General features: G+C 36.9%; 2 protein-coding genes across 4 annotated transcripts; one reads left to right on the plus strand and one right to left on the minus strand.

Moving 5' to 3' along the window:
- The first annotated feature begins 31,254 nt into the window (after positions 1-31,254).
- On the plus strand, positions 31,255-42,827 carry LOC145768496 (vesicle transport protein SFT2B-like). 2 transcript variants are annotated; one of them, XM_082580001.1, is made up of 5 exons: positions 31,255-31,330; positions 38,917-39,015; positions 39,169-39,330; positions 39,442-39,477; positions 40,550-42,827. In XM_082580001.1, exons 1-5 carry the CDS (start codon positions 31,262-31,264, stop codon positions 40,676-40,678), a joined length of 495 nt encoding a protein of 164 aa, XP_082436127.1. In that variant the 5' UTR covers positions 31,255-31,261; the 3' UTR covers positions 40,679-42,827. The 2 variants fall into 2 exon arrangements, with proteins under 2 accessions (XP_082436127.1, XP_082436126.1); XM_082580000.1 differs by lacking the exon at positions 31,255-31,330 and adding an exon at positions 38,194-38,373.
- A 370-nt stretch (positions 42,828-43,197) lies between these two features.
- Positions 43,198-54,481, minus strand: LOC145768795 (pyridoxal 5'-phosphate synthase subunit SNZERR-like). Of its 2 annotated transcripts, XM_082580391.1 has the most exons (10): positions 54,287-54,481; positions 52,695-52,744; positions 48,429-48,529; positions 47,921-48,001; positions 46,893-47,013; positions 46,223-46,353; positions 45,866-45,988; positions 45,219-45,294; positions 44,709-44,887; positions 43,198-43,331 (listed from the first exon to the last, which is right to left on the minus strand). In XM_082580391.1, exons 2-10 carry the CDS (start codon positions 52,714-52,716, stop codon positions 43,269-43,271), a joined length of 897 nt encoding a protein of 298 aa, XP_082436517.1. In that variant the 5' UTR covers positions 52,717-52,744; positions 54,287-54,481; the 3' UTR covers positions 43,198-43,268. The 2 variants fall into 2 exon arrangements, with proteins under 2 accessions (XP_082436517.1, XP_082436516.1); XM_082580390.1 differs by lacking the exons at positions 52,695-52,744; positions 54,287-54,481 and adding an exon at positions 51,145-51,740.
- Between the last annotated feature and the right edge of the window lie 634 nt (positions 54,482-55,115).

Consider the following 55,115-nt stretch of genomic DNA (forward strand, 5'->3'; position numbering starts at 1 on the left):
TGATCACACCACATCAGTATAGATTTAGGCCACAATATTCCACTTCGTTAGCTGTGTCAAACGTTTGTGATAACATTTTAACTAACCTAGATAATAAAAATACAACTTGCTCTGTATTTTTTGATTTAGCTAAAGCCTTCGACACAGTTGATCACACTATTCTCATACAGAAACTGCAAACATATGGTTTTTGGGCCTTCCATTACAATTGTTAAAAAGCTATATCAGCAATCGCCTACAGCACACGGTCGTCAATGGAATCTCTTCAAACTCAAGACAGGTTACCTGCGGTGTGCCCCAAGGATCGACATTGGGACCCCTTCTTTTCTTACTTTATATAAATGACTGACCAAATTCAACAAACATGAATGTTAAACTATTTGCAGACGACACCAATCTTACGATGAGCGACAAATGTGAAATAAATTTGCAGAACAATGTGAATGCCGAAATGCAAAAAGTTTACAACTGGTTGAAGCTTAATAGATTATCGTTAAATTTTTCAAAAACTGAATACATGCTAATAACAAATAAAAAACAAATAAAAATGTTTAACATTAACATTGGTAACACAAGCATTCAACAAAAAGATCAAATAAAATACCTTGGCGTTTACATAGATAACAAATTAACATGGAAATATCACATAGACAAAATTTGCGGAAAAGTAGCAAAAGGTTCATGGGCGTTGCTAAAACTCAGAAATTATGTCAACACAGACACTTTAAAAGATGTGTATCACGCTTTGATTTACTGTCATTTGCAATATTGTATATCAAGCTGGAGAAAAGCCTGTGACAATGTACTGGATCCTTTAATAAAATTACAAAAAAAGGTTATAAGAATAATTACGAAACAAAATTAGCCTACTATGCTCACACTAATTCTTTATTTTTCAAAATGAACATCTTGATACTAAAAGACATACATAACATTGAAGTAAAAAAACATATGTACAAAGTTCATATGAATCAGTATCCGTCTACGTATTGTGATTTATTTACAAATGCTTCATCCATTCATCAGCATAACACAAGATATCAAACAAGCAACAACTATTTTATAAATAGATCAAACACAGAATTTGGCAAAAAGTCCATGCAGGTATTAGGACCAATGGTCTGGTCAGAGGTTCCAAGTAGGCTAAAAAACTTATCATTTCATTGTTTCAAAAAAGAGATCAAAACGTTAATTTTACTAAGCTACAGTGCATCGTAAGGGATATGTTATGGAAGCCAACTTGCCAGTTTCATTATTATGCAATACAATATTCAGTCGGAAACTTGATTAATCTCTGCTTGCTTCTTGGAATTTTGTGTTTAGGCCTACGTTATCTTAAATATGATTTTTTTTTTTTTTTGGTGCGTATGTTGAAGCACGGGAACGTTTTAACATTTTATTTTTCTCTTGTAAGCTTAGTTTAAATGGCAAAATCGTCATTTCCGTAGGGTGGCAATTGACTTGTAGACCGTATGGTCGTTTCGTTGTCTCCCTGTCGATATGGGAACTTGTGTAACTTTGCATTGTGTACATTAATTGCATTGATTGATTGATTGAACGAAACTCGTACGTTTTTGCTATGCCGGATTGCATTAAATCGTTAAACAATTCTACTTTCGCTGCAGCGAATTCGTTGCGACCAGACGGAGCCGTACGGAGTCGATCGTTAAAGCGGTTTTAATTATCCGATTTCATATGCATTTTGAAACCGGTTAGGCTTCACAACCGGTTATTCTATATTCGGTATTCTATTTTGCCCATCCCTAGTTGCATCCCCTATCATAGCTGGGATGCAACCTAATTTGTAACCTGAACAATTCGTACCTTCATTTCGTACCCTGAAAAAATTAAGAAAGAAACTACAAAAGCCAAAATAGCATACTGATCGGAGTTTCCGCTTGGTAGGCACTTTAACATAAGACAGTTTTCTGTGCGAACCAGCTACCGCCATTGCGTCGTGGCGCATTGATTAAGAAAGGTAGGACAATTTTCTTTATAAACTCAATTGATTACAGTCATTAAGATTCTTGCACTCAGTTCAGTTGCAGAAAAAAAAAACTTTAGCAGAGTGTGGGAATCGAACCCATGCAATCGAAATGACTACTCCTTTGCCCTAACCTTAACCCATTAGGCCACGCTACTTGTGGCGATAGGCTACATTCACTTAATTTTAGATTTGTATCAAACATCTTTCGAGTAGATCGGTCAGAATATCACGAGCTGAGTCGCATGACTGAAATCAGCTTATTCGCAAGGAAAACTGTTCTATGTCAAAGTGCCTACCGCACTTTAACATAGGACAGTTTTCCGTGCAAACCAGCTACCGCCATTGCGCCGCGGCCCATCTCTATAACAGGCCTGGATACCACGCGCCTCCAGTCAAAAACTGGAGGCGAATGGTATAAATACACATTTTTTCATTAAGACTACAAATTTTTGGAGTCAAGATATTTTCTGCTAAGCATGGGTCAATAGCAACAATTTTGGGGTGATGCAGGTTATTTGCGACATCATAATGATATTATATAATAGAAGATTATCAAATGTAGTTATTACTATCTGAAGCCTTTACAAATTGTTTCACCTAACGGATCATCAGAAGGTCTTATTCAAATAGAATCAAATATTATTATTATTATTATTATTATTATATATTATATTATTATGTTATAAAATATTATTATATTTATTCAAATAGAATTCTATTTGAATAAGACCTTCTGATGATCCGTTAGGTGAAACAATTTGTAAAGGCTTCAGATAGTAATAACTACATTTGATTTAATTCGCTCTGCTTTGCCTTTTTGCTTGGCATTGAGCACTTTTTGTAGTATTAATAGTTTTCATTGTTTTAATAGAAGATTATAATATTTTGTTTAATTGATGCATTTATATAATATATACCTTGTAAATGAATGTGCCTTGCTTGTTGGCAGCACAAGAAAAACAGAGAATAACACAAAACCTTGAAACTACTGTAACTCAGCTTATTGCATTCCACATAGAACAGGAACAACCAAATTTTTAAGTACACAAGCACCTATTAATTAATGCAACAAACTTCGTACTTCAATACCTCAAATCAGAATCAGTAAATTAACCATGTTTTAGACAACAATGCCTACTTCAGGGGCAGATAGGATAAAAAAATGTCGTGAAAAGAAGAAGGCTGCAGACCTTCTTCTTCTTCTTTTATTGTCGCACTTGATTCCAAGCATTGACTGCCTCGTGTATGAAAAGTTTCCAGGATTCTCTGTTGTTTGCTTTGTGTATTAGGTGTATGTTGGTGTTAGAATAGTTTAAAAAAAAACTAGAAATTGAAAGTCCAGAAATACAGGAACAAGAGAAAAATAAAGGAATCAACACTTGATACGGATGAACAACATAAACTGAGAGAACATAGGAGAGAATATGAAAGGATAAGGAAAGCAAAACAGAGGAAAGCAAAAAATTCAAATGAGCACATAGGCGTCGAAATAGGGTAGGCCGGGTGGGCGGCGCCCACCCTGCCGTGAAACGAGGGTGGGCAAAATATGTTTCGCCTACCCTGTTTTCATGACACTTACAAAGTGTTCGTTACAATTATTTCCGTTTTTGTTAAACGCTGAATTATCCAACCAACTGCAGCGCAACTTCTTTTTTTACGCTATGTCTCTCGCTAAGTATCCGACAGAACAAAGCAATTCCGCAACAACGCTGAGTTGAAAAAGGGCGGTATATACTCACTGCATTGTTGTTGCTACAGCAACTGCCACACGCTGGCAATTCCTGATGAGAGAAAGCCACGTTTGATCTTTTCTCCGAATGGTCTCACTTTCGTTACACATCACAATCAAACTTCAGTTCCGGGTCAGCTTAAGGGAATATGAATGTGACATCATAATGAACACGACAATAAAATAACCGATACAAACTAAAGACGTACTGAAACAATCGCTTTTTACAAATCTTTCCTCACAAACTTGTTGCTAGGTATAAATTGGGGCACCGAGCAATGTTGTCATGTCATAATTAAAAAGTTAAACATGAAGCAAAGTCAAACATCTATTCGCGCATTCTTAAAACCAGCTTTCAAAAGGCGTCGAGATGATAACGCTGAAAAAACCACTTCCAGCACGAATGAACGTAGAGATGACATTGATGAAGAAAGCAGTGCTTCAAGGATGGACGGTGGTGAAGTCAATGTCTCAGGCAATGCACTGGTAGTTGTAGAAGACGGCATGAGCCATGGACGTTAGCATGGTGCCGAATCAGCTTCCGGCTCGGCAAGGTCGTGTGTTGCAAAGGAAGCTTTTTTCCGAATTCCAGTGGATGCGTCTTAACCCTGATGGTAGCCTATTGTCACTGTAGTCACCTGTCCGAACATTTTGAGGAAAATTCGAAGGCGCCACTTTAAAGATAACAGGTCACTAGTCACGCGCTTTTTAGGTCGCACAGAAAAACATAAAAGAAGTTTTTTCTGTGCGACCGCAACAACATAAAAGAAGTTTGTTTAGTTTAGCAGCGCTCATAAGATCGCAAGGTGCAAGAAAGCAAACATCAAACCTATTAAAGCTTAATTGCTGCAGCGACGCTAAACGCAGTCTTTGTGAGAAAGACTAAACATTGCGAATTTGCGAACGTATTCAATGAAATCTGTTTGAAGACTCTCGCCCACCCAGAATTCCTCTCTTCTAAGAAAAAATCGACGCCTATGAATGAGCATAATGCAAAAACACACGGCAATACCAGTAACACCAACATCGCAATAGCCTAAGACAGATTCTGCAAGGAATAAGGCTATTTCAAGAACGAGAAAAGCACTTCCGCAATCACTGAGAAAAAGAAAATTACAAGAACTTGGTGGTAGTGTGAAGCGGGCGGTTTATGATCTTGTCATATCCAGATTCTTTTGTGATTGCTGCCCAGGTCAATAAAGATTCTAAAATCAAAATCATAAAAACTACTAAAGATGAAATTACAGAAACAATAAAGAAAGAGGAGTGGAAGGGAAAATTTGATGCAGAACTTGCCTTGGATGGAATTAGAAAAGCCCATCAAATAACATTGGAACAGCAAGAACCAATTCTAAATTATCTCTCGTCAACAAATCATCAAACTACTGAATAAATAATTAATGTTCAAGGCTAATTGAGGAAGACATGCTGATCGCAGAAAAATGGGTAAATTGATGGTTGTTTCAGGTGTCCCGTAGTGTAACGTCACAATTTTAGTTAAAACAATTACTAAAATTGATCTTTTTGTGGAAAAACGTTTATTAAAGCAAAGTTCATCACCAGCAGATTTCAAAAATGATTTTACATTAGAATTTATTAATAAAGAATCATAATGATGAAGTCAAATAAAAAAAAATTGTCATTTGTCCGCAGTGTAACAAATGATTTAGCCCATGAGCATAGATTGCAAACATGCCCCGCTGGTGCACATACAGAAGAAATGTCAATTCCCTGACGCAAAGCAAGCTTGGTCTTGCTTATTGACAGTTTTTCGGAGACCTGTTGAACATTTATAAAATATGTTCCCCCACAACCTTCTCAAATAATTTCTCAAGAGGATCTGTTGAAAACTCATTGAACATAACAAACTTATGATCTGCTGATAAAAGGCTTCGACAAGGTCAACTAAACCTAAGCAGGTATGATGAAAAGCTGAGCTTGTTAAACTGGACAACTGTTGTACTTGTTTTCTTTGTACTCTACCCATACATTCAACTGAATTAGCCAACTGTGTTAAAATCTTCAGCTGAATGTCATTGTCAGATCTTACAACATCTCTGACTGGATCCTTAAAGCACAACTTAGCTCCTAGCCTCCAAACCGTTTCGCATTGACAATCTTGCAAAACCGAAGAAACATTTTTATGAACTTATTTTTGTGTTTTGTCAACCAAGGTTTGTTTGAAATTGTTTCATAATGTTTGAAAAAATACCCATTGACTTGGTTTCAATCACAGATTGTATCACCAATATGTGAACAGCACTGCTCAAGTTTATCGATAATAATGATGATTGATCATATTGAAAGTCTGCGGTTAAATGATGAACCGGTATCATTATTTAATAAGAATTTGGGACCGCCAAAAAATACTTAACCATAACAGCTAGAACAGTGGTTGCTAATTGTTTAAAATTATATTGAGCTTTCCAAAAAAATTTTCTTTCGTGGTAAGACATACTAAGCTTGCATAGGCCTATATTTCGTTTATCAAAAGAAATACCGCACCGTACTTGTTTCTGGCGATTCTGCAATGTATCTAAAATAGTTTTTAAGTTAAAACCTTACATATTATTAACTTTTGATGCAATTCTAGTAAGAGCGCTGTCTCTCTCTCTCTCTTCACTATCCTTGGGTAAATGATACATTAAAATTTGTTTATTTCCATCGTATCCAGATCTGTATCCAGTAACACAACACTTTCTGTCCATTATCACTTTTATCACATTAGGGCTAGCGGTGTCTTTAAACTACAAAAAATATATATGTTACTTTCAAAAGCACACAATTGAAACTAATTAGCTTGGATTCAATTTTAACTCATGTAGGCTACTAAACATATCTAACACACTAGCCTGCTGGCTGGTGGCTTCTGCAGCTTTACTGCCAGGCCAGGCTAATCTAGTTTCACACATAAAAACCTCAAGTTCTCTAAAAAAACTGCAGTGCCTAGTTTAAATTTATTGTTAAATGCATCCACATTCCACAAAAATAGTTGTCGCAAAAATCAAAAGCTCTTTGTGTGTTAACTAAAAACCTCACTTGAACCATCCGCCTCCAGTTTTCGACTGGAGGCGCGCGGTGTCCAGGCCTGTTATAGAGATCGTCTTGGCCGCGTCGCATTGGTTAAGAAAGGTAAGACAATTTTTCTTATAAACTCAATTTATTACAGTCATTAAGATCTTTCTTGCACTCAGCTGAGTTGCAGAAGAAAAAAGAACATTAGCAGAGTGTGGGAATCGAACCCATGCAATCGAAATGACTATTCCCTTGCCCTAATCTTAACCCATTAGGCCACGCTGCTTGTGGCGATACATTAACCTAATTTTCTTTGTATCAAAAATCTTTCGAGTAGATCGGTCAGAATATCACGTGCTGAGTCACATGACTGAAATCGGATGCAACCTAGTTCGTACTCTGAACAGTTCGTACCCTGAAAAGATCGAGAGAAAAAATAAAAAAAAGCGGAAGTCGCTGATTGCAGTTTCCGCAAACATTTTAAAGTTTTCCTCCTGAAAAGATCAAGAGAAAAATAGCACAAAGCCGAAGTCGCTCATCGCAGTTTCCGCAAACATTTTTCCGTAGTTTCCGCTAACCGCAGTTTCTGCTTAACCTAACCAACAAGTAACCATAGAGTAATCTATGCTCAAACCCTAACCCTCGCTGATCGCAGTTTCCGCAAACATTTTTTCGCAGCTTCCGCTAACCTCAGTTTCCGCTAACTTTTACCTTAACTCTAACCATCAAGTAATCTATGCTCTAAGTCATAAGTAAAGTAGACAACCGGAAACAGACATTGCCGTCGGCTGCAGCGTGGGTCAGGTGTACGTCGGAAGGCGTAGGCTACACCGATGCATAGCGCTCAAGTCCGCTTTCCCGCAATGCAGGATAAAGATAAACAAACAAACAAACAAACAAACAAACTAACCCTAACTCTCGTTGATCGCAGTTTCCGCAAACATTTTCCCGCAGTTTTGCAGTTTCCGCTAACCGCAGTTTCCGCTTACCCTAACTCTTACCATCTTGACATTCGAGTTTGTTTGCGGAAACTCCGATCAGCGACTTCGGGTTTGTGCTATTAAACTGCGATCAGCGACTTCAGTTTTTTTTTTTCGATTTTTTCAGGTTACGAACTGAGGGTACGAACTGTTCAGGGTACGAACTAGGTTGCACCCACTGAAATCAGCTGATTCGCAAGGAAAACTGTCCTATGTCAAAGCATGTGCCTACCTTTCCGCTTAACCCTAACTTTAAAATGTTTGCGGAAACTCTGATTAGCGACAAGTACAGTGGCGTATTTAGAAATTTTGTTAGGGGAGGCCAATACATTTAATAATAATCATGCTTTTATTTGCGCCCATTGCGATAACATGCAGTACACTGCGATCACAGATGCGATACAACAGACGACAGGAAGCAGCGAAGTGACATATAGTCTTCGAGTCAGCTGCTCCCCTTATTTTGGCTTGCCTTTAAGTGTCTTTCGCCAAGACACAGCCGCGTGCTCTGGAGCGGTGTCGAACCCACGTCCTTTCGAGCGTCGCGCAGACGTTCTCACCACTCGGCAACGCAGCCGCGTAGCGGCTGAATCGGCGGCTGGGGTCCAATGGCAGTCTGGGGGGTAGTCAACAGTAGTACACAGAAAGCTCAAACTTGATGAAAATGGCAGTTAATTGGTTCAAATTTTTTTTACTTGGGTTAAAATTAGACTTGTTTGATCCTTTAAATAGGGGCGAAGTATATCAAAATGTCATATGATGCGTCAGAACGGGGGGAGGGGGTTAGCTGAAACCGTCAGATAAGGGGTCCAAAATCAAGAGCGAATCCGCAGAAGTAAGTTACTGTTCCGATCAATGAACCAACAAAAGATATGAAACACTTCAGAACATAAACAATAAGTTAGTCCTTCCGACCTCGAGTAGCTACCTTTTGAACATTCTCGGCGATTCGCAATGACAATTTACAGTTTAGGCTAATGCGATGGCTGCGCTTGGCAAATATATCAATGACTGTATCGTACTTGAGTAGGCCTACAATATCCTTATTTAAATAGGCCTACATATCTGAGCTAGACCATTCAAACGTGGCTCGGTCATGGTCGTGCGTTAATAATTTTTCAGGTACTTTAGTGAACTGAAACATCGCTCATTGGAGGCAGTTATAAATGGAAGCATAGCAAAAATTCGAAGTAATTTATGAATAATCAGATAAGTGCCGAGTTGTTCAGCCGCTTGGCACGCATCCACAAGAGTCGCAGTTCGTTTATCCACAAAAACTGCAAGCCAATTCGCTCTCCATCTTCGCAATTCAATAGTAGCTGCAAAGCAATTGGGTGCAAGTATAGAATCCGCCACCCTAGTCAACATGACGTCACAAAACGGACGCAACTACTACATAAGGGGTGAAAAAAAGGATGCTGAAAAGCGGCGGAATGAAGGTGATAAAGCGGAATGGATATGGATTTTTTAACAATTTTACTGTGTTTTTACAATAAAAACATTAAACCAACGTCGAGTGTTGAATATAACTACCTAGAATTACATAAAATTTACCAAATTGCATCAATTCAGCTAAAAATTTACCCAATTAAAATTTAAAAATAAAAATATGAAACGTTTGCAACTAAATGTGTTGTAGCTATCTAAGTTCAGCTCGCATTTTAATTTTTACAATAAAAGTACCAATCTAAGGCAACTGCAAAGAGTATCTTGCTTTATGCACCTGGAAAGTTTCAGGTTTATATCTTATCTACAAAACTGGCAATCGTCGTTCAAACGTAGCCGCTCGGCGACACTTTTTTCCAATGCATTGTAAAGGCAAATCGATCCTTATTCAGTATAAGCCACCCCCTGTTTGCAGTGATCGGTAAATAATGCTTCCACTAAACTTGCTGTAGTTTTCTTGTTTCTGCTCGGATTTGAACAATTTTGCCATCGTTGGAAAGCACGATCATACATCTACACGAATCAATTAAACAGTAGCACAAAATATGTACTAGCTTTATCTTGTAATAACTTAAACTTCACCAACTTGTAACAATTCTCAGCAATTTAATTTTTACAATAAAATTATTAAATCTTTGCAAACTAAAAGAATATGTCTTGCTTTATGCACATGAAAAGTTTCAGGTTTATATCTCATCCACAAAACTGGCAATCGTCGTTTAAACGTAGCCGCTCGGCGACACTTTTTTCCAATGCATTGTAAAGGCAAATCGATCCTTATTCAGTATACGCCACCCCCTGTTTGCTGTGATCGGTAAATAGTGCTTCAAGTAAACTTGCTGTAGTTTTCTCGTTTCTGCTCGGATTTGAACAATTTTGCCATCGTTGGAAAGCACGATCATACATCTACACGAATCAGTTAAACAGTAGCACAAAATAGGTACTAACTTTATCTTGTAATAACTTAAACTTCACCAACTTGCACCAATTCTCAGCAATTTAATTTTTCCAATAAAATCATTAATATTCTGCAAATGGAAAGAGTATGTCTTGCTTTATTCACCTGAAAAGTTTCAGGTTTATATCTCATCTATCAAACGAGCAATCGTCGTTCAAACTTAACCGCCCAGCGAAGCTTTTTTTCAATGCATTGTAAAGGCGAATCGATCCTTATTCAGTATACGCCACCCCCTGTTTGCAGTGATCGGTAAATAGTGCTTCAACTAAACTTGCTGTAGTTTTCTCGTTTCTGCTCGGATTTTAACAATTTTGCCATCGTTGGAAAGCACGATCATACATCTACACGAATCAATTAAGCAGTAGCACAAAATATGTACTAGCTTTATCTTGTAATAACTTAAACTTCACCAACTTGTAACGATTCTCAGCAATTTAATTTTTGCAATAAAATCATTAAATTTTTGCAAACTAAAAGAATATGTCTTGCTTTATGCACCTGAAAAGTTTCAGGTTTATATCTCATCTACCAAACGAGCAATCGTTGTTCAAACTTAACCGGCCAGCAAAGCTTTTTTCAATGCATTGTAAAGGCGAATCGATCCTTATTCAGTAGGCTATACGCCACCCCCTGTTTGCTGTGATCGGTAAATAGTGCTTCCACTAAACGTGCGGTAGTTTTCTCGTTTCTGCCCGGATTTTAACAATTTTGCCATCGTTGGAAAGCAAGAGCATACATCTTCACGAATCGATTGGCTATAAATCCAAAACAAGTACCATCTTTTTTTTGTGATAACTTAAACTTCACCAACTTGTACCAATTCTCAGCAATTTACTTTATAGGCTACAATAAAATTATTAAACTTTTGCAAATCGAAAGAGTACGTCTTACTTTATTCACATGAAAAGTTTCAGGTTTATATCTCATCTACCAAACGAGCAATCGTCGTTCAAACTTAACCGCCCAGCGAAGCTTTTTTAATGGATTGTGAAGGCGAATCGATCCTTATTCAGTATACGCCACCCCCTGTTTGCAGTGATCGGTAAATAGTGCTTTCACTGAACGTGCGGTAATTTTCTCGTTTCTGCTCGGATTTTAACAATTTTGCCATCGTTGGAAAGCAAGAGCATACATCTACACCAACGGTGTTCAACCTGCGGCCGTACGGCCGCATGCGGCTGTTAACACTTAATTTAATAAGCATGTGTTGGCGGCCGTGCCCTGTTTTTAAAATAAAAAAATTATTTCATTAATAAAAATGAAATGTATTTTAAATATTATACAGGGATATCTAGAACCACTGGATACCCTTGTAGCTTGTAATTATATATAATATTTCAAATTTTAAAACTTGAAAAACATTTTCATCATTTGTTTTTGAAGCTAGGCTATATTGTTAAAATCGTTTTGAGACAAAACTTTTTCCTCAACCTAATTTCATTGTAACGGTAGCCTACATTCAGTGCCGGTCTTTGGGGTGTGCAAATCGTGCGATCGCACAGTGCCCGAAAATTAGGGGCCCCCGCAATTTAGGCTACTCAAAAAATGCAGTAATTTTTGTCATTTCCAATGGAAAAAAATTCAATTCGATTCACAAACAAGTACCGGTAGCCCATTCCTTGAAGTCATAGTTGCGGCTTTAGGGTGAGGCAAGTGCTGAGGGTGAGGCAAGCACCATTTTACAGTAATATTCATACCCAAATTTTTGTTGAACATGCTCTCAGAATGCACTAAATGCAAAGTAATTTTTCAAAAATTTCTGAGGCATTCCAGTCCAGACGCTGGGTGTCGCCTTCGGCGAACACGCCGTCAAAACTCCCTCCCCTTTCAAATACCTAGCTACGCTACTGAATTGGATCATTGTCATTAGGGCCCGCAAAGCATATTCCCCACAGGGCCCGAAATACCCTAAGACCGGCACTGCCTACATTGCATTATGTCCTTAAAAAGAAAAAGAACACTAGCAGAGGAGAAAAGGGTATTCAATTCCAAATGGGAGTTGGGTTATTTCATGATGGAGACGGCAGCGCATACTATGATGTGTCTAATATGCAGTCAAGTGGTTAAAACTGTTAAAGGAAATAATGCAAAACAGCATTTTTGTCGTCATGTGTCACACCATTATGCAAAATTGGAAGGCGAGTCTAGGAAAATCTGTGTCGAAAATTTGAAGAAAAGTGTGAGTCTGCCTTTTCACGAATGAAGTACCTACAAAAACGAGTACCGAACAAATCAGGCTAACTGAGACTGGTGTCTTAACCGGTGCTCGTATGCAAAATCAAGGGAGTTGCAATGTCGCAGACTTCTATTGAATAAATTCATTTCAAAATGTTTGATATTTCATGGTACTATTAGGTATAGCCTAAGTATGATAAGTTTAGTAAATATTAACGAATAAATTCTTCTCTTAGATAACGCAAATTGAAAAAAAGATCATTTAAAACTCACTGGCGGCCGTGCTTTATAGAATTAATCGGAATGCGGCCGGCAATAGCAAAAAGGTTGTGCACCCCTGATCTACACGAATCAATTGGCTACAAATCCAAAACAAGTAGCCTACCATCTTTTTCTTGTGATAACTTAAACTTCACCAACTTGTACCGATTCTCAGCAATATACTTTATACAATAAAATTATTAAACTTTTGCAAATTGAAAGAGTATGTCTTACTTTATTCACATGAAAAGTTTCAAGTTTATATCTTATCTACAAAACTGGCAATCGTCGTTCAAACGTAACATTTTTTGGTAATAGAGCTAAGTCGCTATGTTTTCTTGTTGCGTAAACCTGGTTGAGATATTTGAATGCTTGGTATTGGCAAAACTCGCTCTTTTAATGCAGTTTCGTTTAAAATTAGGCAAACTTTGTTTTAGAGACGTAAAGACTGAAAGCATCATTTTCAAAATCGTGACGTCACACGCGTGCTAAAGGGGGTTGTAACCCCCAACCCCCCCCCCCCCCCTTGGCTACAGAACTGGTAGGAAGGCTATGAGCTACCCTCCAAACATTCCCAATTCAAAGGGTTTAACCCTTAGGCGGTTGGGCTCCTGGAGTCTTGCTCAGTTTGGGGGGGGGCTGTCGATTCTTCTTATGCTTTAGGAGTGATATCTCTGTTATTTTTTAAGGCACGGTTTCAAAATTTGGGATTCACTTTGTAAAACTATTCACGCAGAGCATATCCGAAAATTAAAACTATGTAAATTTTAGAACTGCTTATATACGTTGAAATGTTGATGTGACTTATGACGTTTGAATTATTTGGAATTTTTTTATAGAGTAATGAAAAACATGCATTGCAATGTTGTGATTAAGTTTTTTTTACATAATCTCAATTTAAATCATTTGATTAACGAGACATGGGCCAAATTAATTGCTTTCATCCAGCTGGTGGGAAAATTTTGAACAATAGAATATGAAATATTTCAGAGGATGTGCTGAGAAATGCCTTATATCTCTCAATTTATAACTTTTATTCGCTCAAAATTTCAGCTCAATAGAGGTGAATAAAAGTTAGGAAAAGTCAAGAAATCTCGTAGTCGCAGCCTCAGTGGTTTTAGAGATACAACTGTTAATACAAAAAAGTTGAATTGACAGCCCCCCCCCACAGTGGCGCCGCCAGACCTTCAACATTGGGGGGGCAAAATATTGACAGTGCAAGACAGTAGCATAGTCAAAAATTTTGAAAGGGGGGGTGTTGACAGCCGGTGGGCGAAGCCCGATGGCGTGTTCGCCGAAGGCGACACTTAGCGGCGGGGGGTCTGGGGGGCCTCCCCCAGAAAATTTTGAAAAATCACTTTCAGTTTGGTGCATTCTGAGAGCATTTTCAACAAAATTGTGGGTATGAATATTTCTGTAAAATGGTGCTGTCCGGTGGCATAGCAAAAGGATAAGATCATGTTTTCTTCGGCATTTTTCGAAAATAAAGCTAAGTCTCTATGTTTTCTTGTTGCTAATTCCAGACTGAGATATTTGAATGTTTGGTACTGGCAAAACTCGCTCTTTTAATGCAGTTTCGTTTAAAATTAGGCAAACTTTGCTTTAGAGACATAGGTTGATTGCTTTTTTTTGCGAGATTAATACAGTTTTATTAGGTCAATTTTCTCCTTGGTTGATTCAAAAAACGATCTTATTCCGTTAAGTCACTAACTTTTATGCTCTGAAGTCAACCCAAAGTTTAGAAAATGTAACGTCATAGAGGTCATACATCTTGATGAGTGTCAAACAAAAAGCTTTGAGACAATGAAGTTACTTTAGGCTATTTCTGATATATTCAAGTTTTGTATAACGAATAGCTGTTTAGATGTTAATCTAGATCGAACAGGCGATCTCAGCAGTTGCAGATGGCTTGCATCCTTGCACAGTTTGACGAGAAACTACATCATAGGCTACAACTTTTCTTGTAAACAATGTATTAACATCCGTAAATTCAATTTGAAAGGTTGAAACCCCCGAACCCCCTTCCCTTGGCTACGCCACTGGTGCAAGACATGCAAGACAGTGATATATTGTTTAATTTCTCTTGTTTTCTACCAGGGCTGGAAAAAAATTGTAACTTTCCGGGAATCTGTTTTTTAGAGAAAAAATTTCCCGCGGCTTACAATCACGATAATGAGGACCTTATATTTTACTAATCTCCGGAGCTGACGTAAACCTTAAAAGTCATGTCGACATATTCTTGATGCCCCCTTTATTGAAAATTGTTCTTTGTAATACCGCTTTGAAGGAGGATTACGACTATAAACAAAAGAATAAATTTTAAACTTCATTTTGAATTGAAAAGACATGACGTAGGCCTAATGTCTTCCAACCTTAGTTATATATTTTTTCATTACGTAACGTCTTGTAGGAATAAATTGAAAATCAGTATGATCACTCAAAATGAAAGCAATGGGACTACGAATCCCAAGGCCTGATTAAGGCTCACGGGGGCCCGAGGCACAGCTAAGGTTAAGGGCCCCTATTGGCAATCGCTTTCGATGCAGAGCAGGAGTGCACAACTGTTACTGCAAAATCGTTACACAATTTGAAATCGTTACTCAAAAATAACAACTGTGCACACACTGGCACAACAACTTTCACTACCTACGCCTACGGTAGCCTACTAATGTAAAAAAAAATTGGGGGCCCCCAAAACCAGGGGGCTTGAGGCCTGTGCCTCGTGTGCCTTATGGTTAATCGGGCCCTGACGAATCCTCACTAAACCAATCAATCAATGGTCTTGTTGCACTGAAGATGACAACCATATATTTCACTGATCCCCGGAGCTGACGTAAACCAGGCATAGATCTGTTGACTCAATGCAAACCCTTTGAAGGTTGGGGGGGGCTGTCAATTCAACTTTTTTGTATTAACAGTTGTATCTCTAAAACTACTGAGGCTGCGACTATGAGATTTCTTGACTTTTCCTAACTTTTATTCACCTCTATTGAGCTGAAATTTTGAGCGAATAAAGGGTATAAATTGAAAGATATAAGGCATTTCTCAGCACATCCTTTGAAATATTTCATATTCTATTGTGAAACATTTTCCCACCAGCTGGATGAAAGTAGCCTAATTAATTTGGCCCATGTCTCGTTAATCCTACCTGTTTCACAGCGTGAAGGGCATTGGCTGTATGTAAAATAATGTAAAAAAAATTAATCACAACATTACTATGCACGTTCTTCATTATAATACTCTACCAAAAAATAATGTGTAAACTCACGCTACAAATTACACTCATAAGTGACCTCAACATTTCACCGTATATGAGCAGTTCTAAAATTCACATAGTTTTAATTTTCGGATATGCTCAGCGTGAATAATTTTACAAAGTGAATCCCAAATTTTGAAACCATGCCAAACTAACAGAGATATCACTCCTAAAGCATAAGAAGAATTGACAGCCCCCCCCAAACTGAGCAAGACTCCAGGAGCCCAACCTTCTAAGGGTTAAAAGTCATGTCGACTTATTCTTGATGCCCCCCTTATCGAAAATTGTTCTTTGTAGTACCGCTTCGAAGGTGGATTACGACTATGAACAAAAGAATAAATTTTAAACTTCATATTTGTATTGAAAATACATGACGTAATGTCTTCCAACCTTATCACATTTTTTTCATTACGTAATATTTACCACCACCAAACCACTTTTGACGATCGAATTTGTTAATTTATTATTCGGTAAAATGTTTAGAAGATGTCACGTCATTACGCTGATTTGAGATATAATTTCATTCATGACGTCGTATGGATGAAAAACTTTTACAAGTTTTATACTCTGCTGAGATTAAAGAAGAAACATAAATGATATATATTGGAGAAATTGAGTCTCCTTTACAACTTAAGAATCGGACAACTCAAAACTGCTGAAACAAAACCTTTTGTTTAAGTGAAAGAATCACTGCAAGCAACCAATGCCAAAATGCGCGCGGAAGAAGTCATGGGAGTGTGAGGGATCAAAATTTTAACAGGTTGTTATTTTTCTACATCAATGTGACGTTAGTTAAAACTTTAAAAAGTCTATATCTTTGCTTCTGTAGAAAATCTTTTAATCTACTGTACAATTCAGTCATCAAGGTTTTCATAACTTTTTTTAAAGAGAGAGCTTTTACCCCCCCCCCCCCCCCCCCCCCCCTTGCAACTTGAGTTGACTTACTTGAGGTTGGGATCCAAATATTAAAAAAAAAATATTAATATGTATTAATAAAAAAAAAAATTAAAAAGATGATGCCCAAAACATTGGGGGGGCAGCTGCCCCGCCTGCCCCCCCCCCTGCCGGCGCCACTGCCCCCCCAACCTTCAAAAGGTTAAATTGTGTTGCGTGTTCTTTGAACTGGACGAATGACAAAAACGGCTAGCATCTTGCTCTTTTCCTAGATGTGAGAAGTATCAGTGTTGTCCAAATACGAAGGACGATTGCTCGCTTTACAGATAAGACATAAACCTGAACTTTTCAGTTGCATGAAGCAAGACATACCCTTTCAATTTGCTAAGGTTTAATGATTTTATTGTAAAAATTAAATTGCTGAGAATCGGTACAAATTGGTGAAGTTTAAGTTATTACAAGATAAAGTTAGTACTTGTTCTGGATTCGTAGCCAATTGATTCGTTTAGATGTATGATCTTCCTTTCCAACGATGGCAAAATTGTTAAAATCCGAGCAGAAACGAGAAAACTACCGCAAGTTTAGTGGAAGCACTAGCCTATCTACCGATCACAGCAAACAGGGGGTGGCGTATACTAAATAACGATCGATTCGCCTTTACAATGCATTGAAAAAAAGCTTCGCTGGGCGGTTAAGTTTGAACGACGATTGCTCGTTTGGTAGATGAGATATAAATCTGAAACTTTTCAAGTACACAAAGCAAGACATACTCTTTCCATTTGCAAAAGATTAATGCTTTTATTGTAAAAATTAAATTGCTGAGAATCGGTACAAATTGGTGAAGTTTAAGTTATTACAAGATAAAGTTAGTAGGCTACTTGTTCTGGATTTGTAGCCAATTGATTCGTTTAGATGTATGATCTTCCTTTCCAACGATGGCAAAATTGTTAAAATCCGAGCAGAAACGAGAAAACTACAGCAAGTTTAGTGGAAGCACTATTTATCGATCACAGCAAACAGGGGGTGGCGTATACTGAATAAGGATTGATTCGCCTTTACAATGCATTGAAAAAAAGCTTCGCTGGGCGGTTAAGTTTGAACGACGATTGCTCGCTTGGTAGATGAGATATAAACCTGAAACTTTTCAGGTGCATAAAACAAAACATACTCTTTCCATTTGCAAAGATTTAATGATTTTATTGTAAAAATTAAATTGCTGAGAATTTGTACAAGTTGGTAAAGTTTAAGTTATCACAAGATAAAATAAGTACGCACTTTGAGCTTGTGTTTAATTGATTCGTGTAGATATATAATTGTACTTTCCAACGATGGCAAAATTGTTAAAATCCGAGCAGAAACGAGAAAACTACAGCAAGTTTAGTGGAAGCACTATTTACCGATCACAGCAAACAGGGGGTGGCGTATACTGAACAAGGATCGATTCGCCTTTCCAACGCATTGGAAAAAAGTGTCGTCGAGCGGCTACGTTTGAACGACGATTGCCAGTTTTGTAGATAAGATATAAACTTGAAACTTTCTAGGTGCATAAAGCAAGACATATCCTTTCAATACGCTATAGTTTAATAATTTTATTGAATAAAGTAAATTACTGAGAATCGGTACAACTTGGTGAAGTTTAAGTTATCACAAGATAAAGCTAATACTTAGTTTGTGCTACTGTTTACTTGATTCGTGTAGATGTATGATCGTGCTTTCCAACGATGGCAAAATTGTTAAAATCCGAGCGGAAACGAGAAAACTACAGCAAGTTTAGTGGAAGCACTATTTACTGATCACAGCAAACAGGGGGTGGCGTATACTGAATAAGGATCGATTCGCCTTTACAATGCATTGAAAAAAAGCTTCGCTGGGCGGTTAAGTTTGAACGACGATTGCTCGTTTGGTAGATGAGATATAAATCTGAAACTTTTCAGGTGAATAAAGCAAGACATACCCTTTCAATTTACAAAAGATTAATGATTTTATTGTATAAAGTAAATTGCTGAGATCGGTACAACTTGGTGAAGTTTAAGTTATTACAAGATAAAGTTAGTAGGCTACTTGTTCTGGATTTGTAGCCAATTGATTCGTTTAGATGTATGATCTTCCTTTCCAACGATGGCAAAATTGTTAAAATCCGAGCAGAAACGTGAAAACTACAGCAAGTTTAGTGGAAGCACTATTTATCGATCACAGCAAACAGGGGGTGGCGTATAGGGGAAGGTGAGGAAAGTTGAGCCAGTGGGTAAGTTGAGCCACCCCCCGTAACTCAAAAACTAAAAATCGCATCAACTTTCTACTGCCACCTACCTGACCGTTTATCTTATATGGAGCTGTTCTGTAAAGATTATAGGTCTTTGTCTTGTAGAAAGACAGAAAAACTATTTTTAGTGATTTTGGGAAGTTTTTTGAACTTTTTGAAAAAAAAGATTTTTTGTGTTTTACAAAATGTCTGTGGCATTCACCAGTATTGATATGTTTAACAGTAATCACTAATGTTAGCTTATTCAGAAACTATTAAAGTGAAGTTGCTGGCTCATATATGACTGGAGAAATTCCCGTTTAACTTTTAATGGCGGCCTTGAGGTAAGTTGAGCCAGTGATGTACAGGTAAGTTGAGCCGGTGGCTCAACTTACCTCACTTCAGCTGCCAGTGTTAAGTGATGATACATGTAGTCATTAAATAGATAACAACGTGTATTTTACTCTTTAATAGTCTAAATCTCTGGAAAAATAATTTGTCCATTGGTCTATTGAAGTTTAAATTTATTTGTTGCCTAGTGTAAACTGCAGCCTACAAGCAACATGCAAAGGAAAACCCGACCTGTGCATTACATTGGTAAAATCGAATTCTTCAATGAAGATGGAGAAATTGAGGCCAACTTTTTCAGAAAAGTGCCTGGAAAGTCCGAGGAAAAGTTGTCATTGGCGTAGCCAGAAAAAAAATTGTTGGGGGTGGTGGCAAATATTTGATGAATTAAAGAGAACGACAAAGTGTTTTGTTTAAGCCATCGCCACCTGATGTGCAGTGACGTATCCTGGTGGCTTGAGCAAGGGAAGCAATGAAACTGGGGGTTATAGCGTGCCGAAGGCACTCGTAATCTAGGGGGTCCGGAGGCATGCTCCCCTGAAAAATTTTTGCAAAATTACATTTAAATAATGGATTATAGCGCTTTCTGGAAACACTTTTAGGGTAATATTTGTAAAAAATTTATTAGCAGATAAACAGCTATTAACTTATTAAAGGTGGCTCTTACACACGAACGGGCAAAATCTGCGGCTAAAATTAGAGAACACCAAAAACTCAGCGACACAAAAACCCAACAGAGTAAGCCATTCTGAAATTGCTTCCATAAACTAGTTAAAAGAAACGTAAATTGCGTAAATTTTGCGCGATTCTTTGTCTTTCTGTGTGTCTAAAACAAGTCCTTGGGGGTGTTAATAGCCAGATCTCTTGGGAAAACGTTATAAATTTCTACAAATTTTATTATATTTTTAACAAAGGGCTCAACTTCGGAATCCAAACTTTGAAAATTGGGCGGGGCATGGCCCCTTTCGCCCCCCTGGCTACGCCAATGAAAGTTGTCCTTCGTCTTTAAAGCAGGCGATGAGTGTGCTTTTCTTAAAGAGGATATCGTTAAAGCTTCCTCACACGACCACTTGGAGAAACTTTCTGCCGTCAGCAGAAATTCTGGTTTCCATGCTCTCTTGATCGGTGGCATATGGAATAAGTTTAGATCAGACAGACAACGGAAATTGATTTAGAAAATTCACATTTTGGAGGTTTATTTAATCAGGATTGTGCTGTATTGATTCATCGTTTTATTTTCTGTTCTTTAGCTCAGTTAACACGATCTGCTAGCACTACATTAATTAAACGTCTGTTGACGTTTAATCAACAAAAAAGTGGCAGATTTGTCGGCTGGGAAGTGCGCAATTTCACAGTCGAACAGTCACTACAAAATAAATTTATCCTTTCACATGTTGTTCTTTCTTCCTGGTAGCAGCTATGTATTAACTGCTACCCAACCTGTCTTCTTTCTAACTTTCGACTCAAGTTCCACATGTGTTGAGTGAAGATTACATATTGTCAACAAGAGACTGGATCAATTGTGCAGTGGAATAGTCACTGCACGAGTGTGGCATGGAGGAACAAACCGTAGACCACACCATCTGTAACTGCGCCATCTGCCATGTGCCAAATGATGTGCGTGGTCTGCGCGAATTGGATGACGAATCAATTCAATGGCTGCTCGACACCTGCCCAAACATCTAGACCGCGTCGCCGCCACTGCCCAAGGGTGGTAAAAGGCAGAGCCCCTCGACCCCTGGAGTGGCGAAGAAGGTTCAAACGAAGAAGAAGAAGATCACATCGTAAAAGACCGAGCCACGTTTTCGTCAAGCAGCGAAAACACGAGTTGGTGAATAGAGGAAAAATAATGAAAAATTGTCGCTCAAGCATGACAGTGCATTGCAATGATGACGTCACCATTGCGTCACAGTCCATGTTACAATTCGGGACAAATAGCTGGGCAATAATTTCGTGAACACATGTAGGCCTATTGCATAGCATTTTATATGTAGGCAACCATCGCTACAGCTTTTGTTATTGAACTTAAACGAGTGGCTCAACTTACCTCACACCCCGGCTCAACTTACCACGTGGGGTAGGTAAGTTGAGCCAAAATGACGTAATATTTAAAACATGTTTTTTTTCAATATTCTTATGAGTTACGAAAAATTTTTTTTTGTTAAATTAAGGCCAAAGCATCAACTATTATGCTGCCACTTTCACTTTTATTGTAAATCTAGCGGTTTTCTTAGTAGAAGCGTTTAAGTAAAAAGTGGCTCAACTTACCTCATCCTCCCCTACTGAATAAGGATTGATTCGCCTTTACAATGCATTGAAAAAAAGCTTCGCTGGGCGGTTAAGTTTGAACGACGATTGCTCGCTTGGTAGATGAGATATAAACCTGAAACTATTCAGGTGCATAAAACAAAACATACTCTTTCCATTTGCAAAGATTTAATGATTTTATTGTAAAAATTAAATTGCTGAGAAGTTGTACAAGTTGGTAAAGTTTAAGTTATCACAAGATAAAATAAGTACGCACTTTGTGCTTGTGTTTAATTGATTCGTGTAGATATATAATTGTACTTTCCAACGATGGCAAAATTGTTAAAATCCGAGCAGAAACGAGAAAACTACAGCAAGTTTAGTGGAAGCACTATTTATCGATCACAGCAAACAGGGGGTGGCGTATACTGAACAAGGATCGATTCGCCTTTCCAACGCATTGGAATAAAGTGTCGTCGAGCGGCTACGTTTGAACGACGATTGCCAGTTTTTTAGATAAGATATAAACTTGAAACTTTCTAGGTGCATAAAGCAAGACATATCCTTTCAATATGCTATAGTTTAATAATTTTATTGAATAAAGTAAATTACTGAGAATCGGTACAACTTGGTGAAGTTTAAGTTATCACAAGATAAAGCTAATACTTAGTTTGTGCTACTGTTTACTTGATTCGTGTAGATGTATGATCGTGCTTTCCAACGATGGCAAAATTGTTAAAATCCGAGCGGAAACGAGAAAACTACAGCAAGTTTAGTGGAAGCACTATTTACTGATCACAGCAAACAGGGGGTGGCGTATACTGAATAAGGATCGATTCGCCTTTGCAATGCATTGAAAAAAAGCTTCGCTGGGCGGTTAAGTTTGAACGACGATTGCTCGTTTGGTAGATGAGATATAAATCTGAAACTTTTCAGGTGAATAAAGCAAGACATACTCTTTCAATTTACAAAAGATTAATGATTTTATTGTATAAAGTAAATTGCTGAGATCGGTACAACTTGGTGAAGTTTAAGTTATTACAAGAAAAAGATGGTACTTGTTTTCGATTTGTAGCCAATTGATTCGTGTAGATGTATGATCTTGCTTTCTAACGATGGCAAAATTGTTAAAATCCGAGCAGAAATGAGAAAACTACAGCAAGTTTAGTGGAAGCACTATTTACCGATCACAGCAAACAGGGAGTGGCGTATAGGCCTACTGAATAAGGATCGATTCGCCTTTACAATGCATTGAAAAAAAGCTTCGCTGGGCGGTGAAGTTTGAACGACGATTGCTCGTTTGGTAGATGAGATATCAATCTGAAACTTTTTAGGTGAACAAAGCAAGACATACTCTTTCCATTTGCAAAATATTGATGATTTTCTTGTAAAAATTAAATTGCTGAGAGTTGGTACAAGTTGGTGAAGTTTAAGTTATCACAAGATAAAGTTAGTACTTACTTTGTGCTTGTGTTAAATTGATTCGGGTAGATATATAATTGTACTTTCCAACGATGGCAAAATTGTTAAAATCCGAACAGAAACGAGAAAACTACAGCAAGTTTAGTGGAAGCACTATTTACCGATCACTGCAAACAGGGGGTGGCGTATACTGAATAAGGATCGATTCGCCTTTACAATGCATTGAAAAAAAGCTTTGCTGGGCGGTTAAGTTTGAACGACGATTGCTCGTTTGATAGATAAGATATGAACCTGAAACTTTTTAGGTGAATAAAGCAAGACATACTCTTTTAATTTGTGAAAGATTAATAATGTTATTGTAAAAATAAAATTGCTGAGAATTGGTACAAGTTGGTGAAGTTTAAGTTATTACAAGATAAAGATAGTACTTGTTTTGGATTTGTAACCAAATGATTCGGGTAGATGTATGATTGTGCTTTCCAACGATGGCAAAATTGTTAAAATCCGAGCAGAAACAAGAAAACTACCGCACGTTTAGTGGAAGGACTATTTACCGATCACAGCAAACAGGGGGTGGCGTATACTGAATAAGGATCGATTTGCCTTTACAATGCATTGGAAAAAAGTGTCGCCGAGCGGCTACGTTTGAACAATGATTGCCAGTTTTGTGGATAAGATATAAACCTGAAAGTTTTCAGGTGCATAAAGCAAGACATGCTCTTTCAGTTTGCAAAGATTTAATGATTTTATTGCAAAAATTAAATTGCTGAGAATCGTTACAAGTTGGTGAAGTTTAAGTTATTACAAGATAAAGCTAGTACCTATTTTGTGCTACTATTTAATTGATTCGTGTAGATGTATGATCGTGCTTTCCAACGATGACAAAATTGTTAAAATCCGAGCGGAAACGAGAAAACTACAGCAAGTTTAGTGGAAGCACTATTTACCGATCACAGCAAACAGGGGGTGGCGTATACTGAATAAGGATCGATTCGCCTTCACAATGCATTGAAAAAAAGCTTCGCTGGGCGGTTAAGTTTGAACGACGATTGCTCGTTTGATAGATGAGATATAAACCTGAAACTTTTCAGGTGAATAAAGCAAGACATACTCTTTCCATTTGCAGAATATTAATGATTTTATTGGAAAAATTAAATTGCTGAGAATTGGTGCAATTGGTGAAGTTTAAGTTATTACAAGATAAAGCTAGTACCTATTTTGTGCTACTGTTTAACTGATTCGTGTAGATGTATGATCGTGCTTTCCAACGATGGCAAAATTGTTAAAATCCGAGCAGAAACGAGAAAACTACAGCAAGTTTAGTGGAAGCACTATTTACCGATCACTGCAAACAGGGGGTGGCGTATACTGAATAAGGATCGATTCGCCTTTACCATGCATTGAAAAAAGCTTCGCTGGGCGGTTAAGTTTTAACGACGATTGCTCGTTTGGTAGATGAGATATCAATCTGAAACTTTTTAGGTGCATAAAGCAAGACATACTCTTTCCAGTTGCAGAATATTAATGATTTTATTGGAAAAATTAAATTGCTGAAAATTGTTACAAGTTGGTGAAGTTTAAGTTATTACAAGATAAAGATAGTACTTGTTTTGGTTTTGTAGTTAATTGATTCGGGTAGATGTATGATTGTGCTTTCCAACGATGGCAAAATTGTTCAAATCCGAGCAGAAACAAGAAAACTACAGCAAGTTTAGTTGAAGCAATATTTACCGATCACAGCAAACAGGGGGTGGCGTATACTGAAAAAGGATCGATTCGCCTTTACAATGCATTGAAAAAAGCTTCGCTGGGCGGTTAAGTTTTAACGACGATTGCTTGTTTGGTAGATGAGATATAAACCTAAAACTTTTCAGGTGCATAAAGCAAGACATGTTCTTTCAATTTGTAAAAGATTAATGATTTTATTGTAAAAATTAAATTGCTGAGAATTGTTACAAGTTGGTGAAGTTTAAGTTATCACAAGATAAATCTGGTGCCTATTATGTGCTTGCATTTAATTGATTCGGGTATATATATAATTTTACTTTCCAACGATGGCAAAATTGTTCAAATCCGAGCAGAAACAAGAAAACTACAGCAAGTTTAGTTGAAGCACTATTTACCGATCACAGCAAACAGGGGGTGGCGTATACTGAAAAAGGATCGATTCGCCTTTACAATGCATTGAAAAAAGCTTCGCTGGGCGGTTAAGTTTTAACGACGATTGCTTGTTTGGTAGATGAGATATAAACCTAAAACTTTTCAGGTGCATAAAGCAAGACATGCTCTTTCAATTTGTAAAAGATTAATGATTTTATTGTAAAAATTAAATTGCTGAGAATTGTTACAAGTTGGTGAAGTTTAAGTTATCACAAGATAAATCTGGTGCTTATTATGTGCTTGCATTTAATTGATTCGGGTATATATATAATTTTACTTTCCAACGATGGCAAAATTGTTCAAATCCGAGCAGAAACAAGAAAACTACAGCAAGTTTAGTTGAAGCACTATTTACCGATCACAGCAAACAGGGGGTGGCGTATACTGAAAAAGGATCGATTCGCCTTTACAATGCATTGGAAAAAAGTGTCGCCGAGCGGCTACGTTTGAACAATGATTGCCAGTTTTGTGGATAAGATATAAACCTGAAAGTTTTCAGGTGCATAAAGCAAGACATGCTCTTTCAGTTTGCAAAGATTTAATGATTTTATTGCAAAAATTAAATTGCTGAGAATCGTTACAAGTTGGTGAAGTTTAAGTTATTACAAGATAAAGCTAGTACCTATTTTGTGCTACTATTTAATTGATTCGTGTAGATGTATGATCGTGCTTTCCAACGATGACAAAATTGTTAAAATCCGAGCGGAAACGAGAAAACTACAGCAAGTTTAGTGGAAGCACTATTTACCGATCACAGCAAACAGGGGGTGGCGTATACTGAATAAGGATCGATTCGCCTTCACAATGCATTGAAAAAAAGCTTCGCTGGGCGGTTAAGTTTGAACGACGATTGCTCGTTTGATAGATGAGATATAAACCTGAAACTTTTCAGGTGAATAAAGCAAGACATACTCTTTCCATTTGCAGAATATTAATGATTTTATTGGAAAAATTAAATTGCTGAGAATTGGTGCAATTGGTGAAGTTTAAGTTATTACAAGATAAAGCTAGTACCTATTTTGTGCTACTGTTTAACTGATTCGTGTAGATGTATGATCGTGCTTTCCAACGATGGCAAAATTGTTAAAATCCGAGCAGAAACGAGAAAACTACAGCAAGTTTAGTGGAAGCACTATTTACCGATCACTGCAAACAGGGGGTGGCGTATACTGAATAAGGATCGATTCGCCTTTACAATGCATTGAAAAAAGCTTCGCTGGGCGGTTAAGTTTTAACGACGATTGCTCGTTTGGTAGATGAGATATCAATCTGAAACTTTTTAGGTGCATAAAGCAAGACATACTCTTTCCAGTTGCAGAATATTAATGATTTTATTGGAAAAATTAAATTGCTGAAAATTGTTACAAGTTGGTGAAGTTTAAGTTATTACAAGATAAAGATAGTACTTGTTTTGGTTTTGTAGTTAATTGATTCGGGTAGATGTATGATTGTGCTTTCCAACGATGGCAAAATTGTTCAAATCCGAGCAGAAACAAGAAAACTACAGCAAGTTTAGTTGAAGCACTATTTACCGATCACAGCAAACAGGGGGTGGCGTATACTGAAAAAGGATCGATTCGCCTTTACAATGCATTGAAAAAAGCTTCGCTGGGCGGTTAAGTTTTAACGACGATTGCTTGTTTGGTAGATGAGATATAAACCTAAAACTTTTCAGGTGCATAAAGCAAGACATGCTCTTTCAATTTGTAAAAGATTAATGATTTTATTGTAAAAATTAAATTGCTGAGAATTGTTACAAGTTGGTGAAGTTTAAGTTATCACAAGATAAATCTGGTGCTTATTATGTGCTTGCATTTAATTGATTCGGGTATATATATAATTTTACTTTCCAACGATGGCAAAATTGTTCAAATCCGAGCAGAAACAAGAAAACTACAGCAAGTTTAGTGGAAGCACTATTTACCGATCACAGCAAACAGGGGGTGGCGTATACTGAAAAAGGATCGATTCGCCTTTACAATGCATTGAAAAAAGCTTCGCTGGGCGGTTAAGTTTGAACGACGATTGCTCGTTTGGTAGATGAGATATAAACCTGAAACTTTTTAGGTGCATAAAGCAAGACATGCTCTTTCAATTTGTAAAAGATTAATGATTTTCTTGTAAAAATTAAATTGCTGAGAATCGTTACAAGTTGGTGAAGTTTAAGTTATCACAAGATAAATCTGGTGCTTAATTTGTGCTTGCATTTAATTGATTCGGGTATATATATAATTTTACTTTCCAACGATGGCAAAATTGTTAAAATCCGAGCAGAAACGAGAAAACTACAGCAAGTTTAGTAGAAGCACTATTTACTGATCACTGCAAACAGGGGGTGGCGTATACTGAATAAGGATCGATTCGCCTTTACAATGCATTGAAAAAAAGCTTCGCTGGCCGGTTAAGTTTGAACGACGATTGCTCGTTTGGTAGATGAGATATAAACCTGAAACTTTTTATGTGAATAAAGCAAGACATACTCTTTCAATTTGTAATGGATTAATAATATTATTGTAAAAATTAAATTGCTGAGAATCGGTGCAAGTTGGTGAAGTTTAAGTTATTACAAGATAAAGATAGTACTTGTTTTCGATTTGTAGCCAATTGTTGCGGGTAGATGTATAATCGTGCTTTCCAACGATTGCAAAATTGTTAAAATCCGAGCGGAAACGAGAAAACTACAGCAAGTTTAGTCGAAGCACTATTTATCGATCACTGCAAACAGGGTGTGGCGTATACTGAATAAGGATCGATTCGCCTTTACAATGCATTGAAAAAAAGCTTTGCTGGGCGGTTAAGTTTGAACAACGATTGCTCGTTTGGTAGATGAGATATAAACCTGAAACTTTTCAGGTGAATAAAGCAAGATATACTCTTTTAAGTTGTAAAAAATAATGATTTTATTGTGAAAATTAAATTGCTGAGAATCGGTACAAGTTGGTAAAGTTTAAGTTATTACAAGATAAAGATAGTATTTGTTTTGGATTTGTAGCCAATTGATTCAGGTAGATGTATGATCTTCCTTTCCAACGATGGCAAAATTGTTAAAATCCGAGCAGAAACACGAAAACTACAGCAAGTTTAGTTGAAGCAATATTTACCGATCACAGCAAACAGGGGGTGGCGTATACTGAATAAGGATCGATTCGCCTTTACAATGCATTGAAAAAAGCTTCGCTGGGCGGTTAAGTTTGAACAACGATTGCTCGTTTGGTAGATGAGATATAAACCTGAAACTTTTCAGGTGCATAAAGCAAGACATGCTCTTTCAATTTGTAAAGGATTAATGATTTTCTTGTAAAAATTAAATTGCTGAGAATCGTTACAAGTTGGTGAAGTTTAAGTTATCACAAGATAAATCTGGTGCTTAATTTGTGCTTGCATTTAATTGATTCGTGTAGATATATAATTGTACTTTCCAACGATGGCAAAATTGTTAAAATCCGAGCAGAAACGAGAAAACTACAGCAAGTTTAGTGGAAGCACTATTTACCGATCACTGCAAACAGGGGGTGGCGTATACTGAATAAGGATCGATTCGCCTTTACAATGCATTGAAAAAAAGCTTTGCTGGGCGGTTAAGTTTGAACGACGATTGCTCGTTTGGTAGATAAGATATGAACCTGAAACTTTTCATGTGAATAAAGCAAGACATACTCTTTCAATTTGTAAAGGATTAATAATATTATTGTAAAAATTAAATTGCTGAGAATCGGTACAAATTGGTGAAGTTTAAGTTATTACAAGATAAAGATAGTAGCCTACTTGTTTTCGATTTGTAGCCAATTGATGCGGGTAGATGTATGATTGTGCTTTCCAACCAGTGGCGTAGCCAAGGGGGGGGGGGTTTGGGGGTTACAACCCCCCCTTTGGCACGCGTATGACGTCACGATATTGAGAATGATGCTTTCAGTCTAAAAAAAACTGCCTAATTTTAAACAAAACTGCATTAAAAGAGCAAGTTTTGCCAATACCAAACATCTCAGCCAGGAATTAGCAACAAGAAAAGACAGAGACTTAGCTTTATTTCCGAAAAATGTCGAAAAAAACATGATCTTATCCTTTTGCTATGCCATTCGGACAGCACCATTTTACAAGAATATTTATACCCACATTTTTGTTGACAATGCTCTCAGAATGCACCAAATTCAAAGTAATTTTTCAAAATTTTCTGGGGGAGGCCCCCCAGACCCCCCGCCGCTGGGTTGTCAAAACCCCCCCCCTTTTAAAATTCCTGGCTACGCTACTGTTTCCAACGATGGCAAAATTGTTAAAATCCGAGCGGAAACGAGAAAACTGCAGCAAGTTTAGTAGAAGCACTATTTACCGATCATTGCAAACAGGGGGGGTGGCGTATACTGAATAAGGATCGATTTGCCTTTACAATGCATTGGAAAAAAGTGTCGCCGAGCGGCTACGTTTGAACGACGATTGCCAGTTTTGTGGATAAGATATAAACCTGAAAGTTTTCATGTGCATAAAGCAAGACATGTTCTTTTAGTTTGCAAAGATTTAATGATTTTATTGCAAAAATTAAATTGCTGAGAATCGTTACAAGTTGGTGAAGTTTAAGTTATCACAAGATAAAGTTAGTACCTATTTTGTGCTACTGTTTAATTGATTCGTGTAGATGTATGATCGTGCTTTCCAACGATGGCAAAGTTGTTAAAATCCGAGCAGAAACGAGAAAACTACAGCAAGTTTAGTGGAAGCACTATTTACCGATCACTGCAAACAGGGGGTGGCTTATACTGAATAAGGATCGATTCGCCTTTACAATGCATTGAAAAAAAGTGTCGCCGAGCGGCTACGTTTGAACGACGATTGCCCGTTTTGTAGATAAGATATAAACCTGAAACTTTCCAGGTGCATAAAGCAAGACATACTCTTTGCAGTTGCGTTAGATTGGTACTTTTATTGCAAAAATTAAAATGCGAGCTGAACTTAGATAGCTACAACACATTTACTTGCATACGTTTCATATTTTTATTTTTAAAGTTTAATTGGGTAAATTTTTAGCTGAATTGATTCAATTTGGTAAATTTATGTCATTCTAGGTAGTTATATTCAACACTCGACGTTGGTTTAATGTTTTTATTGTAAAAACACAGTAAAATTGTTAAAAAATCCATATCCATTCCGCTTTATCAACTTCATTCCGCCGCTTTTCAGCTTCCTTTTTTTCACCCCTTATGTAGTAGTTGCGTCCGTTTTGTGACGTCATGTTGACTAGGGTGGCGGATTCTATACTTGCACCAGCAATTGTTTGGTTCAACATCCAGCATTTCATGGTAGAAGTCGAAAATATCGTCGATCGTGCAGTCCTTATCTTCATGAATCAATGAAGGCAGGAATGTGCTGACTTTAAAAGCTAGCGAGCAGTGCTCATTGAATCTTTTGTGAATTTGTGCCATGCAATTGTCAAGAAAAGGAAGAAAAACTGTTGACAAATTACATTGCAAAAAGTATACCCCCGCCCCCCGCGCTAGGATGAATCATCCAAGCAATTATTGCGTTACAACTCTTTTTTTTTGCAAAATTTGTATTTTATTTTTTAATACGCTACTGGACAAGTACAAATGGTAGTTGCTAGAACGAGTACAGCCATAGCCTTCCTGATACAGTATATATACCGTAGCCTACATTTTAAATTTTTGTATGGACGTTTTTAGGTTCTCTTCTTCTTTTTTAAAGTTGAAAGTAGTTTTATACCTGTAATCTAGTGATTAATTAGTCAACAGTAATTCACTCCTGTTAATAACACTTTAGAAGTTAGGTCTTCAAGACATTTCCGTTTTTAATTTGAATACATTTATTTGCAACACCTAGCAAAGGAACAGTAGTTGGAGATTTTGTGTTTTGCATTTTAAATGATAGATTCTGCGTAGTTCTATCTTATGAGCTGTGTATGTGATTGATTTGATGGCATTTCATACCTGATACATGTTCCTTTAATATCATTTAATACCAACAATTGCTGAATAAAAGCAATAACATAGCCCACCTGAAGAATGGTCAAGGTTTAATTACCGTACCATACATTGACTTGGAAGTAGGTTATTTATATAACTATATAACTTTTTCATAAAATTTAGTTTATGTTTTTTTTTTAATGAAGGTAAACCGTTACTTGATATTAAAATGGATAAATTACGCCGAGTTCTGAATGGCAAAGAAGATGATGGTGGAGAGTCGGGGCTTGTGACATCAGTGAGTTAGTTGAGTCTATTGCTATACATATACTATGTGTATTTTAAGCATACAATGTGTATGACACTAAAAATTTGTGCTGGTGCTGATCTAGGAGTTGGCTACTTGCGGAATGGCCTGTTTCGGCGAGTCCGATTCGGCGAGTCCGATTCGACTAGTCCGATTCGGCAAGTGCCCTATTCGGCGAGTTTTTGAAATTTTTAAAAGGAAATTATCGGATACCGTAGCCTAATTGCAATTGCCGTTTTTACATCGTTTTAACGTCGCTAAACGTTGAAATCGTGCAGAAAGGAATAAAAAGAAAATGTTTGAACTATTAATTAAATTAAAATTCGTCATGTCAGTTCAGTTGTTTTTATTTCTGACCATCATATGAAAAACAATACACGTCAACATAGCAAAGGTAGAAGCGACAATTCACGTCAACATAGCAAAGGTGTAGAAAAAGGTAGAAGCGACAAAACGCGAACGTTAAAACGTGCTTGTGACCGAAGTAAGTTATTGAGTTGAAAGAAATTTGGCAAGGTTGCATCACCTTCAAAAAAATTTAAGATATGAAGGAAAAATACAACAAAGAAAATGTTACAAAAAAAATAATGTTTATGTCTATAAGTTAGTACTTTTGAAGTTAAAATCATAGGCGCCTAACTATTTTTTTGGCCGTGGGGGCGAAAGCGTGTTTCATCAGCAGCAACGTAAATTCAGCGAAATGTCACGCAGATGGATGACGTAATTATGTCGTCACACTAGGATTGCTTTTATTGCCACACTCGGAGTTATCGCTACGTTTGACCTACCGTTAATTATTATAAACAAAGCTCGACCAAAACACATGGTCTGCGTTGGCTAGCGGTTGATGGACTGCGACTCTTTAAGCTAAGTGCAACATAAAGTTTAGCAACAGATTTATTAGCATGAAACAAGAGACGAAAAGGTTTACTAAAAGATATACTGTAAATGGAATGAAAATACTAACTTGATCATATGCTTGAAAATATACCTGTTGAAAGCAAAATCATTAATGTTTACATCAATTCAACAGCACGTCACCTTTAATAAATTTAAAAGTTGCTGACATCCGTAAACAGCCCTTGAAAAATAGTTACAGAGAGACGTTTGATTAAGTTTTCGACTTGACATTGCTCCCTTTTCACTACAATATTGCAACTTATGGCTGACCAGCTTTCAAGTTTCAATTCGCTGTAATACGCTCGTTTTCGTGTTGCAGATGAAACAAAAGATGTGCATAATCCCCGCCTTTGATCGGGTTTCTATGGCAACGGACGTGTGTGCGCCATGCAGTTTGCGCGAGTCTGTTGTTGTGTTGATTATGCCGCTTGTGCGACTGTGGGCAATGCGGTTTGTACCAGCCCTTGTTACGTTGGTTAGTGGTTACCTCGGGCCGAGACTTCAAGTTCATTTTCACAGCAACCGATTCACTGCCGCGACAATTCTCTGCAGAGGTTTCGACTTTCGAAAGCGACAAGAGGCTGTTTGCAAGTGCATTAAGTTAAACGCACGCTGCGTCAACGTAGCAAATTATGTTGTTTTTGGGTGCATTCAACATCTGATGACATTGAATCGACGCAAAATGGTAGATTTTTGCTATGTCACAGGCAGCAAAATCAGTCATTTTTGCATTGATTCAACGTCTGCAGATGTTAAATCAACGTAAAAATGACAGATTTTTTTGTCTGGGGTGGGATTGTAGCATCGCTACTCGTTCTAGTGATTATTTACTGCGAAGCTGTTGCGGTTTGTATTTAAAAATGTTTTCCTGCTGCCGATCGCTAGTTCATCTAATGTTTTATATATCAATGCCGCATAAAAAGTTGCTCCCACGCGGAAATATGCGTGGGGGCCTGGCCCCCACGGCTTAGGCGCCTATGGTTAAAACGATTAGTTTGGATCAACAAATGTGTGACCTACACTCCTACAGCTTAGATTGAAAGGAAATTATCGGGTAGGCTACCGTAGCCTAGTTATACCGACCAGCAAAAATTTGTTCCAAGAACCCAGTTAGCCTAACAGTTCATTTTTACATTGTAGTAACAGAATGAAAAGGCTAACCAAATGTGTGGCCTATCGTTTTAACGTCGCTAAACGTTGAAATCGTGTAGAAAAGGGTGCTTTTGCTGACTAGGATACGTTGAAACTGAGAAACATTCACAGAAGCCCTACGATACGTTGCATTTTTAAGATAATGTATTCAGACGTTGAATCAATGTACAAATGAAATGTTATGCTAAATGGGTTCTTGGAACAAATTGTAGGGCTTCTGTGAATGTTTCTCAGTTTCAAAGTATCCTAGTCAGCAAAAGCTCCCTTTTCTACACGATTTCAACGTTTAGCGACGTTAACACGATAAGCCACACATTTGTTTAGCCTTTTCATTCTGTTACTACAATGTAAAAATGAACTGTGTTCTTGGAACAATTTTTTGCTGGTCGGGATAACTAGGCTACGGTACCCGATAATTTCCTTTCAATCCAAGCTGTAGGAGTGTAGGCCACACATTTGTTGGTCCAAACTAATCATTTAACTATTCAAAACTCCTAACTTATAGACATAAACATGATCTATTTTATTTTTTTTTTGTAACATTTTCTTTGTTTTATTTTTCCTTCATATCTTAAATTTTTCTGAAAGTATTGCGACCGTGCCAAATTTCTTTCAATTCAATAACTTACTTCGGTCACAAGCACGTTTTAACGTTCGCGTTTTGTCGCTTTTACCTTTTTCTACACCTTTGCTATGTTGACGTATTGTTTTTGATATCATGATCAGGAAGAAAAACAACTGAACTGACATGACGAATTCAAGCACGTTTTAACGTTCGCGTTTTGTCGCTCCTACCTTTGCTATGTTGACGTGTATTGTTTTTCATATGATGGTCAGAAATAAAAACAACCGAACTGACATGACTAGTTTTAATTTAATAATTCAAACATTTTCTTTTTATTCCTTTCTTCACGATTTCAACGTTTAGCGACGTTAAAACGATGTAAAAACTGCAATTATAATTAGGCTACGGTACTCGATAATTTCCTTTCAAAAATTTCAAAACCTCGCCGAATAGGGCACTCTCCGAAAAGGGCTCTCGCCGAATAGGGAACTCGCTGAATCGGACTAGTCAAATCGGACTCGTCAAATCGGACTCGCCGAATAGTACCAGACCCGGCTACTTGTATGTGTCATTATCAAAACAATTGCCATTGGTACAACTCATTTAGTGGGAGAGATGAAGCAAAAGGATGCAACTATTTTTGTGGATGCATAATTGCAATGTTAAATGAGGAATTGTTAACCTACTCAATTTTTCAGCTTTTATTCCTACTTGAAAATCAAAGAAACTTCTTTATTCAGCTTTAAATGCTTGTAGACTTATTTAAAAATTGGTTGATATTCAGCAAAATCCTAAACCATACATATGAAACCAGCCTTGATTACGTCAGTCACAAGCAGAATAGTTATTGTGCTCAAAAACTACCCATCACACTTATGCATATTATGAATTACCTTATTGTAGGATCTGTTTATTTTTTTTTAACTTAAGGTTATTTTTGAAAACTCATTTAAAAAAGGCAGTGGCTATGGCTAATCTGAAACACTATTTGACCGGTCATGACGTATTTTTTTTTTTTTTTCTCTTTCAAAACAAAACACGAGAGAAGAAAAAAGTGCGTATAATCGTATATATATAACTTTTAATTTCAACAATTTTATTCAACTGAGTCGGTGGCGTGTGCGACCTTTTACGGGCTGGTGTTTCCGAGGGAATGAGCTCGATACCACCCGGAACCATTTTTTTAACTAAATTTTGATCCGAAGTGACTCAATCTGCTGCATTTTTGTGGTCAATTTTTAATTCGAGTAGCTTTTTTTATGTCTTCAAATATAAGTAATAAAGTTAGAGTACGGTATTTTTAATTTGCTGGAATTTGATAATTTCTCTGTGTAAATTTCTGTTCGTCATAAGAGGATGTGACCGTGTTTGCCGAACAATGCATTACATTTTTGCTCTCAACAAATTAGTTTGGTGGCTGTAAAAAGTTACAATACTTCTTTAAAAAACATGGTTTCATCAACGTTCAGTTAACTTTTAGGCAGTGTTTTTTAGCAGGTTTAGTTTAAAAGGAAACGCTTCTGGGTAGTATGGAACTCATAACCTTGCGGATACCAGCCCGAGAAAGATCGCACACACCACTGCCTGGGTTAAATAAAATTGTTGAATTTAGAAGTTATATGCGCACTTTTTTCTTCTCTCGTCTTTTGCTTTGAAAGAGAAAAAGAAAAAAGAATACGTCATGACCAGTCAAATAGTGTTTCAGATTAAAAACCCGGAGTCGGTCAAATAGCCACTGCCTTCAGAAAATTGTTTGTGTTTGAATAGAATTATAAAATCTTGTCGTTGTTTACAACCTTGAACATTTTGTGCTGATATTGTAGTTATCTAACTAATATATTGTAATTTCTAAAGAACATAGTATTGTACATCAATTGAAAAATGCGACTTGTCAACATGATTTGTTTTGCAGCACTGATGAAGCAGTTTAGTACATTTTTGTGTAATTTTTTATTTCAACTGTGATTAATTGCACGTTATGGCTAACCCACTACGTGTCGTATGTTATATATATACTGCTACTTTTATATCCATAATTATAAGAGTTTTTTAGGCAGAAGTTGGCACAATAAGATTTAAAATGTGCAATGCAAAAAAATCACTTTAGCAAAGGATTCTTTACACAGACAATCAATGATTTCAGAAAAAGACTAATATCAGGGTCATTCCATGCCAAATAAGCAAATGGGTTACACCATGTGTTGTGGATTGAAATGTGACATATATGATACTTGTAAATGTCACAGAAATATGAAGAATACATAAAGATTTTTGATAGGCAAAAGTGGAATAGGCAAAAATAGCGACTTTTCAAATGATCATAACTCCACTAGAAGTGAAGATGTTTCAAACTTTTTTTGCATTCTGCATATTTCTGTGACATCCACAAGCAGGTTTTTTTTTAAGGTTTGGTTTGGGTGACCGCTAAGTAGTTTTAAGAAACCGCAAGTGTTTCATTTAAATACCAAAAAATAGCCATAACTACATACAATCAACGCAACATAAAATGAATTATTCGACAAGGCACAGCTTAAATGATTGTGACAGCGACCAAACAGCCTGCCCAACACGGCCGCCAAACAAGTTTGCTGCACAATCAAACAACGTGTGCTTGTTGGTAGGCACTTTAACAAGCAGATTTCTAATAATCCACGCGCGTATCCAATCCAACCACGAACCAATGAGATGCTACGTTATCTGCTATTGTGACCATTCCAGCATTCAGCCAGAGAATTACTAATTACTTTGAACTTTGTTTGGTAATTACAGAAGAAAAAAGAGCTATAGCAGAGGTGGGAATCAAACCCACGTCATTGTAATGACTACTACCGCCCTAACCCAATGCGCCAAGCCAACCGATGGCAAAGCGATGATTTAATTTAGCTAGAATTTGCGTTTTTCCTTTATTCTTCCTAAACGCAATCTTGATGACGTCATGAAAAGCGTAGCTTCTGATTGGTTCGTGCTGGATTGGATATCTGCATGTTAAAGTGCCTACCGTGCTTGTTGGCTTCTGCTTGTCATGTTTCCACACGTAAAAACTGATCATTATGCGCCATAAATCAGAAATAAACATTGACGAGTATCGAAGGTGCACTTCTTTTGTGAATAACTCTTTGATTCAGCTGTTAGCTGTACCTCCACTTACTATTTTTTCCGGACGTGAACTATTGATCGTAGGCTATATTCGTATTATCGACAAGACATAGCGAGAAACAACCATTACTTTTTTACTGTAGTTGCAAGTCCAAATTTTGGGAAACCGCTGGAGAAATTTGGGGGACCGTTTCAGTCCCCCAAAACACCTTAAAAAAACACTGTCCACAAGTATGCCAAATTTCAATAAAATCCACGACATGTGGTATAATTTTTTCAAAAAGTTTGATCATTTGGCATGGAATGACCATTCACTTAAAAAATTTACACATGAATTTTCTTTTCGCCAACAGCATTATGTATATTGTATATATATTAAGCTATACAGTATATATCATACTTTTTAAAGTTAGTGAAAATGCCAGAAACTAAAAAAATTATGCTCATAAAGCCATCGCAGATCTTAAACGTGAGAAAATAATTTTGAACATTTTATTACAGGCTAATATTATTTTTTCACCAAAGTTAGTTGGTTGCTTTATTTGATCTCCATCATGACTCTGTTTTTAAAGTGATTTTATATTTCATTTAAAGGCATATTTTTATTAACATGCTTGCTTGCTGTAGTTAGTTTTATATTTCTTGGCCAGGGTATGGCTTGATATGATGATGTATATTTGAGTAGAGTAATTGATAAGCTTTGCTTTTCTATATGAAAGTTATTCAATTTTTTCTGTCAAAATGAGATAAAAGTTCTTTTCCTTTCTCAGGTTTTCACAAAGTGCCATTGTATTACTCACTAGATTAACATTGTGGAACAGCAGTTGTAATGCGACAGTTCTTTCAATATGACACTATGACAGTGTCCTACAACTCAGCAGTTGTAAACTTGGCACAAGGCAGTTGAGCAAGCAACAATTGAGCTAGCAACACTTCAGCAAGTGGCTGATATTGGTAAATAATGAACCTTAGCAAGTAAAAACTGAGCAAGCCGATGTTTGACATGTAACAAGTCAGCAGACTCAGTTCAGCAAGTGATGACCAAGCAAGTCCGATGCTAGATGAAAATTTCGTTTGCCAACTAGGGCAGTAGGCCTAGCTGAAATGTAATTGCTGAGCTGTCGCATGCCGAGTGGTCCAACTACCTCCATTACAGGTGTCCATATTTTCTATGCTTTTAAACAGAATATTGAAAGTTTTTGTTCACAAATTTAAGTTTGATCACAATTAGAAAAGTTAGTTAGAGAAAGTCATGGAGTCACTCAGAAGAGTGTTAAGTGGCCGGGAAGATGATGAAGAGGCGAATATATTAGGAGGAAGTGTAAGTCAGCTGAGTTCATGATATTAATTATCGTGGTAGTCTAAGTTGCAGTACCGAAACTAAAACTGTACCTATATTTCTGAAATGATGCTCATGTGTTAGACGTCATGAATGTTTACCATATAGAGATTCATATGCTGATTACGTAGAATTTGTTTTTAGGTGCAAGTATAAGCATATTGTAGATTGTTGTTTGTACGTTTAGTAGCACAGTTAATTAACAACTGACTACAGATTTTAGGTTATGATAAATTTTAAGTTTTGTTTAGTTAGTTGGTTTTCTGTTTCTTGGAAGGCCTATTGCTCTTCTTTCACATCTCTATCTTTTGTTTTCCTTGACTTGAAACATAAAAACTAAGTTGCCTGGAAGTCAAGAAAAAAAAATGCTCTTATTTAAAGTAGCTCTTCGAGCAAACACACGTTTCTGTAAAGGATATTATCTGATTGATTTCTGTCTTTTAACTTGTATTTTTATTACTTGTTGTCACTTGTATTGTGATATCTCGTACTTGAAAGCATAATATTGTGTATGGTTATTCTCAGGTGACTGGAGGTGATAGCATGTGCCCATCTTTGAGCTGGGAAACAAGAATAAAGGGATTTCTCATTTGCTGTGTGCTTGGAATTATTTTGTCTATAATTGTGAGTCATGTCTACTTATACTGCAACAAATGTAACGTTTTATAAGCTATTTTTATGTCATAATTTTAAGTTTAAATTTGGTCTTAAACAGCTGTACCGTACTTGATAATAACCTTTATTTGAGAAATACTTTAAAAAAAAATTCTTTCATAGGGTACAATTTTGATTTTCTTTATCAATTATGTTGGCTTTGCAATTCTGTACTCAATCGGGACTTGCACTGCAATCTGCAGTACTCTCTTTCTTCGTGGCCCAGTCAGTCAAATGAAGAGCATGTTCAAAGAAACTAGAATATTTGCTACGATCACTATGCTGGTAAGTTGGTGATATATTAATTACCTATATTTAAAATTAAGCGAAAATAAACAGATTAAGTTACGTAAATCTAACGTTAAAAAATTAATTCTAAGCATATTCATGTTTCAGGTTATGATTGTGCTTACCATATGCTCAGGAGTTTGGGTAAGTGTATTGTTATAGTTGGTCGTGCAATTACGGTAGGCTATACTTTAAGTTGATGTAACTACCAAGTGGGTTTCTATTAGGTTCGGTATACGACGTTGCCACCGCACCTGAATGACGCAAGGTCGGATTGACAGTAGACTTAGTTGCTATATTTCTTATATTTTGTTGTTGAAGTTGCGCTGGTCAAAAGTATTTCTTACAGTACTAGTATAGAAAAACTAAATTTCTAAATGGCCAACGCCTCTCGCTAATCGGGTCATGCTAATGTCAAATTTGCGTTTTGTCATTTACACCTTTTCTGGACTCCTGCGGACATGAACCAAGTTTCGCATCATTCGTATATTATGATGGCATACGGATTACGTCATTCGGGTTTGCTGCATTCAGTCCGCGTCAAGAAGACTTTCTCCAATCTAAGAAACTTTGACAGTCTCAAAATACGAAGTAAAGTTTGACATCGCTAAATTTTATGTCATTACTTGCAGTGATTGACTATAAACTACTATAAAGCTCTTTTATCTTCAGACTTTTTTTTTTTCTTCAAAAAAATCTTCAGACTGAAAAAATTCTTTGTGAAAGTTTACTTCTGGCAGTTTTGCATACTTGTTGTAACTTTGAACCACTGACGCACGCTTTAACCTTTGATCACCGAGGTTGACAGAATGAAGTTTCCGCTTGGGGAATTGTGTCACCCACTGGATGCCATTGAATGGAGAGCTGTTGTGAAAGTGTGTTGCGCATGCGCACACTTCAAGTCTTGAACAAGCATTGCTTGGATTTACCCTGTCTCCTTTCGCAAATAACACCTTTTTAACTGATTTACAGTATTGTGGCAGACGATATACTGTACGCAAACTATTGAGAGTGAAACATTTAGTGTAGACAATGGTCCACATGTCTTCATGATCTTGCGTCGTGTCTTTGACACTTAGTTTCTTTTATTGTTCTGTAAGTGCAGTTGAATGTTTCTGGACTCGTAGTGGATTGTTGTAAACGTGCATTGTAGCACATAAGTGTATTCATCTCAAGACTTTAACTATTTCAAATCAAATTGTTCATTGATTTTCAGTGGAAGATCGGCGGACTTTGCCTCTTATTTTGTGTTCTTCAGTTTCTGGCCTTTGCTTGGTATTCGATCTCCTACATACCTTTTGCTCGAGATGCAGTGAAAAAGTGCTTTGCTTCTTGCCTGTCATGATGTACCACCACTGTATCATGCTGATTTTGATTATGTTTACATTGGATGCAGCTTTGAGTCGAAACTGTATTCGCAGATGAATCTTTCTTCAATGTTTTCTGGTTCACTTACCAGTGCATTTCATAGTTTATTTATGTGTGGCTTCACTTTTTGGTTTATCCCACCACCTGTATGATAATTCTTCTGTATTTATCGTTTGAACTCTGTTCAAGTCGTTTAAGAATATACGCCCCACACTGGGTGTCGTGATCGAAAATGATGATATAATTTATCGCCTTAAATAAGTTAATTTTTGTTATTATGACGAATGTTCCAGCCGGCAAATTGGTGTTTTTAACACTGGTTCAACATTGCATCAATGCAAAAAGGACTGATTTCCTGACTAGGATGTAACCTATTACTAACCTGCTGATATTTGAACTGTTTTCATAGCCATTGTTCTGTCACTCAATATTTAGAGATTTTTACCGACGTAATTGACTTCAAGATGCAAGTAACTTTAATCTTCAAATAACTACAAAGTTGAACTTCATCGCACATACAAACTTTTGCCAACTCCGTTTCTTTATGACAGTATTTCACGTACCGTACTACTGTACTTTCTATTGTTATCATGCAGTTCTCGCGAATTTGCTGAGCTAAAATCTCCAACCAGAGGTGATAGCAACGATCTGCAGCAATCAATGTCATTTTTCTTGTGTGAATGATAAAAAAACAACCGAAGATTTGAGAATATATTCTTTGTAATGTATTACGTGTTTTCTAAAAGTGATGATACGAGTTGTTAGGTTTAACGATTGATAACATTTTGCTTACATTTTGCTGCTTTTTGAGTTCAGCAACTTTGTGACGTAAATCTTTGTTATTCTCATAGTTTGTCATGGAATATTTAGCACTTTTTCGCTTAATTGTTTAAAAGTCATTCAAAGTATGGAACTTCGAACTGATATTTGGTTTAAGGTATTTTTCCAGGTTAAGTAATTATGAAGCGATCTACGTTTTTTGATGCCTTTGCATGGTTTTAAGGAGTTGCTGGGTGTTCTTGCTTTTGTTGAACAGTTTTTTTCAAAACTTGACTTCTCATGTTAAAATCGTTTTGATTTATGCGCAATATGCCAATTGAACTGCGCATGTCTATTGTGATGATAAATGAATTATTCAAAATTTTGAATAGGAAGACTTTTAAAAACTGTATTTCAACAAAATAATCACAGTATTTATTGTATTGTATAACTGTTAAAAAACATATGAACAAAAAATTGGCGCTTTTGAAAATATCCTGTTAAAAATTTTTAACTTTTTTTGGGCATAAAAAGAAGTCCTGAGCATTCGAGGTGGACGAAGGCGCGTCATTGGTTGGTGACGTAACAAAACTATGACATTTTTTTAATACGCTAGGCCCTAGTAATATGTAAGTACAAAAAGTTGCTTTATTTTTAAATTCAACTTTTTTTCCGATGTTTGTAGCACATGTCTCAGGCACTCAGCAGTCGTACAAGCCACAAAATTAATTCTTTAAAAAAAAAAGAAAAAGTTTGACCCTACAACTTCTTTCTAGGAAAGTTTGTAATTTTAAAATAGGAGTTGCTTCTCAATCATCAGAGATAGAACTGTTTGTTCAAATGATAGTACGGTACTCTTGTATTTCGTTGAAGCAACGAATATTTTCTGTAAGTGCCTTTAACTCCATCATGATTGTGTTCCGAAATCTCATTGGCTAACGTTACGTTGAGTGGAATAATTTTGTATAACTTGCTTTCTCGCCTTCCAAGCATTTTTCTTGCAGTAATGCCTATTATTAGGTACGGTAGCAAGTTTTTTTTAAAGAGAAGTGAACTGGGTTTAAGTGATCGTCACTTTGTGATTTGTTCGTTAACGTGAGGTCATGTTAGTTTGATCACCGGACGAAAATTGTTTAAATGAAGGTAAAATTGTATTGTAAATCCCAGCTGGTAAATCCACCCTTTTTGCAGACACTGAATCAATGTAGAAAGGACAGACTTTCACCATCTGTGATGAGTAAAACTGTATGCTTATGACTTTACATTAGTGCTTGTGATTTTTTTGTTTGAATATGGCGTTGTCACGTTGCTTTTTTGTAATTTTTTGTTGATTACACACTGAAATTCTGCCAAAGAATATTACACAACTTTATATATTTTTTTTAATTTTGTAGGAAATCATTGAGAACTACCAAATGTATGCAAAGCAACGGTGGTGTCTTTAGCAATCACTTAGCTTGTCGGCTGTGTGGCCGAGTGTTTAGACTAGAGCCTCTGCACGAGGCTAGGGGGAGAACCTGGGTTCAGTACCTTTTGAGAGTAGGCGACTGTGCCTTGTCAAACTGGACAAGGCACTCAATCACAGGACTGAAGGTGGATAACGAAGATTGGCTTCCTTTGCCTTCCCGCTTAATTAATCTAAATCTTCCACAACCAGACATAAGCCTAGATATGACAAAAATTCGGTTCTGCATTTTTCGTGTTTTTCACTCTTGGATACAATCTGTCTCCAAAACACTTGATTAAAAGCGTGTATTCGAAGATCACAACTGTACAGGAATAATTACACAGATAATGCTCTCTCCAAACTAATCAGTTTTTCCTTCTCTGCCAGCCCAAACCTCCTTCATGTTGTCGCAGTTGATTCCGACCTAAACAAGTAACATTTGTAACAGATTAAATTACGGCAGTACAACATCAAACCTTCAAAATACTGCAACCTCAACACATTCCATTTTCAGGTAGGGGAAAGCCGTGTATTATGAACCCCCTAACAATAAACGTTCCTAATTTCACAACTTCAGTGAAAATATGGACAATATTTACAGAACAGCAAGCTAACATCCATACCTATTCCCCATCAATATATTAGTATGTGATATTTTGCAATAAAAAAGTTATTTCAATTTTATTAATTTACCAAAAGAGTTCATATTACACAACCCTCTGTGTAATATGAACCCCTGTGATGTGTAATATGAACCGCTTTGAATCATTGCTGAATAGAGGTGGATTGATCACACAAAACTGCACTAACTAAAGCAAGCCACATTGCATGTGCAGCATAACAAAATTTATTACCATAAGGTTTTCAAATAATTTACACCAATTTTAGTAAACATGCACTACTTTTTGAATGTAAGCATTAAATTCACAAAAAGATAAGCAACATTTAATCGAATGACGTGCACTGCATTGAGAATGCTGGTAAAATTGAAGTCTGAACCCCAGTTTACAGAACCCAGAACCACTCCAGTTTACAGAACCCCAGTTTACAAAGATTCATTACACCATCATAAAGCACTTAGTTATATGAACCTGGGTTCATATTACACATTCAGCTAGGGTTCATGTTACACACTTGTGGTGATTCCAGTTAAAATGCTGATAAACAACTAAATAATGCATTTTTTAAACAAAACTTGTTGTGATTTCCATCATCAAGTTTATTTGAGGGTATATTAATCAAAAAATTACAAGTCCATTGATACACTGATGAAAAAAACAACAATTTCTCCATCTGCAAAATAATATCACACAAGCTTTAAACCTTCATACCCCCAAAACTTCAGCAACACGCCAACTTTCAACAAGAACATTTCCGGTCGAATGACCAGCAAACTTACTTAATTCACGCTGTTAAAAGTCAAACATTTTTATTGCCACGTTTTCTGAAAACAACAAGGGGTTCGTAATACACAGCAGTTCATATTACACGGCTTTCCCCTATTAAGGCAATTTTACAAAATCCCATGGACTGAAAATTTTTCACAATAACTTGTATGGCTAGCTACTGCTGGAGAAAATCAGCGAATGTCATCTTTGATGGAACACAAAATATGATACCTCTTGCACTGTATAAGCACCAGTACAATTTTTATAAAGACCTCAATCCCTCTCTGAACACAACCGAGTGAATGGCCGATATCGCCAAGTAGTCTATATGAAGACTTTTCGCTGGTGCTATTTCGCATCCAATGGGTTTAAAAAAAAATCTTATTGGCATTCCTACAAAGCGAAAGTCTTACCATTGGTTCTCCGAGGTCTTCGCTGAGACTTGCAAGAGTTGCTGGGTCTTTGTAATGAGTGACAGCTTTGACCATGGCTTTGGCTCGCTTCTCAGGGCAGGAACTTTTAAATATTCCAGATCCAACAAATACGCCATCAACGCCCAGCTGCATCAACAAGGACACGTCGGCAGGGGTTGCTGCAAGCAATAATTGTTAATGCATCAGCGACAAACAGATTACTAAACACTGATAAAAGTAACTGCCTAAGTGAACGATTACAGTTGTACATTCTGCAATAATACAAAAGTATACACACTTGCTACGACAAGAAAATTCCGAATTTTGGCCTGCTTGATATGTTTTATCACGTCCATAAAAATCCCCGAAGTGTAAGCACTCAGCAGTATTCTCAAAATTAAGCTACTACAGTGGTAGTAGCAAACAAATGATCGGTATCGAGGAAATAGACTTTTGGTCGTGGATATAATCAGTAGACGGGACATTAGTTAATTTTAATATTCTTTTCACCTAATCCTCCAGCTGCGAAATTAACAACAGGAAGACGTCCAAGTTCCGCAGTCTTCTTCACCAAATCTATTGGCGCCTGTAAAGGATTTCATTATTTGTTGTGTCGACTGGTGACGATATTAGATTAAGTGAACGAAAGCTAATTGTAGGATGCACGTTCTAAAGTGTCGCTAATACCTTTTGTTAGATATCCACCGTGGATAACACTTGTCAATATAAAACACATGTCGCTTTTTCTCAATACTTTAGCTCTCAAGCGGTGATTGAGGAAACAAACTGGTTGTTGAGAGGCGGTTCGTGTGTCATCATTACGTGCCCAGTGGATGGAATAATTCTTCAGCAACAACAATCGGAAAACTTTACTTTGCCAATCTCGGTAACCAGCCCTGCGAAACTACCAGGAATGACGATCAAAGGCTCTGTCAGTCCGAGGATAAAGATTCACAACCAACCATGCCAACGTGAATTTCATGGCACACCATTTGTTCACTGTGTTGCTAATTGAATCTAAAAGTATTAATTTCCAAATGCATAGAAAGTTTCACTTGTATTAATTATTATTGATCTGCTTTCAAACAAGACCTTATCTTATCGTAGCGAAATTTTTATTTAGACAAAGGCGAAAAACACAACTTTCGCAATCATACCTGGATTTCTTTGGCAAAAGAATATAATTCCTCAGAACTCATGTTTTGAGCTTTTCTAATTTCTCTGTTAATTGCTCGGGCGTGACGGACTGCTTCGACAACATTCCCAGTTCCCGCTTCACCCTGTACAAAACAGTCTTTTTAATACAATCCGTCAAAGTGACACTGCCACTATGTATCATAACGATCAAGTTTTTTTCTTGGTACCAAAGAGCCTAATCTACACAAAATTGCAGCTGTTTATCATTCAATAACTTAGCGACAGAAATCAGAGATGCTTGCTTCAATTAATCAAGCTAAACAAAAAAGTGATTCATCTCTTCGTCCAGTAGGCTATACACTCAAGTAACTCATTACTTTCGTTCGGATCATGGCTGCGCCTTCTGCAATTCTTCTCAGCGCTTCACCCAAGTTTCTTGCCCCGCACACAAACGGAGTTTTAAACTTTGTTTTTTCAATATGATTTTCTTCATCTGCCATTGTCAACACTGAAAAATGTGTGAATGGTAGTCAGTAACAAATCAAACAAAAATTAGAAAATCGTTTGGGTTTAGCAATTTTTGTCTCCTACAAAGAACATTTGGGCATGTGGCATAAGTTTTGCAACCAATCCGAAAAAAATTATTTAGTTAGCAGGCCTACAAGTACAATATTTAAGCTAGTGTTTGGTTTGTGGACTGGGTTACAATGTTGCAGAAAGACGACACCTTAAATTAAAATTGGTCGACAGCTTTCAACATTCTGCATTGGCAACGGTAGCTAATTTAAAAAAGACTTCTGATTTCTCGTTACATTTCAGTCAAAACATTGCGGACGCAATTGACTTTTCTTTACCTTAGCCACTATTAGCGCCCAAATAGACGTTTGTAGACCATCTCTATACAAAGCAATACAGTGATCTTCAACACCTCCTCCCTAAGAGCTTATATGATATTTGGAAAAATATTACGCGTAGACTCCGTCACACTTAAACCACAATCAAAGCATTTTCCTAAGTAGCCTACGCTACGGTAGAAGCTTAACTTACCTTCTGACTCGTCTATCATGTCAACACCAAGCGATTCTAGGATCTGTGCTTCAGCAAAATGACCAATCCGTGCTTTTGCCATTACAGGGATGGATACTTGTGCCATGATTTCTTTAATCAACTGCGGTAGAAATACAAAAAGATGCAGTCAATGTTTTATCGACTAATATCTGATTTTTCGAAGAATGAACGATTACAAATACCCAGGCATCGAAATCCGTCATTTTAACATTGATTCAACGTCTGCAAACGTTGAATCAATATAAAAATGACGGATTTTGCTGTCTGGGTAAGTTTCAAATGAAGTCGTCTTTTTTGTATGTATGATGCATATTCCAGCCAGGAAAACTAGTCTTTGTTACAATGTTACATAAATTCAACATCTGCAAACCGACCCACATAAAGGATTTTGCCTCACATATCATTTTTTGTAGCCTATATAAAAATTCAGAAATGGGTCTTGTAGGATATTAAAGACGTCAAGCCATGCTTTGTAAAAATTAACCCTCAATGACTTGTTCTTGTAGCCGCAGCTTGACTGTCTGTAATAGCTTGATGTGTCTGCGCATCGATTTCATTTGAGTTGCTATTTTGTATATTATAACGTAATGGGATTGAACAACTACCTACATTCTACATTGTAGGCCTGAGAGGCTGAGACCAATATAAATATAAGAATAGACATTTAAAAAAAGCATCGAATGACATAAATCTGTTTGGACTAAAACAAGGGCAGTTTTTACGCCAGAAATAACTTTCGTGTTATCGGATCTATGTTGTGTGACATCACAGACCGCACTTTTCCATTAAATCTGCCAGATGTGTTCACTGGAAAATGATGAGTTTTAACACAAGTTTCGTTTAGGTTTATAAACTTTGTATATAAATCGAAAAAACACGCTAAATGTCTATTCTGGCTACCGTGCTGAAAAATAGGAAAGAAACAGTAGGCTATGTATAGTATACCCACGGTACATTGCTTTAGGGGTGTGTTAAGTGGAAAATTCCAACATTGCAATAATTCTTACCTTGGGGTCGGACATGCGTGCTATGCCTCCAAATTTTCGAATGTCTGCTGGAACACGCTCGAGAGCCATCACCGCACAAGCCTGCATAAGATCATCCCAGTCATTCTATAACTTCGTAATAAGTGTAGGCTAACGTATTTTATAGATATCTCTTGATCTTCTTTAAAACTCTGTAAATGCGTGGTGACTCTCAACGACCAACATCGCATGCAAAAGTCCTGCCACGCAGTGATTTACATTCACTTATTGTTCGGTGAATAGCTTAAACAACAGGCGGAGTATTAAATAATTTACTCTGTAATAAGTATGCTCTATGTAGGTTGCTAAACAAAAAGATATAATTCAATCAGATATTAACATGGCATGTAGCAGACTACATTGGTCAAAGGGGTAGCTTACACATAATAGTTTTTCTAACCTTGTAAAGATATGTTTGTGGGACCGAAAGATTGCAACTACAACCGCAAACTTGTCTAACGCAACAAAAGATATCTGGATGACTACTTACTCCCGCTTCTTCTGCAACACGAGCTTGATCGGCATCGATAACATCCATGACAAGGCCTCCCTTCGCCATTTGAGCAAACCCGCTTTTCACCACGAACGAACCTGTTAAAACAAAGTCCACTGTGGCTTTGCGAATAGATTGAAACTTATTGAAATAGAAATATTGAGCTTTTTCGATTTCAGCATTTTACTTTTGTGGTTCACGTTAATTAATTATCGCTAGACGACATTTTGGAACTTTATTGGTTTTTTTTTGTTATTATTGTTGGGTTTACTTAATTTGACTACTCTAATTCCAAATTTGCAATCAGAATTCATCCATCACGTCACAAATTTTGTGAGATTAATTTTAAATTTTGCTTAAGAACCCACTATCTCAGCACATATTCAAAATTATTTCTCAACAAATTGTTCATTCAAATTACTTCCCATAGTTTTTCTCGTTGATGTGTGGCATAAATTTTCTACTTTTGGCTTTTCTTTAAACATCACTATTTGGACAATCGCACTTCAGGCACCAACAGTAAGCTACAGTCTGCCATCATGGCTACATCCCACCGGCCTTGGTAGCGTATTTCCACAATTTTAATGTCCTGGTGAAAGAGTTCACCGTGTTCTTCACTGATGTCACCCAGGTTTTGCGGAAAATAGTCCAAGTGTGCGTGCGTGTAAAAAAATAAACTTTCAAACTCATGCGACATTCAAGTTTTTAAAAATGAACAAACACGTTTTCACAATGTTCTTATAGTCAGGATTATTGGTATTACCAAGAAACATTGATACTAGGGGAGGGAGGTAATTTTCAACTTTAAGATACAACGGTACATTCTAAGACCTCTAAAAAACATTTATTGAAATTTCCGTCCACCTCCCTACCCTGAAAATTACTTTTTGCGTAAAATTGCCTTGTAGGGGAAGACGGGGCAAAGCGGAACGCGGGGCAAAGCGGGATATCGCGATTTCTCACGTTTTGTACTCTTTGGCTCCCTCTAACTGGAAGCACTAGTTAGGCAACTATAAACTGTTTTGGTGTGCAAAAATGGCGACTGGCAGAGCACAACGCGTGTCGCGAGGAAGTAAAATGTGTTTTGGCATGGTTTGTTATAAGAAAGAGATGGAAAAGTAGCTACCACATTTGTTAGCATAAGCGAATTTGTTGGTAGCTTTGTTTTTATCTTAGACATTGAGACAGTATTTGTTGGTAACAAAAGCAACTTTTACCTAAAACTTTACAGGTTTCAGCAGAGATGTTATTTTGTAAAGGCTATACTTTGGGGCAAAGTGGGACAGCTGTATTAGGGAAAAGTGGGACAGTGTATTAGGGCAACATGAGACTCTAGAAGTCTAGATTGTGTCTGTGGTTCTTCTGTTGATTGAATTTTTGTTATTAACTCTTTTAGCCTTCAAGATTGTAAAATATTTATCAGCATTCATTTATATTGTACCGGTAGGCCTACACAATTTAACTCTGACAATGCTTCGTCACTATAAGAGAAAAACTGAAATAGGTAAATGGACGGATAGGCTATCAATATTAAAAATGCAATAGAAGATGTGAAAAGCAAAAAGTTGTCTTTGAGAGAAGCGGCTAAACATTACCAAATCATGCAAAAATGAATTGTCCCGCTTTGCCCCACTGCTGGGGCAAAGCGGGACATTCACAAAAAAATTCTTTTTGATTTGTAGTATTACAGTAGAAAGATTCCACTTGATCTTCGAACTAAATATGCTGACCAACTAAGGCTTTCGATTAAAAAAGAAATTAACTAAATCCAACCATCACTGTTGCTGAAATTACGTTTTTACGAAAAGTGTCCCGCTTTGCCCCGTCTTCCCCTATTGCATTGAGGTCACTTTTTGTTTATAGCATTTAAAGTTCAAATATTATTTGTTACTGTACTAAAACATGTTAAAAGTGTTGCAAGACAGTCACGAACAGTTTTTCTGGTCTTGGTTCATCGTAAAGCACGGAAAAGTAGTGTCATTTCGATTTGTGCGCATGTGCAAAACGAAAATGTTTGGACAAAAATTTCAAAACAAAAATTCCAAAGATCTTAAAATGTCTTGTTGTATTCTAAAATCAGAGCAAAAGTTGGATTTGAAAAAAAAGCTAATCAACCCCCTCCGTCCTATTGATACGACTTCTCTAAAAGAAAGTCATGCACTTCTTTCCACACCCATCATAGTGAATAGAAATTCAGGATATCCAATGAGTTTTCAGATTTGAGGTACAACAAATATACCCTCTCTTACTTTCTCGGCACTCAAATTAGGAAACTTTTCTCCAATCTATTTGAAGCAAGCACTTTCTTTACTGAGAGCTGTCACAAACTGTTTTGTAAGACCCCGTTTAATATGTAGTGGTGGAAGTATGCCTATTGCACTGGATCTGTTAACAAGAGAACGTTCACGTTTAATTGAACGATTACTTCTGTCCCTACTGTCCAATTCGCGCGTTAAACAAGGGGTTTGGTAAGTCCAGATTGTTAACTCAGTGGCATATTTAGCGAGCTAAAGCCTAAAGGGATATAAGCAAAGTTGTTTCCATTTTGCAATAAAGAAGCTTTCACACTTGATTTTGATACATCAATAAAGAGGCGCTAGCCACTTGGATCAATACACTGTTAGTAGTTTCTCTTTTAGACCCTTAACGTCCACACAGTAGCACAGTAGACTAAAGAATACTTTGTGATTAAAACAAAAACGAATGAACTCACTTTCATGATGTTTATACCAAGCAAAAGTGGTATCAATGTTGAGCACACGTTTTTCTTTCAATCTGGATCCAAGAATATGAGCACACCTTTTTGATAAATTTAAATCTCTAACAAGGTCATTCAGCTCTGCTTGACTAAACTGTTGCGGATGCTGATCATCATCATGCTCATTGTCTGAACATTCTGTCAATTGGCTGTCAGATGAAGACTCCTCACTGACAGAATCTGAAACTGGTTTCAAAACTTTTGAAGGCAATGGAACTGGAACACCTGGTCCATGAGGAATCGGCCGGATGGCAGAAGATAAGTTAGGATATTGAATTTTATGCTTATTTTTGGTATTGAAGCCAGAAACAACACATGAGCAAAAGTAACATTCTTTACCGTGTCCATTCGGCTCCCTCCATACCATTGGAACCCCAAATGACAACGATTTCTGTTTTCCAATGCTCCATTCTCTCAATGATGACACACAGGTGCGACACACTTTGTGTGGGGCCCATGGTTTGTCTTGGTCTCCTAACTTTATACCAAAGTAAGCATAATACACTTTTCTAACAAAAGATGTTATGTTCTGCTGTTGAACAGATGGAACGTAATTCCCGCATATATAACAAAACAAGTTTGGGTCATTGACACAGCCTCTTCGTTTCGACATTTTTGTTTAAACATCCAAGCAATAGTGACTACAAAACTAAGCTCAAGAAGACCAGTTCAATCATGAAAAACAATACTCTTCATTGATGTCACAATTAATTGTTGATGATATCATAATAATGTGATTCAACTGTGACAATGACAACCATGATGCAATAATGGAGGATGTTTTTAAAAAAAAGGCTGTAGGCTACGCAGGGATGTAATGCAAAAAACTTTAAATCACAATAATGTAAAAAATCCTGACGTATTAGAGAAAAAGCAACTTCATATTTATAATTACAGTACCAGTAGGAACTTATCTTAAAAGTGATAAATTTATCCAAAAAATAAAAATCATGTCGACCAGTGTGATTCATCATCCAAGTACATTTGCACTTTCAAAATTGAAGTATAGAGAAGCTTAATTATATTGATCAGAATCAAAGATTCGGTTACGAATCGAACAATGGTCGGACAGGATCATTTGGCAGTGGGCACTGGGCATACACAGTCAAGTTCTTTTTTGTAATAGACCTAGCCTATAACTTACACTTTCGACAACACATTCAAACGATTTTCATGCTAAAAGTAACAACATTTTCTGAACGATTACCAAAAAGAGTTACATCTGTAGCCTACTTGTTCTATCACTGTTATCACGGCTTAATTGCAACTGTAGCTCAATCTTGAAATTTTGTTTTAGAATGTGATAGGACCGGGAGCTATTACAAAGGTTGTAATTGTTCTGCGACGTTATGCTCGTGAACGCTATTTTGACTTGAAAATGCTATGACTCTAAAATGCAATGCTCGGCTAAACTACTCAGTACTCAATGCTCGGCTAAACTCAGATCAACGAATGCTGGCATCTCATTGTTGAAATCCATATATAAAAATAACTTTGTCACTTACCCGTTTTGCAACTGTCTTCCATATTTCTTGTGGTTGAAAAATGATAATTCCTAAAAAGTAAACAAAGTAGAATTTTATTTTAATGAAATGCTCGTACTGCAAGTAAACTAAACACAAGTGAATAAAAAAATAACAGTTAACCTCTCAAGTAGCCTACATGTAGCTCCACACAAAGTGAAATTTACATGCCTTTTGACTCTTTTTTATTTCTTTAAAAGTAATGTCTAAAAAGACATTATTGTCCAAAAAGAATGTCTGAAAAGACATTATTAAAAGTGACTACGGACAAACTAATATAAGTAACTACGGTAGACTAAACACACATTGCAAAATGCAGAACTTGAGAGCAGTCGGAGCTCGATCGGGAATATTTGAATGTGCTAACGTAATTTATCCTAGATAGCAAAATTGGTCCTTTTTATGTTTATTGAACATCTGCAGACATTAAATCAATCTAAAAAGCACCGATTTTGCAAGTGTATAGTTTTGAAGTTGGATTGGGCAAACAAATAGACTACAAACAGTTTAGAAAAAAAGCAAGATGTTAGAAGTGTTTTGTACGGAAACACACTAGTTGTATTATACTTAGGGAACGTTCAAATATTACGTAACGCTTTTTTTCCGAATTTTTGACCCCCCCCTCCCCCATGTAACGCCAACGTAACGCTTTTTTCAATCCCCCCCTCCCCCATGTAACGCTTTTTCACTACGAAGTCAGCACAAAAAACTACCATTCCGTACTCGAAAGCGTTACGTAACGTTTTGCTTGAACCCCCTCCCCCCGATGTGACGCTAACGTAACGCTTTGCATAAACCCCCCCTCCCTTCGAAGGCGTTACGTAATATTTGAACGTTCCCTTATAGTTTAATCATTAAAATCACGAGCTTTACGGTAAATTGTAACCTGCTAAGAAAATGGAAAAATTTTGTTTTGAAGCTAAACAAAACGAAATTCCTTAGCCTACTAAGCAACTTAATTCCAAATGAAGCCAAAGCAAAAAATGCCCGTCAAAACGAAATACTTTGATCTCGAACAGCCCTAATTTGTAACCTAAATAGTTGCTAAATTCTAGGTACCGTATAAGGAAACCTATCACTAACTAACAAGCCATTGCCACGAGCAAAGGCTGTGAGGAAACGCACTAAGCTATGACTATTCAACATTGATTCAACTGCAAACGTTAGGTTAAATCAATGTAAAAATGGCGGATTTTGCTGTCTGGGTGGTAATTTGTGACTCTATTTCTCTACCCGAAAAGTTTGCACGTGCGCCACACAGCTTGCCTACAAAAGTCGACTTGACGGTCTTTACGCTTTGCATGATGGGCTAATGTAGTAAAATTACACTACGACTTCAAACCTTGATTTTGCTTTCTCGATCAATCAAACATGAAATCTTTACACTAATTCGACTCGACCTATAGTATAACCCCAATGAACTACAGCAAAAAACAAGAGTTTCCAACGGGCTGTAAAATCACGCAGAGTTAACCTTGCTTACAACAACCTGCCACTCACATAACGATACACATTGAAGCTATAACATCAACAAAATTGAGATTGGCACACAAAGCCAGTAACAGCGAACCTACCTTTGGAAATAATACAGTATGAACCACACAAACTATCTGTTTCAACTGGCTCTGTTGATGAATACAGCTTTCACAGTGTCCTTGTTGTCAAATAACGCGAGATCGCTGATGAAATAAATGCCTGAGAAGTGAAACAGCCTTTCTGCCAGTTACGTAAGCTCAAAACACGTGCGTTCACTGGTTGTTTCAAAGAAAAAAGCTTGTCCGTTTTACAAACGCTACAGCCGCTTTGTTGCTTGTTATTATTGAGCAGACAGTTAGCACTTTGCTTGTCGAAGACTTCTTCGCAGCTGTTACAAAAAATCGTGAAAGTTGCTAGCATACAGGATTTGGTAGGCTATATAGGCTACTATCGTATCAGCAACACTAATTCTTTTCGAGCTTATTTGGTTTTGTTTCATTATCGAAGGTTTAGTGAGAATGGTGCTAGTATAGTAATTACAAATTTATTCCAGAGGTACATCACAGTAACTTTGACTGGCTAGAAAGGGAAAATATTTTAGATACAAGCTTTCCTTCGTTTATTTTATTGGTCTGCGATTTTGCATTGTAGAAACAGATAGTTGAAACTGTTTGAATATCATGGCGCCACAGTCATATAATTGTCCTGTTTACAATCTACTACTTAACTGGTGATCTATCATCTAACCTCGTTACATTGAAGGTGTTAATTAATAATTACACAGAAGTTGTGAGTTTTGTTAGGAAAGACAAGTAAAGAAATCATCAGCAAGTGGTCTAGGATGACCTATCTTTGCAAAAAGATTGGAGAGTTGTCAAATAGAGCAACAAATTTCAAATACTTTGTGATGCATGTTTGCAACAGCAA

The sequence above is a fragment of the Aplidium turbinatum genome, chromosome 4 (assembly GCF_918807975.1).
Source record: "Aplidium turbinatum chromosome 4, kaAplTurb1.1, whole genome shotgun sequence".
NCBI classification, from domain to species: Eukaryota; Metazoa; Chordata; class Ascidiacea; order Aplousobranchia; family Polyclinidae; genus Aplidium; species Aplidium turbinatum.

Bases quoted from the DNA above. Each gene is read 5' to 3' on its own strand.
- LOC145768795 (XM_082580390.1), bottom strand. From the start codon at position 51,556: ATGGTATGGAGGGAGCCGAATGGACACGGTAAAGAATGTTACTTTTGC. The intron at 48,002-48,428 runs GTAAGTAGTCAT...GATCTTATGCAG, and splicing joins GTGTTGCAGAAGAAGCGGGA to GCTTGTGCGGTGATGGCTCT. The intron at 47,014-47,920 runs GTAAGAATTATT...TTTCTACCGCAG, and splicing joins CACGCATGTCCGACCCCAAG to TTGATTAAAGAAATCATGGC.
- LOC145768496 (XM_082580001.1), top strand. From the start codon at position 31,262: ATGGATAAATTACGCCGAGTTCTGAATGGCAAAGAAGATGATGGTGGA. The intron at 39,331-39,441 runs GTAAGTTGGTGA...TTCATGTTTCAG, and splicing joins TTGCTACGATCACTATGCTG to GTTATGATTGTGCTTACCAT. The intron at 39,478-40,549 runs GTAAGTGTATTG...ATTGATTTTCAG, and splicing joins CCATATGCTCAGGAGTTTGG to TGGAAGATCGGCGGACTTTG.